Consider the following 72089-nt stretch of genomic DNA (forward strand, 5'->3'; position numbering starts at 1 on the left):
TAGGCCTCCGCCTCCTCCTCCTCCTCCTCCTTCTTCTCCTTCTTCTCCTTCTCCTCCTCCTCCTCCTCCTCCTCCTCCTCCTCCTCCTCCTCCTCACCTGGTGACCTGTAGTATACGCCCACAACAGTGTCCCCCATACCAGCCCACCCCGTAATTCTTACCCATAAGCTCTCCGCTTGTTGTTCACCCTTACTTCAGGTGGAGCTGGGTACATTATAATTACCCTCTCACATAAAGGGAAACTCCTCCACCATGGTTCCCCAGCCTGTCTTTCCTAAAAAGGACATAGCCCTCCATGACTGCGTTCCAGTCATGCAGGATGTCCCACCATGTCTCCGTGATTGCAACAAGATCATGGCTCCATAACAGTACACAGATCATGAACTCATCCTGTTTATTCCCCATGTATCATGCATTGGTATACAGGCATTTTAGAGAAGCAGCAGGCACAGTTACACCTAGAGGGATGCAAGAAGAAGATTCTGGATGGGGTATCCTTCCCTGAGGAGCCCTCGAATGATCTTATGGGACAACTCAGAGATTTTTCCCTAATATCTTTAACAGTGACAGCAGTGACAACATCCTCCAGCTCTTCTCTGTCACTTCTAACTCCTCTTTCTTCCCCTGTTGAACCTAGTTTAAAGCCCTGATAATCAGTCCAGAGAGCTTGCTCCCCAACACACTTGTGCCCCACTTGCTTAGTGAGAGTCCATCAGCAGCCCACATACCTGGCTTCTCAAAGGCCTGACCTAAAATAATAAAAAGCAACAACTTGAGGGACACCAAGAAATGGCAAAAAGTTACCTTATGTAGCCATAAGAGGAGCCTCTGCCCATTCAGTTTCCATTATTGAATAGATGTGAGGCTCTGGGTATAGCAAGTAAAGGATCCTTTTTCACATCCTTTTCATCCATGAAAAGCTGGAAGATGAGGAATCTGTGCAAGTTCTCCCACCAAGGTCAGATCAACCAACCCTTCATAGCAAGTGCAATATCAAGACCAGCGCCATGAAGAAACAACAGCAAGTTGCAATAATAAGTGATTTCCTCCTGAAGGGAATGGAGGCTCCTGTCTATAAACCAGACCCCATTTTTAGAGAAGTTTACTGCCTCCCCAAGGCTAGGATCAGGGAGGTAACAAGTAAACTTACAAGTTTAGTACAGCCTTCAGATTATTACCCACTTCTGCTCTTTCGTGTGGGTACCAACATTGTGGGTACCCACTTGAAAGTAACATGAAAGTAACTTGAGTAAATAAGTAACTTGAGGTCCATCAAAAGAGATTTGGGGAGGATGAGAATGTGTGAGTAAGTCCCTCTTACTGTAACCAAAGAGAAGGTTCAAGACCTCCTAATGAAAATGAACAGGTAGAAGTCTGTGGGGCCCAATGAAATAAATCATGAAGGAACTGACTGATGGAGTTGCCAAGACTCTCTCCATGATAGATTTGAAAAGTCCTGGCAGTCAGGTGAAGTCCCTGGTGACAAGAAAAAAATGAGACATCACTCCCATTTTTATAAGGGTAGAAAGGAGACCCTGGGGAACTACAGGCCGGTGAGCCTCACCTCTGTGGCTGGAAAGATCATGGAAAAGACTCTCCTGAAAGCAATGTCAATGCACATGCAGGACAAGGAGGTGATCTGAGACAGCCAGTATGGCTTCACCAAGGGTAAATCATGCCTAACCAATCTGGTGTCCTTCTATGATGGAGTGACTGCATCAGTTGACAAGGGAAGATCATCCAATGTCCTCTATCTGGACTTCTGCAAGAACTTTTACATGGACCCACATGATATCCTATGATTCTATGACATCCTCCTCTCCTCTCCTCTCCTCTCCTCTCCTCTCCTCTCCTCTCCTCTCCTCTCCTCTCCTCTCCTCTCCTCTCCTCTCCTCTCCTCTCCTCTCCTCTCCTCTCCTCTCCTCTCCTCTCCTCTCCTCTCCTCTCCTCTCCTCTCCTCTCCTCTCCTCTCCTCTCCTCTCCTCTCCTCTCCTCTCCTCTCCTCTCCTCTCCTCTCCTCTCCTCTCCTCTCCTCTCCTCCTTTTCTGCTATGAGCTTGTGAAGAACTAAAAACATGAAAGAAATTGGGCCCAGAGAGGTTGAATCCGCAACATTCTGTGTTTTGGTAGCAGAAGTGACAGCGCTGACAATATTAAGTACTGAAAATATAGAATAGTTTGTCCTGATTAACACTCTCATCTTTTTTTTTTTTTTTTTCAATTCAGTCTTTCACTTCCCTGCAGCTATCAGCTCATGCCTGATAGAAAAATATAAAATACACATGACATAATTATATGCTATTATATTCAAATGAGAAAGATCTTTTTGCCTTCTTAAAATTAATTGAATATTTGTGTCCTAAATATTGGTTTGTTACTTGCACTTTTCTTTTGCCAGATATATCTACTAACATTCTTTTAAGTATAACCATTTCAAGAGGAAACTAATAGAAAGAATATACACATTCCTTAAAATCCTTTTAGCACAGTGGATGTGCAGTTAAAGCTGTGAGCAAAAACCTGTTGCAATGATCATGTATATGATTCATCTGACCAAATGTAGATATTTACAAGGCAGACATCTAACATGAACTAGTCATCTTAAAATTCCTCTATAGTAGGGATAGAAAAACAGTCTTCAGTAGGATGTGACTAATCTCATTCTGAAGTAAGTTTCTCAAAAATGTCATATAACCCAGTACCAAAATTTTATTGTATTTCTTTAAGAAAAATAGCTCTATTACATATAGTTCATATAGTACATATAGTTCTACTATAGGTCTAGTAGATACAGTTCTATTATAGGTCTATGTAGGTAAGTATTTATATTTGAGGAAAAGTAGTTACTTAAAATTATAAAAATAGTAACAGAATATACTTGTTAATTTATCCACTCTACATCCAGAAAATTCATTTCACTTAAATTCACAGACTGGTACTTTGTCACAGATGTATCCTCTACTAATGCTCTCCTAGGGAAGACAGAATGGTAGGGAAACTCTACAGACATGAAATAATAGCATATGATGAGTTTGTACCTTCCACATGATCTCATGAGGAGACGTCAGGTGTTCTCACCTGTTACATGAAGCAGTTTCTTTCTTGTGCCAATCCAGTCAACATGAAATGCAGGTCAAATGCTAATGAGCTACAATTAGCATAGAGAGGTAAGAATGTATTTTGCATTTAACAAGAGAAAAAATTAACTCCATCAGTTCCTCGGTGTTTAAATCTACTGCTTTCTGAATGATTTTTAATGTTTAGAAACTCTAATACGAAATACAAATATTTGTTTATATTCATTATACTGTGAGTGGTTCATGTTATAGAGGTATGCCTTGGTCAAAGCTTTTCCTCTCTGTATACTCCACCTCAGTTCAGTAATCAAGCTGAAATTATGACACATCAACCGTTCTTAGGCCAATATGTGCTTTGGCATTTTGATCACTAATTGTTTTCAAATACTTTCTGTTAGTATTTTATGGTATCTAGTAGGATATGATAGTGCCAGATCTTTACCCAGGAATCAGTTCTGAAGCACAGCATTGTGAAAGGAAAAAACAAACATATAACGAAAAGGAAAAAAGATCTATGTCTTTTTTTATACTTTACCTTTTTCTGGGCAACAATAACAATATGAATATTCCTATGAGACCAAACATTGCTTTATATAGCATTAAACAGCAAAGCAAAGTGAAAATGACTTGAGACAGGTATTAGGAGTTCAAATAAAGTATACTATCTAATACTAATTCTGATCATTTACTAAGATATAGGCATTTGAACAGATTTTTCAGCATTCATTTTCAATGTGTACATGTATTTTCTTATCTCTAATACAAAACATTTAATAGCATTTGAGGTAAATGTAGTAAACGTAAGAAACTTGTAAATTAATCTTGCCTTGTTATAGGTGTCTAAATAGTTCTATTTTATATGAATGCATGTAATTGTCTAAATGAGTTAATTAATTTATTGCATTCATAAATTTTAAGTACTTTAGTGTATCAAGATGGAACCAGAAGGTGCAACATAGAACTTTAAGACACCTCACCATTCTTGAGCAGATGAAGGAGAGCAGACTGATTGCATTATCTAAACAGATAGATGACATAGGTTCCATAGCTCCCAGGTATCCATTATATGCACATCTTTACTAGAACAAGTTAAGCTAAGATCTTTTTATAGCAAATAGAAAAAAGATTTTTATTTATTTATTTTCAGAATACGACTCATATGCCCATTCATATGCCCTTTTCAGGTATGTATTTAAGATTAATCACAGAATCACAGAATTTTCTAGGTTGGAAGAGACCTCAAGATCATCGAGTCCAACCTCTGACCTAATGCTAACAGTCCCCACTAAACCATATCCCTAAGCTCTACATCTAAACGTCTTTTGAAGACTTCCAGGGATGGTGACTCCACCACTTCCCTGGGCAGCCTGTTCCAACGCCTCACAACCCTTTCAGTGAAGAAGTTCTTCCTAACATCTAACCTAAAACTCCCCTGGCTCAACTTAAGCCCATTCCCCCTCGTCCTGTCACCAGGCATGTGGGAGAACAGGCCAACCCCCACCTCGCTACAGCCTCCCTTGAGGTACCCATAGAGAGCGATAAGGTCACCCCTGAGCCTCCTCTTCTCCAGGCTGAACAAGCCCAGCTCCCTCAGCCGCTCCTCGTAGGACTTGTTCTCCAGGCCCCTCACCAGCTTCGTTGCCCTTCTCTGCACCCGCTCAAGCACCTCCATGTCCTTCTTGTAGCGAGGGGCCCAAAACTGAACACAGTACTCGAGGTGCGGCCTCACCAGAGCTGAGTACAGGGGGACGATCACCTCCCTAGCCCTGCTGGTCACACTGTTCCTGATACAAGCCAGGATGCTGTTCCACAGCCTTTCCCTCGTCCACCCAGCGCGTCACTTTGTCATAGAAGGAGATCAGGTTCGTCAGGCATGACCTGCCTTTCATAAAGCCATGCTGACTGGGCCTGATCGCCTGCTTCCCCTGCAAGTGCTGCATGATGACTCTCAGGAGGATCTGCTCCATGAGCTTTCCTGGCACTGAGGTCAAACTGACAGGCCTGTAGTTTCCCGGGTCTGCCCTCCGGCCCTTCTTGTAGATGGGCGTCACGTTTGCTAGCCGCCATTAGGACCTCCCCCGATAGCCAGGACTGCTGATAAATGATGGAAAGTGGCTTGGCCAGCTCCTCTGCCAGTTCCCTCAGTACCCTTGGCTGGATCCCATCCGGCCCCATCGACTTGTGCACATCTAAGTGCCGTAGCAGGTCACCAACCAGTTCTTCATGGATAATGAGGGCCAGATCCTGCTCCCCATCCCCTTCCACCAGCTCAGGGTACTGAGTATCCAGAGAACATCCGGTATTGCCGCTAAAGACTGAGGCAAAGAAAGCATTGAGTACCTAAGTTAAACTAAAATTCTTTCTATAGAACCTTATAAAGAGGGGTCCAGACAAGTAAGGCAGATGGAATAAACACATTTGGTCATACAGGTCTTCAACCTTCATTTCATATTCGCATATTACATATATAAGTTAAGCTGCCCCTGAGATACCTCAACTAATGCTGACCAAACTAGTTCCAAAACTATTAAACCCTATCCAAATGGTTCTGCCTGAGTTAACCAGGATTCTTTTTCGTTAGCTTGTGTTTTTGTGTTGCTGTTTTGCTGTTGATTTTGTTGGTTTGTTTGTTTTGTTTAGACAATTGGAATAATTGCCATGTGTGGTGGTTTTACTGTGCTAGGCAGCTAAACACCACAACTGCTCTCTCACTCCCTCTCCTCAGATGAGGAGGGGAAGAAGTAATGCAAAGAACAACTCATGGGTTGAGATAAGGATAATTTAATTAAAGGGGAATTATTATCATTATTAATATTAATAATAATAATTGATATTAATATCATTAATATTAATTATTATTAATATTATTAATATTAAAGATTATTATGAACTAAACAATTTAACTAAAAGGGAAACAAAAAAGGAAAGGGGAAAGAAAAAAAAAAAAAAAGGGAGGAAAACAAACAAACAAAACAAATAAAGGCTATGTGGAAGTGCAGAGGAAAGAAATTACTCTCTACTTCCCACAAATGAGCGATGATTGACCACATCCTTGAAGCAGGGCCTCAACGCACATAGCCGGTGTTCGGGAGGAGGACCGACGTTTTCACAGTGAGAGCCCACCCCTCCCCCCCTCCCCTCTTCTTCCTGTTTCCACCTTTTATTGCTGAGTGTGACATCATATGGTATGGAATATCCCTTTGGTTGGCTTAGGTCAGCTGCCCTGGTGATGGTTCTCTTCTCAGTTTTTGCCCACTCCCTAGGAGGGTTAGAGAGAATCCCGATGCTGTGCCAGCACTGCTCAGCAGTAGACACAACACTGGTGTGATAACACTGCTGTTCCAGCTACAAGTGCAGAGCACAGCACTGTATGGGCTGCTGCAGGGAAAGTTAACATCCCAGCCAGACCCAGTACACCATGATCCAAGAGTTTATATTTTTATGTAGAGCACACTCAGGTATTGTATTTGAATGAGCATTTCAGGTAAAGGTTTCTAAACTTAAGCATGGAAAAACAGGTAGAATTTGGACCTTTTGCATAATTAGTATTTTCTATCAAGTGGATTATACATATGCTTTTTCAATATTGCGACTGTTACAGATTTTACTTTTAGTTGCTTAGCTTTTTCACAATGGGTTGGAAATCTGGATATCTTACATAATTGATTTAGTTTTTAATAGTTAAATATGTTTACAGCTCTAACCACCTACACAGTACATACTGTATATCTAAATCACACAATGCTTAATTCCTTATTTGAAATTATTTGTTTCTTCCTACATGTAGTAACAGTTGTTTCTTTGAATGTGATATTTGGTGAAACAGGAAGCCAGTTAACTTTTAGGTTTATAGAGAACAGATAAATGTTTCTGTGGTATAGATTCATGCAGTATGTGTTTTACAGACATGGAAATATAATATGTCTTTCTCTTCATCTAATTTTGTCTTCCATTGTCTTTATCATATTATCTTGGAAACTTCTCCTTGTGTTGATAGCCTTTATATAACAATTGTGTATAATCTAACATTGCAATTATTACCTTACGCAGATGGCGTGATAAAAGTGTCTGATTCAAACACTAATTATAATTTCTAAAGATTTATAAATTTTGCCAGTATCTGTAGAAGTCTCCATGAAAATTATTCCTTTCACAGCATAAGCACTGTAGTTGACTCATGACAGTTTATAAATAAGATCATTTAATTTTCCAAATTTTCCAGTTCTGGTTCTAAATATTAAACATGCAGATGATCTGTAAACTATAAACAATAGTAGATTTAAATAGGTTTGAAACACTTACTTTACAAGTATTTCTTAGAGATAAAAGACTTGATTAAAGGAAATAAAACTTGAATTACATGGAAATTAAGGTCAGGTTTGGGATACAGGTATCTAGATTCACTTTCCAGATCAGGCATAGGAACATTGACTTCCACAGTTAAAAACAACTTCATTTAGCCTAAGTTCTATGTCTGCAAAAGGAAGGCTATTGTATCTAATTCTCTATTTTTTATTTTTTTTTTTTTTATTTTCAGTCTCCTAGGACAACAAATTGATAACAGTTACGTATGAGATCAACTTCATCAATTGTGCAGAAATTACAAATGGTTTTGCAATTAAGGTAATCTGTAATCATTTCCAGGACCAGGTACTTAAACTGTTAAACCTTTGGGGATAATTGCTGCTTTTGGTGTTTGTAGGCTGCCAAGTGTAATGGAACCTTGATCTTAATTGAGGTTTCAAGGCAATATTTAATACAGATCATTATGCAGATATGTACACCAATCAACAATTAACTTTTCAAGATATTTTTCCCCTTTTAATCCTAATATTATCAAAAATTGGACAAATACCAGTTTTCTTTATCTCGATGTTCCTTGCTTCAAAGATTATTAGTCACTTGCATTTGGACAACTTTATTATGACTACAAATTGAAAATACATTTATGCAGCCTCATCGACTCAAAAAAAACCCAAAAACAAACAAATAAAAAACCCCCAACCAACCAACCAGCCAACACACAAACACAAAAATAAATAAAAATAAAAACAAAAATTAAAACAGTAAGTATTATGGGCTTTAATATTTTGGCCCACAATATTATTATTATTTTATATAATAAATATAATATTATAATACTGCTATCAAAATGTTTTTATATTTACATATTATGCATTGATATTATTTTCATATTATATTAGAAATTACATTAATACATTATTATATTAATATAATAACATTTAAAAGACCTAGGATAAAAGTGTATTCATAGAAGATTATGTAATTCCACAAAAGTCAAAAGAGTTTACATCAGTAGTGACGGTAGATATCAGGAAGCTACACACAGAACAACTTCAAAGACACAGTGTCCCAAACAAACTGGCAAGAACTGTAGTGTGTAAACTTTTATTTTTTTAAAAATCAATATTGATGCCAGAGGAGGAAAGGCTCAGCTCTTTTAAACCTGTTTAAAGGAAATCAGTTTTGCCAAATTGATATCAAAATCTCAGGCAGATTCATTTGAATTCAGAATTCATTTTCATCTGAAAGATTTTGGTAAAAACTATAAAAAATAATAGGTTATTAAGGAATGTTAGTATATATGTTTTATGGGAGAACAACAAGGCATTTGTAAAATGAAGATTTTTTCATAGCTTCATAGTGGAGGAAAATCATTAATCAACCTGCACCTGCATCATGAAATCTGCATATCCTTTTAAAAAGGGTTAATCCCTGGCTTCCATAACCGGTAGAAACAGAGCAGCTCAGAGCTTTTCACTTTGGAATTTGATAATTCAGAAACTATTAAATGGTTAACTGCATTGGGAAACTAAATTTATTTATTTATTTATTGGTGATTTTTCATGTACTAAATCCAGGAACATCTAACTCGGCTAATGGTGAAATGCTGCTCAAAAAGACACACAAAGAAATAATTTTAATATATTAGTTGCTACAACAGAAGGAAAGGATGCCATCCAAAGGGACCTGGACAAGCTTGAGAAGTGAATCAATGTGAACCTAATGAGGTTCAACAAGTCTAAATGCAAGGTGCTGCACCTGGGTCAGGACAATCCCAGACATGAGTACAGACTGGGAGAAAAACTCATTGAAGCCCTGCAGAGAAGGACTTTGGGGTTCTGGTGGACGAAAGGCTTGACATGAGCCAGCAGTGTGCACTTGCAGCCCAGAAGGCCAACTGCATCTTGGGCTGCATCAAAAGAGGAATTGCCAGCAGGTCGAGGAAGGTGATTGCCCCCCTCTGCTCTGCCCTTGTGAGGCCCCACTTGGAGTACTGAGTCCAGCACAAGAAGGATGTGGACCTGTTAGAGCAGGTCCAGAGGAGGGCTACAAAGATGATGAGAGGGATGGAACACCTCTCCTATGACAAAAGGCTGAGAGAGCTGGGGCTGAAGAAAAAAAGTCTCCAGGGTCACCTCTTTTCAATATCTAGAGAGGATTTATAAAAAAAAATACAGAGAGTGACTTTTTACACAGGCTGATAACGCTAGGGAAATGGGGAGTGGTTTTAAACTAAAAGAGATTAGATTAAATGTTAGGAGGAAATTCTTCACTCAGAGGGTGATGAGGAACTGGAACAGGTTGCCCAGAGAGGTTATGGATACCCCATCCCTGGAGATGTTCAAGACTAGGTTGAGTGAGGACCTGAGAAACCTGATCTATTGGGCAGCATCCCTGCCTGTGGCAGGGATCTTGGAATGATCTTTAAGGCCACTTCCAACCCATTCTATGATATTACACAATATTACACAAACTCCTTTTGCCCAAGGATGTTATAGAAATTAAAAAGATAAAAGTTCCTAAATGCTTCAAACAAATTCAGAACATATACCTCATTGCAATATTTAAAAACAAAATCAGATGTAACTTCTTATTCTGGAAGTCTTTAAATAGTGATGAAACATAGTAATTTGAGGCAGAAAACAAGAATTTTTTTTTTTTAATTTGTCATGTTTTGGCCAGTTTTGTGTTACTTATATTGTGCAAAAATGCACATCTATCTTTAAAGTAAATACTCCTGAAGTTATATCTATAATACATTGAATTAAAAGAAAATAAGAGCTTCGTTTTCTTTAATACTGCATTCCTATTTCTGTAATAAATAAAAAAAAAAACACACACACACACACACAAAAAAAAAAAATTGTCTTAAGGCATTCCTAACAAAGCTACTAACAGATACATATTCAAAACAGATCAGCAACAATATAACTGAATTACTCTCACTGCAAACATTTAGTCTCATTGGAGACTGGTGAGCAAAACTGCTGGAGAAATAAATAAATCAGAAGCAACAACTGAAAAATATTTTTACTACCTTTATTTTTCTCCAGATTTTTTTTTTTTTGAAGGCATCATAAGACTTGCTCTCTTCTCAAACATTTATATTATTGTTCCAGAAACATAGGAAGGTATATATTTAAAATATCAAATACTAACCAAGTTGCTGCCATGTAATTAATTACAATAAGAACCAGGATACTCTAAAAAATCTCACTAATCTTAGATCTTCGACATACTTGAACTCTTCAAAAACAACAACAAAATCCTGTTACATTAAGCGTATTGATGAGACCCCACCAGGAATATTGTGTTCACCTCTGGTGCATCCAGCACAAGACACGAGGCTATTAGAATGATTCCAGAGGAGGGCCACAAAGATGATCAAGGGGTTGAAGCACCTCTCCTATGAAGAAAGGCTGAGGGAGTTGGGGTTCCTCAGCTTGGAAAAGAGAAGGCTCCAAGGAGACTAGAAGGAGACTACTTGAAAGCTGGGGATTCTTTGTCTGGGAGTGTAGTGATAGGATAAAGGGTAATGGCTTTAAAAGAAGGTAGATTTAGATTAGATGTAAGGAATACATTCTTTACTGTGTGAATTGTCAGGCACTGCAACAGGTTGCCCAGAGAAGCTGTGGGTGTCCCTTCATTCAAGGAAGCATTCATGGCCAGGTAGGATGGGACTTTGAGGTCTAGTGGGAGGCGTCCCTGCCTATGGCAGAAGGATTGGAAGATGATCCATTCCAACCCCAACCATTCTATAATTTTAAAATATCTGGTTCTTGGTCCCTTAAAGCACTGAGTCCTAAATCACTGCTTTTTTGCATCTTGTTCTCCCTTAAATTCAACTCAGTTGAAATATATATGATTTATAATATGTTAATTTTAAAGAAGTGAGTCTCTGTTTTGGAAAAGACAAAGGCATCTCATGTTTTATTCACCCATTTTCTAGTGTGTAGAATGCATTTTAGAAGGAGAGAACAGTAAGAGAAATCACTAGTCTGAAAGAAATATGTAATGAAATTACATAATTCTGTAATGAAACTGCCAAAAGTGCAATAATAATATTAACACCCAGATCTTCAAATTCCAAAACATGTTTGGCTCTGTTAAGTAGGTGTGAAGAACAAATATAATTCATTAAAAAAATAATAATATTAATAATAAAATATTTTTTTTATAAAAAGCACTTCAATTTATCTCAGCACTTTGATTTATCTTATTTAGTTTTTATCCCAAATCACTTTTGCAAAATTACAAAGTATTGTTTAGTAAACTGTTTTACAAAGCACAGCAATATAATCCCATTTTGATTTTTTCTTTGATTTTCTTTTCTTTTTCTTTAACAGAATCATTTCATTCAAGATATTTAAGCCCAGACATTTTTGGATCTTTGGAAGTTTTTTATTTTTCCAACTTTTCTATAAACAAAAACAAACCAACCAACCAACCAATAAAACATAAAACAACAACAACAACAACAAACCAGCTGCCATTCTGACTGAGCAGCAGACATGTTGTTGTAGAATTTGATGTTCTTATAGTGCATTAAAGATCTCATCATCTCTCCAACAAACTCTCCAGATTCTGCAAACTTTATCAATACCATAATATCCAGAACCCCAAAATCAATAAATGCTTAAGAAAGGCTGTTGAGGAAAAAGATTATCTTTAAGGGAAGTAGTGAAATGATTCACAACAGTGACGGTGGAAAGATACCTTGCACTATTTCCCTAAGATCCAGTAAGTATAAAAGTGCAATTCTGCATTGTCACTTGTGTATAATATTTTCCTGCCTTTTCTTACATAGGACCATTCATGGAAGTTAAAAATCTATTTTTCGATTAATTGCACTCCGTGTTAGGTTATCATAAATATTATAGTGGGCTAGGGTTGGGGGAGTGTGGAAACGAACATCCAAAAGGAACAAATATTGTCACCTTAAACATATTATATAATAAGATTATATGAATCTAATGTAGTTTTTCTATATTATCAGGTAGTTATAAATATTTTTAGTAAACTTTTTTTCTTTTTTCCTTCCCCTTCCCCTTTCCTTTATCTCTTTCTCTTTTTTTTTTTTTTCCCTTTCTCTTTAAGAAATATAAAATTTTCAGGAAATAAGGAACACAGGCTGTGCCGTGTAATGTTTCTAGCATTATAATTCTCCTTCATCTGTAATGGCATTCATTTTAAGACTATACAAATCCTCTTTCTGTAAAATACTATTCATAAAACAAGGTGACAGTGTTTGTGAATATTCATCTTGGAGCTTGTCTTCCTTCTATGGATATATATATACATGTTGAAATTCATAGCTTCGAAATCACTGCAAAGCTACACTGTCTACTCTTGAAGGAAAATATTTCTTTCTCTGTAAAGACAGAAGAAACATCAAGTGATCACTGTTATTTCTGTTTCCTATCTTGGAGAAATTTAAATATTTCCAGGAGTATACAACTGAATCTAAAAATTGTTTCTGCTGGCTTAATCCAGAGTACCTATATAATTTTCTTGCAACAAATATGCTGGATCTTGGAGTCAGAATGGCTTTCCAAGCTAGGAAAGATTTCCCTCTAGGGTCTTTTGGAAGGTATTACTGTAGAAATAGTAAATGGGAAAAACAGAAGGAAATGTTTGAAACTAAAATTGTATTTTTGATGTTCAGCCAGTCAGTGACTAAAACATCTAATTCTGTATAAGATCTTATTCTAGATTTTTGTTCCTATGTTGTCCTTCAATACAGCAAGAACCCTTTCAGACCAATATTACTCAAAATGATGTATCACCCAGAGAAGGAAATTACTGAATAAGTAAAATTATTGCTTTTCTTGTATCTAGATTTCTTAAAACTAACACATACTTATGGAAATGACTTAATACATTTAATCATTCCACAAAGGCATTTTAAAGCAGGAAGACTACAACTACATTCCTGAGAATTAACTAAAACTTGTTAGAAATTGCTATCTATTACAGAAAATTGCTTCTGTAATAAAAAACCAATTATTTTACTACCATTAAAAATTAAAACATAATTTTATGTAACCATAAGTGTTGTACTCATATATATACATAAAGTTATAAGACCAGAAACTCAACTGTTGTTGTTGTTTTATTTGTTTTACTTCTGAGCTCATAAAGTATCATTACTACAGAAGTCAATCAAAATAGCTAATTTTTTCTTCCTTCCTTCCTTCCTTCCTTCCTTCCTTCCTTCCTTTCTTTTCATTATGCATACTTGACCTTCATTAATGAAATAACATTATTTTTTTTGGTTTTACTTTTTCTAGGTCTTAATTGTAATTCAGAGAGAACTTGTAAAAGAAAACTAAAATAAGCCTACAGAAGGACTGTATGAACCAGTCTAAACTTTGGTGTTCAGAAAAATGTAAGTCACAGCTGAAGCTTACCATTCAAGCCCAAGTAGATCATGTCATATTTGAAGAATAAAATATAGAGTTTCAGGACTTTCTTACTCTTTTTGGACTATAACAAAGAGAGAGGGGGAAGGGAGAGGAGGGAGAGGAGGGGTGGGGAGGGGAGGGGAGGGGAGGGGTGGGGTGGGGAGGGGAGGGCTTGCCAGATACAAACCTCATTCATATATGCTTTATATGCTTTAATCAGGTCAGCTTAAATGCTCAGTTTCTGAAATGAACAAAGAAAAAATAAAAAAATAAACACACTCTTAAATGAGGGAAGGATCTCTCATGGTTTCCTAGAGGTTTTCTCCCAGTGAGCCATAGTGTATTCTAAGCAAGCAAAGTTGCAAAAAGTGTTATTTCTACATATGGCAAGATCACTCAAATAAGTTTAAAACATATTTTAACCTTGAGACCTGATGTTATTTCCAAGACAGTAGATTTCCTTTCTTCGTAAAAGAAGGTTAAAAAGAGAAGTCATTAATATTGCTTATGATCTTAATCTCCACAGCCAAACTAAAATTAGCTCCTTTATTAAAAGTCATTCAAGCAACTTCTGTTTCTGAAATTGAATAATTTGTCACAAAATTACAAAATTATCTATTAATTAAAGTTGGTGCACAAATGTGTTCTGTGTAAACAAATATCACAGATCAACTGTGTAGTGCCACTGATGATTTTGTACTTGAATGATGCTCAACAATTCTGAGGTAGTAATATATAAGTTGAATAAAACATCTACTAAACTACGCATACTATGAAAGCAAAAATATATTGTTAAAAAGCTCAGTTGATTTTCTGTATTTTTCTGTATATTTCAAAAAGAATTTCAAAGATTAGTTGAACCTGAAGAAGAAAATTAAAGGAAAAAGTGAGGGTTATAGATTACTTCGTTTGCCTTGCTTTTTGTTTGTTTGTTTTGGTTTACTTTTGATGTTTGTTAGTTTGTTGTTGTTGTTGTTTATTTAGTATTTTCAAAATTTAATCATCTTTTGTGATCCGCTGCTGTCATATTTATGATCCAAGAGCTGAAAAACACAGATTTAGAAGTATAATTTTCATTATCAGTTTAGTGTATTCTCTTCAAAGTCTGCAGAGAGTATGGAACCTGTGTCTATAGGGAAATATAAAGATAAATTTCTATAGTATAAAAAATCCCTATTTCAGTGAAATAAAGATCATATCCACAGACAAGGAAGGAGGACAGTATAAGATTTTTATATAATTTGGATCAGAGATAAAAGAGGAAAAATAAGATGGTTGTAAGTATAAGAAATAAAAACTTTAGGGAGTCGTCTTTCCCCATCTCAAAGTTTATTTTACTGCAGTGAAAAACACCAAACTGTTCCACCATCTTACAGACATTTGTAGAGACATTTCCTCACATCACTTTCAGAGAGAAATTTATTACAAGTATTGGGTTGGAAGCTGGGGAGCAGGAGGGTGAAGGGTAAGCAAAACACATTGTAGAATCTAGCAGTTTCTACATTAAATAGAAATCCTTATGTGGAATACAACATTTCTGTAGTGTGCTTTTATCACTGCCTGCTGTCTGATTTCAGGAAAAGTAAAGTAAAGTATAAGTAAAAAAAAAAAAAAAAAAAAAAAGTGTTAAAGCCTTGAGTGGTTTCCTGTATTTATTTAGACACCCAGCACATTTGTCTAGATTTACCTTTATGTGTGACCATTTTCTATAACTACTTGACAGTTCTGTCTAAATAATTGTTGATTTGATTAATGATAGTTTTCTGTTTTTTGTTTGTTTGTTTGTTTGTTTGTTGTTGTTTTGTTTGTTGTTGTTGTTTGTTTTTTGTTTGTTTGTTTTGTTTGCTTGTTTTTTGTTTCTTTCTTTCTTTTGTCCTGCCACATGCTGCTTCTTTCCCACAGAAAGTAAAGCACCTAGACATTGAGTTAATGTCTCAGTAGATTAAATGAAAGGGATTCTTTACAAATCTCAGACTTTTTGAAATATTATTATCTCTGGAAATTGCTTTGATTAAAATCTGATTGTCTTAAGACCATGAAGTAATACTACAAATTGAAAAAAATCTTGTGTATCTGAAAATGTGTCATATAAAAACTAAGTTGGTCTAACACAATATATTGTTTTCTCATGACAAATCTGATCTAATTTAGAGCATCACTATATCTAAATATGAACTACAGTACTGTAATTAGGTTTTGTATGAGACTACTGTGTTCTCATGAACTCATGATGGAGCTTGGTGGTTAAAAGAGTGATTTGATATAGCTTGGAGTGTTTGATTTTGTGTGGATTTTCTATGAGCTAATGTGCACAGACTGCTTTTCCATAAATTCACATAATCTATATCATAAACACTCATGGTTTTACGAGAATCTCTAGCATATTTCAGACCTGTTCTCCAGTAAAGCACCTCATCAAATGAGATAGGGGTAAACCATCTAAGTTCAGATTTTCACTTGGCAGTCAAGCTTTTCTTCAAAGCCTGCAGAGGAAGACCCGTTTTTTCAACATGTGATACAGAACATAATAGAATATTTGCTCTGAATCAACGTAAATAAGGAATAATGTATCTCAGGCTGCTAAACTTGGGGAAGTTAGTAATGTAAAAAAGAATCACTCCAAGACCTTTAAGAGAAAGTGTCACCCCACATATTTGCAGAATATCTAGTTCAAATGTGATTTTGGTTGGAACCTGCAAATGGTACTGCAATGTCCATAGAGGTACTATTGTTAGTAGAGATAAGTAATCAATAAACCTTCTGGGAAGCTGTTTATTGCTTTCAAACACCAGTTTCAGGCAGCTTACTAGAATTATTTAAACTCAAAGTAAGGAGGTCAGTAGACAGATAGTACAAAAGATGATAATACAACCTTTTTTCTACATGTCATTAAACGTTTGACTGTTTTGAATATTGATTCTATTTAGAAATATTCCATCTGTCTACATTAATTTATTCAGTATTTCAGTTACATAATTGTATATATGTAGTGGGTTTATGTGGCAAGGTTTTGGTAGCAGGGAGCCATAGGGGTGGTTTCTGTGAGAAAGATCTAGAAGCTGCCCCATGTTTGGGAAGGGCCCCATTGTTTTCCAGAGCTGAGCCAATAAGCGATGTTGTTTTGCACCTCTGTGAGAGCATATTTAAGACAGGGAAAAAAACGCTGCGCCACACAGCAGCCGGGAGAGTCAAGGGAATGAGAAAACTGTCTTTTTTGGCGCCCAACGTGGGGCTCGAGGAATTTGAGATAAGGATGATAGTTGGTAGAAGTAACGGGCAAAATATGTGCAGGATGATTGTTAGGAATGTACAAGTTGTGAAGAATTTAAGAAAGCAGTAACTGTGAGATGTTAGTGTGGTGAAGTGACGAGGGGTGGTGTGTGTGTAAAATGTCCACCTTGTCGGTGCTGTGATGATGTTATGTTTATTTTGGTGTAGTGAATTCTTTTTCTTTTTGATTTAAGTGAAGTTTGTGAAGGTTGTTGTGATAATTGTAAAGTGAGAGTATAAGGTGCTTTTGTGTTTTTTTTTTCCTTTGTTTTCTCACTTCTCTCGCTTGTTAGTAATAGGCAATAAATCTTACTATCTCCTTATGCCGAGTCTGTTTTGCCCGTTACAATAATTACTGAGTGATTTTCTCATCCTTATCTCAACCTTTGAGCCCTTTTCACATATTTTCTCCACATTCCTCTTTGAGGAGGGGGAGTGAGAGAGCGGCTGTGGTGGAGCTCGGCTGCCCACTCAAGCGGAACCACGACAATATATATGTTTGTAACTTTAGGTGTCAATTTGTGACATAGCTAAATTACCTATTGCAATTTAATTGTGTTTTCAAAAAGTAAGTTTCATCCTCAGATCAAAATAGTGACATCACTGTTATGGACATGTTCTAATACTTAGAGAAAAACTACTGAATGTAATTCTATCTCTAAATTGTTGACTAAAAGGAGTATTCAAAGTACTTGTTTATAACATTTATTATTCTACGTTTTTGTGAATATCTAAAATATGTATAAATTATTCTTATAAAATTATATAGTCTTAACAAAATTGGACTTGTAATAAAAATTTCTAAACAGCTATAAATGTTGAGGTAAGTAGAGACGAGAATGAGTGGCAGCTGGAAATATGCTTAGAAACCCAAGAAAATGTAATTGGAATCTTGATGATTACATGCTCTCATCAAAAAGGAAATAGTAAAAATAAATATAAAGTACACAAACATCATAGGGGAAAAAAAAAAAAAAAGAGAGAGAAAGAAAGAGAGAGAGAAAAAGGAAAGAAGGAAGGAAGAGAGAGGGAGAGAGGGAGAGAGGGAGAGAGGGAGAGAGGGAGAGAGGGAGAGAGGGAGAGAGGGAGAGAGGGAGAGAGGGAGAGAGGGAGAGAGGGAGAGAGGGAGAGAGGGAGAGAGGGAGAGAGAAAGAAAGAAAGAAAGAAAGAAAGAAAGAAAGAAAGAAAGAAAGAAAGAAAGAAAGAAAGAAAGAAAGAAAGAAAGAAAGAAAGAAAGAAAGAAAGAAAAAGAAAGGAAGGAAGGAAGGAAGGACGGACCATTTCTATTAAAAAAAAAAAAAAAAAAAAACAGTGGAAAAAATAATTACAACAAAACAAAAAAAATCCTACAGGAATAAAGCATGACGGGCTGACAACAGTATGGAGAAAAGATAATGCAGTAGATACTTTTGAAATGTGATGTCAGACAAGAGATACAAAGGCAGAGAAAATAGAGAAAAATACCTGGAGTGATAAATAGAATCCATTTAACCATGGCTAGAACATGAACTGAAAAAGATAGAATTGGAAGATGCATTGTATCCATCCAACAGTGAAATCAATGTAGTTTCCCCTTTGCCATTTCAGATACGAAAAAATAATGCCTCTATGAACTTCTGTAAAGGAAGCTTTAGAGCAGGTCTATGCTTTGTGGTCATGGTATTCATTATATATTAACTGCCATTACATGGACTCTAAAATTTATTTCTCCTATGCATCCGTGCTGCTCCAGCTCTCAGAACACCTTTGCTTTATTATTTCTAGGTGCTTTGCTTCTCACTCCAAGTGAACTGCATGAAAAAGAGAATGGTGTAATAATGTTGGAAAGCCAGATACAGGAAGAATACAATGAATATAAAACAGGAACTATGACAAGCTAAAAAGAATGGCATTGTTATGAATTGCATCTAATTTTCATAAACATGAGTAAACAGAGCCGTGGGCTCAATCTCTGGAATGAACTGGAATAATTCATGTTGACTTAATTTGGGAGGACTGTGGAGACTTCATTACATAATACAGAAATATTCTGAAATCTGTATGAAGCAAAAATCCTACTGTAACTTGACATTTATTTTATTTGCAATGAAAAATATTTAAAGTAGTCAAAGGGAACACTGAAAATGTACATTTGCTGTTAAATTTCCATGACTCAGATTTCTTATTTAAACAGTTTCCAAGGGTTAAGAAATTAATAATAATAATAATAATAATACCGATAATAATAATAATAATACCAATAATAATAATAATACCAATAATATAAAAATAGTAAAATTTAATCTTTACATGGTGGAATTACCTCTGATTCTAAAAGATTCCTGTTCATCATCTTGTCAGTGGTCTGCCTCTGCCCACCTTGTAAAGACTTTTCTGAAACATCTGTAAGATTTATACTATAAAAAAAAAATAATAATAAATAAAAAAAAAAATAAAAAAAATGGGCAGGAACCCGATTTTCCCGACTGTTCATGAGGATCAGGACATAGACAGGATTTAATAAAATGTAATTAATAATGATGTACTTCATTACAGGGCCCAAAAATACTAGAGCTTTTGTTGCTCACAGAGAAGGACATGCCCTTCAGATCGAGACACTTAAATTTCATCATAACAGAAATGAAGTGACAGAAGGGTCATAGTAGCAAATAATCACATACAGAAAGGCAAGAGAAAGACAGAGAAACAATCTCTAAACTGGTGTAACTATGGCAGTTTATATCAGGCAAAAATTAAGCTGGCACCCCCAAAGTATATATTCCATTCCTGAAACTGAAACTAGTTAAGAAGTGGTATATTTGAGTCAAAGGAGAAGTAAAAATGGGGACTGTGCAGAACCTGGTGTTTGCAAACAGGAAAAGGCAAGAAGAAAGAATAATCAGTGGAAAAGATACAGTTGTGCACATATTAGTTTACATCAGTTTCTATTCAATTTCTAGGACAAGCTACTGCCTGAAGCTGATGTACATAGGATTGTTAACTAGGTATATTAACTGGTTGCTTTACACATAGTCAGAGAATATTTTTAAGCAAACAAATATTATGATGAACTGAGGATTCTACTTGAAAAATAAGCTATGTTATTTTTCAGGCTGGTAAAACACAGATTGCTGTCAGTTATTTTTCTTGGCAGGACTATTGTTCCTGTCCATAGCCTGTCAAACTAGTATAGTACCCAGATGGTTATAAGGCTCTAGGGCACCTGTATAATTCACATTAGAGTTTAACAGAAATGTAGTGAGTAATATTTATATATTTACATCTGAGATCTTCCTCCATTCAAAGCAAAACACAGCTGTTACATTTTCACCCTGACCCTGATGTTACACTGTAATATCCCACTCAGCCAATGTCTCTACTGGTTGCCACTTTGCAGTAATGTTGCTCTATTTCTCTTCTTTCTAACCCTTGTAGAAAGCCTTTTCATCTAATGTATTTCCCATGGTCCATACAAGAAAGCAGTCTACCAGGAAAAAGTTTCATTACCTAAGAATCTAGTATAATCATTTTAAAGTTATTTTTTACACCACTCAGTTTTACAAATGAGGTGTTATTTCTCTTCCAAATTTTTTTTTTCTTCTTTTTCTTTTTTTTTTTTTTTCCTGCTATGTGTGTCATCTGCACCATCTGGGGTGACCTTTCGACAATGACTGGGAGCACAGCACTAAAATATCTAAATTTCCTTATTGAAAAATAACAGTATTACTTCCCAGATTTGTTAACTGGTTTTCTTTTTATTATTTTGTGAGCAGTATAATTTGGATGTTTCAAAGTCATATGTTAAAACTCATCTGTTCACAATGAAAACATAAGTATTTTAGATTTTGGTGTATACATACTTACAGGGATTATTTTATTATTATATATATATATATAATATTTATATGATATAAATATTATAATAATATATAATATTATAATATATAATAATATGATAATATAATATTATATATATATATATATATATAACTCCTCAGATAAAGAATGACTTTGTAAAAATATAAATATAAATGTATGTTTCATCTACTCTCATCTTTAATCAAGCAGGACAGAATCTATATTTAACTTTGATAACAATATTTAGTAGACTAAAATTTATCGTATACACTATTTATATTATATAAACTTTATATATATTATATATATATATTATATACACTATTTATATTATTCCCATGATTTAAAGATAGAATAGTGTACCAGACCATTTATACAGATCACTATGAATCTTTGATGAGGAGAAAAGAAAAAAAAAAGTTGTTTAAGAAAAAATAAATTTAACTCTAGTTGGTGTGCCATTGAGGAAATGTTCTATGGTGTCATGTAAAATGTGTTGCATTCCTTAGAAACATACAGAAAAGTGTTCTAAATCATGAATTATGAACTGGACAAAGATCACAAATTTGAATTAACAATGTATGGAAATAATTATTTTGTTTCAGGTGAACTGTATTTAATGAGACTTCTTGTCAGTGTTCAGTTAGATGTTGAAGGTGATGTTTGAATACAAAACCTAATATTAGTATGTTGTTGTTAGGAGTTATTGTTGCTTGAAAGTTTTGTTAGGAAATGCTGTGCTACCTTGTATTATTCTGATAAACTGTTCTTTGTTGAGATTAAATCTCTCAATTTGGAAGGATGTTGTAGGCAGAAAATGAAGAAATTGGATGGAGGATTTTTGCATGTAGCCATAGTTCTTCTAATATAATAGAATATACGCATTAATCACTTCTTGTCTCTACTTGTCCTATTGAATAGACTTATAACCTGAGTGAATGTGAGAACTGTATTGTGTATTTGTCTGCAGGTTACTTTTAAAAAAGCAAATTACCTGAGACAGATTTACTTGGGTCCTTTTATTCATTGCTTTGCTAGAATGACAATATTTTTTCTAGCAAGTGCTTGAGATATACATTTTCCCCATACAAATATTACAATAACATGAAAGATGAAAAGTAAAGATTGGTAATTAACCCAGGAAGTACAGGATTAAAAGAGAACTGAAGACAAGGATCTTATTATTATTGAACAACAGCCTGTAGATTGAATAGGCTTATTATAGCTGTGGAGTACAATGACCCAAAGCATAGTGCTAATGTTCCGTTGGCTCTACAGAGAACTTTACTACATCTCTGATCACTTCTCATTGTTAATGAATGAAAATACAGAACAAAATAGATAATAAATCTGGATTTTTGCAACCTTTCTGTTGCAAAAGTCAATAATGTCAATATTTTAAGTCAATACTTAAATTATAATTATTGTAATCATAAAATTCAGAGCAGTTTTAAGTTTTAAGAAACAATGAAAACTCTATGCTGTTGTACAGGTTCATGTACACGCATACACAGAAAGAAGACAGAAAGACTAAAATCATTAATATCAAAGGCCTGACATCAGGTTGAGAAAATAACTTTAATTAAGTAGTATGTTGATGAAACACCCAATAAACTGCAGAATTTAAATTAGGCCACTAGAATCATTCCCAATTTTATGGCTGACTTAATTTCCATTATATCTAGTTTGCTTGTTTGTCATCTGTTTCTTAAATATTTACTGTTGGCAAAAATTAAGATGATATCCAGCATTTTTTGTCTTTTTTTTTTTTTTTTTCTTCTAATTGAGTTGAACAACATACTAAATTTCATTAAATTTCTAAACAAGAAATATTTGCTGCTCGTCAGATGCTTCTCAGGATAGAAGATTTTTTTTCTCTCATATATAGGAAAAAAAATAATTTTATTAGATGGATAGAGATGGGAAAACTGGACCAGCTGTCTGCAAAATAGTTCCTCTCCAGATCTGAAACAGAAGCAGCAAATCAAGCTGAATGACTGGAAGTAAGTGTTTCAAGTTCTAATTAAGTTGTAAATTCAGATTCTAAACAAGAGCTTTTAGTTTAAAATGAAAAGGATGTTAGAAAAGACAGAAGTGTTAAGTCATTATCCTTCAAGTTTGTGATGGAAATAGAAAGTGAAATAGCAAGTTAGAGGAAGTGCAGGTAAAAAGGAGTGCAACAATGGTTGTATTGCTGGTTCAGCACCACATGAAGGTCTTTGGTGAAAAAGCTGAATTCCATGCTTCCAGACTTTTTTTATTTTTTTTTTCCCCCACATATATACTTAACCATATCAGCAAACTGTCAAAGCTGTCAAAATCTGACTAATTTTTTCCTCCTCACCTGCTTCACTTCCCCAGTTCAGATGTGAGTACAGTAGAGTAAAATAGTTGGCTGATATAGGGTCAGTATTTATCTGACTGTATTCTTCAGTCAGATGAGAGTAAGGAAGAGGATAGTAAAACCAAACCCAACATAGAAAAAAAAGAAATCACAGGACACTCTGGCCTTAATGAAGATATTCTTTTTTAATATTGCACGCGTGGTGGTTTTACTGTGCTAGGCAGCTAAACACCACAACTGCTCTCTCACTCCCTCTCCTCAGATGAGGAGGGGAAGAAGTAAAGCAAAGAACAACTCATGGATTGAGATAAGGATAATTTAATTAAAGGGAAATAATAATAATAATAATAATAATAATAATAATAATAATAAAGGAAAGATTATTATGAACTAAACAATTTAACTAAAAGGGAAACAAAAAAGGAAAGGGGAAAGGGGAGGGGGAAAGGAAAAAAAAAGGGAGGAAAACAAACAAACAAAACAAATAAAGGCTATGTGGAAGTGCAGAAGAAAGAAATTACTCTCTAATTCCCACAAATGAGCGATGCTTGACCACGTCCTTGAAGCAGGGCCTCAACGCATGTAGCTGGTTTTCACAATGAGAACCCACCCCTCCCCTCTTCTTCCTGTTTCCACCTTTTATTGCTGAGTGTGACATCATATGGTATGGAATATCGCTTTGGTTGGTTTAGGTCAGCTGCCCTGGTGATGGTTCTCTTCTCACTTTTTGCCCACCCCCTAGGAGGGTTAGAGAGAATCCCGATGCTGTGCCAGCACTGCTCAGCAGTAGACACAACACTGGTGTGATAACACTGCTGTTCCAGCTACAAGTGCAGAGCACAGCACTGTATGGGCTGCTGCCGGGAAAGTTAATATCCCAGCCAGACCCAGTACATGCATGACTTTTTTTTTTTTTCCCACATCCTGTCTCCTGCCATTTAATATGTTGCCGTAACTTAATTCTACTTCATTTAAGTGACAAAAATCCTATAGCTATCTACTATATTTGAAATAGCTTCCAAATGCAGAACTAATAAAAATGATAAGATGAAAGAGTTAATGTTTCATGCTTACACATCCTTAAACAGCTTCTAATAAAGAAGATCCTGAACGACTATAATATAAAAGGAAAAATCATTTCCTATCTTCTTTATTCTCTGTTTTTGCCTTTCTTTCACAGCTCATTTTTTTATCTAACACATAAGAAAAAATGAAATTCTTAAAGAATTAACTGATAGACAGTAAACTGAGGTCCACTAACACTCCAGCTAATAAAACAAAAGAAACATAACACTACATTAAATGTGGGTATTCTATCTCCCTCATCACAGATATTTATATAAAAATTAAGACTATATGACTGTTAATAATTAAAATAGTAGTATTTTTTGGAATGTTCTTCTCAAAAATAAATAAATAAATAAATAAATCCTTGATTCTCTGATATTTTTTTTTTTATAGTTTACAGTTGTAGAATGTTAGCTTTTCGTCTTATGAAGTTGAACTTTTCCTTTCTTCACTTCTTTTTTTTTTTTTCTTCTAAAATGCTTTAGAAAAATGCTTCTTGCAAGCAGCCCTATGTGTTAGTGTCCTATCTCCACTAGAATATCTCAGTCAATATGAGGAATGATGATATAAAAAATAAAACTTGCAACAACAGAAAAAGCTATTTTGCTTTTTAATGGTTGTGAAACAGCTTGATATATCTTCCTTCCTCCTGTCCTCCCTTCCTTCCCTCCCTCCCTCTCTTCCTTCTTTTTTTTTAGTTTTTAATTTTATTTTTAATATCTCCTCAACATGGGTGTTAGTGAAGAATATAAGGAAGACAGCATGGAAATGGATGCAATTAAAGAATAGTTGCTACCTCATGCAGCATCTCAGTCAGAACCACACAATAGCTGATAATGGCAAAATCTTCCCCTAAAGATGTTGCTTATGATTTTGAATTGAAGATGCTATTCATTTTTGAGCTTAAAAAGTAAAATTTATAGGCTTCAAAATGCTGCATGTTGCTGATTAATGAATGATCAATCATATATAGGATATACATGTATATATATATACATATATATATATAGGTATTGACTCCAAAGGAAATAGGGAAAAAAATGTTAGAAATTAAATAAAAGTGAATAGTAATCACCATATTAGGCCTGAGTCAAAATGACAAAGTCAAATGAAGTCCTAGCGTCACTGAGGCATCATCTTCGGGCAAGTGCATGCCACAGTGGAGGGGAGGATCACAGCATAAAGGGGGGTTTCCTGAGCAAGGAAGCTCCAGCAGAGCACAGAAATGCACCAGGGCCAACAGCTCTCTGGTTAATGAGGCATGGGTGGGGCCAGGAGCAACAGTGGCACTAAAAAGCCACTGCACTAAAAAGCAGCCTTAAGTTGTGCTGGTGACCAGGACAGTGCTGCGACAAGGACTGATGAATAGGGCGTGGTGGGTCAGCCAGGCAGTTTGCACAGGGCAGAAAACACAAGGAGGGTACTGCTTTGAAGGAGGGATGCTGGCCAAGTGGAAGACTGGAAGCATCCATAACCCAGCAACCAGACACTGTTCTGTGACCATCTGAGTGCAGCTAACAGGGGCCGTGAACAAATACAGTGGTTTGTGCAGGAGTTTGCACACAAGAGAGCAAGAAGTATCCTTAATCTCCAGTGTTAGTAGTGTAAGCTCCCTCAGGTATGGTTTTGACATACTGCAGAGCTTATTCCCTGGTAGCTGTTGGAGCTGCTGTGTTAGAGGCTTCTACTCAAACAGACCTTCTGAGAGTAAAAGTAGTTCTTCAGGCCTCAGGTTGCAGGGATTGCCCAGGGCCTCTCCACTAAGTTGAGGCTGACAGTTATCTCTTCTGCAGCAGGTGTGTTGTTGTTGATGTGTTATGTCACCAGGACATGGAGTTATGGGAGGAAGTAAGCAGGCTGCTTAACATCTATGAAGATGAGCAAGAGATAGAGAAGACATTCTTGGAGACTCTACAGCTTCAGAAGTCTCATCTCCTACACTGTAGTGGAGATGCAGATGGGCTCTCTGTGCCACGTGAAACATAAGGCAGTCATAAGTCTATAAAATATGAAGGCTGGAAACCAGTCACTACTCATTTAAGGTGAAATAGCTCATTTTCCTCATGATGACTTGCAGTTGACAAACAGATTTAGTGGCCTTCAAGCTAAAGAAAAGCTGGGCATGGCTTCAAATGAAGCAACTGACCCAATTGATTATGTGCCATGAACGATCATACAGAATTAGCAGCAAGTGATTGTTGTGGGTGTCTCTCTGCTGTAGGGGACAGAGGCACCCATCTGCTGACCTGACCATTTGTCTAGAGAGGCTTGTTGTCTGCCGGGGGCTCTAATCAGAGATGTCATGTAAAGATTGCTTAGTCTGATCCACACAACTATTACTTCCTGTTGGTCTTTCACGTGGACACCAATGATACCAAGGGCAACTCAGAAACTATTGAACAAGATTTCAGAGCTCTAGGGATGGTGGTCAAGGCTTCTGTGGACCTAGGTCATTTTGTCCTAAATCCTACTAGTTAGGGTAAAGGATAAGAAGTGTATAAGATAAGAAGAATTCTCCAAATAAACAACTGTCTGTGTCTCTAGTGATGGCAATAGGGTTTTGGGTTCTGTAACCATGGGGACCTGCTTAACAATTGACAACCAATGTGGAGAGATGGGATGCACCTCACTTAATGGGGCACATGCGTCTTTGCCAACAGACTAGCCAATCTGTTAAGGAAAGCTTTAAAATAGTCAAGATGGAAGAAGGGAATAGTTATAGGGACCACTCAGACAGCAAAATAAGGCTCAAGTCGGGATACCTCCAGCAAGTACATGCAGTCAAGAAATCGTCTATAAGACATGACTATAGGGTACCCTCTTGCACCCCTACCTGGGAAATTGGCATGTGCCAATACATGTACCTGTGCAACAATGTATGCAGCATGGGGAATGCTAGACAGGAGGAACTAGAGATCTATGTGCAGTCACAGGTCTTTGATGTCATTGCGGTAACAGACACATGGTGTGATAGCTCACATGACACGAATCTTATCGTGATTGGCTACATGCTTTTTAGGAAAGACAGGACAGATGGACAACACCTGTGTAATGGAACAGCTCAACCTGGAGGTCACCTCTAAGCATATGGAGGACAAGAAGGTTATCAGGAATAGTCAGCATGAATACACCAAAGGGAAATCATGCTTAAGCAACCTGATTGCTTTCTGTGGTGGGACAATGGCTAGATAGATGAAAGTAGAGTAGTGGATGTTGTCTACCTTGACTTTTGACACTGCCTTCCATGATATCCTCATAGGCAAGCTCAGGAATTGCAAGCTGTATGAGTGGATGGTGAGGTGGGTTGAGAACTGGCTGAATGACAGGTTGCAGAGGGTTGTGATCAGTGACAGAGAGTCTTACTGGAGATCTGTAGCTAGTGATTCATCAGTGACTTGGATGAAGGGCAGAGTGTCTCCTCTTCAAGTCTGCTGATGAAAGAAAACAGGTAAGAGTGGCTGATGAACCAGAGTTCTGCGTTGCCATTCAGAATGATCTTGACAGGCTGGAGCAATGGAAAGAGAGGAATCTCTTGAAATTCAACAAAGGAATGTGCAGGGTCCTATACCTGGGGAAGAATAACCCCAAGCACTAGTATAGACTGGGGACTGACCTCCTGAACAGTAGATCTGTGGAGAAGGACCTGTGTGTCCTGGTGGGCAGCAAGTTGATCATGAGCCAGCAATGTACCCATGTGGCCAAGAAGGCCAAAGGTATTTTAGGGTGCATCCAGAAGAACATTGCCAGAAGGTGAAGGGAGGTGATCCTTCCCCTCTATTCAGCCCTGGTGAAGCCTCACCTGGAGTGTTGTGTCCAGTTCTAGGCTCCCCAGTACAAGCTCCAAGTACTTGGAGCCACTGGAGAGAGTCCATAGTAAAGTGCTTCCTGCTGAAGAGACTGGAGCATCTGTCATATGAGGAAAGGGTGAGGGAGTCAGATTTGTTCAGCCTGGAGAAGAGAAGGCTGAGAGGGGGAGAGGATGAGGCCAGGCTCTTCTCAGTGATTTCAAGTGATAGGATGAGAGGCAGTGTGCACAAACTGCAACACATGAAGTTCCATCTGAACATGAGGAAAAACTACTGCTAGGGTGACTGAGTGCTGGAAAGGTTTTGTGAGTTTCCTTCCCTGGAGATACTCAGAAGCGATGTGGACACAATCTTATGTGCTCTAGTGGACCCTGTTTGAGCAGAGAGGTTGGACTAGATGATCTCCAGATGTCCCTTCTAACCTCAACCATTCTATTATTCTGTGATACACAGAAGTCTTTGCTTTGGATTTGTTTTGTTTTGGTTTGTTTGTTTGTTTTTAATTAACATTTTCCAAAGTGTTAACTATCTTTGAGCAAATGTAATTGTAGTGTTTGTGTTACAACTAACATTCTACAGAAATTTATTTTGAAGACTGTGAAGAAAACACTAGGTCAGATTTTTTGTTTTTTTGTTTCCTGTTTTTGTTTTGTTTTGTTTTGTTTTCATTGAATATGTGGCCTATAAACCATGTTTCATAATGGTTCACATATATGGTTCTTAACTGGCAGTGCTGTGCCATGGAAAGCCAATTCCAGCCACCTCCAACATTCTCACTGCAGGGCACAGCTGATCCCAGTAGCTACCCTTTTCCAGGGGCCTCTGGGAAAGTGGATTTAGGAAAGGGTAAAACACCACTTAGGAAAAGAAAGAAGTGAACACAAAAAACTGTGAAAATCGTCCATGCAAACACCAAACAAGGAAGTGACAGAGAGTAAATGAGTGGCTGGGTTGGGGTTTGGCTGGTAACCAAGAGTAACTCACCACATAGTGGAAAGCATTTTATGAAGTATATCTGATATAATCATTAATAACAACAACAACAATAATAAGTCAGGCAAGAAAACAATATATACAAAAGCAAAAGTATATTCAGAAATACCTGATCCAGTTAAAATTCCCATATGACCTAGACATAAGAAGACTGAAAAACTATTGTAAAACAAGTTTATAGAATGATTACAGACCACTGTGTTTTCCTACCTGACATTTGAGCAAGATAATTTTAGATTTTTTCTCTTTGCTTCTAGATTCACCAGAAGTTTATAAATCACCCAAGGCATACAAGAAGCTTAGCCAAGAAATGAAGAAAACAGATCTCTTTCACATGTAGTTTGAATTTGTTTTCATCATAGAAACTAAGCAGAATTCTAGTTGGAGCTTAAAAATATCATCAATAAATAAAAATATTATTATACTTACACCACGATCCATTCCTTTATCAGTATCCAGATATCCTTCAAAAGCAACAAAAGAAAGTGTTCTTTTGTCACAAGATTGCATGAATGACATAATGCAGAAAGAGACCCCTAAAGACATGTTAAAAACCTAAGAAAATCCCTCTCTCTCTAAAGAGAAAAATATGTCAAAAGCTGAAATGCTTTGCTCAGACTCTGCAATATTCATATAGGGCAGAAACATGACTGATTAGTATCCAGAGACTACTGCCAAACTATAGAGATTTATGATCTTAAACATCAAGGTTAAAATTCTCACAGAGCTACCTCTTTCACTGTAAGAGGTAGCACATCATTCCCCTGCATTATCAACTATGAAAGAGGGACCCAAGATCAAAAAAGTGGGGATTCACCAGGGAGTTAGTTACTATGCTCAGATAGCATTTTTGTGCCAACCCTTTCCTCATCAGCATCTTAATTAGCTCTCTTCTCAAAAGACAGTGTATCAACAGAGATTTGCTAAGTGAAGCAAGTTCTTGTTTCTGCTTCTGATATGACTGGTTATGATAGTGGAGGGAGGGAGGGAGTCAGTGAGTGAGAGGTTTTGTGTGTACTCAAATTTCCTTATATGAGAAATTCTAAACCTTCCAGGTATAAAAAAAAAAAAAAAAGTACAGAGAGAAGGAAAAAATAAATAAAAAATTGGTAATCTAGAAGTGTCTGCCTCTTATACATGAAATGTAGCATGATTCATTTTTATTTAAACTAATTTCAGAATTATTCTCCTGTATTTCAAATGATGAATGTAATTTGAAGGATAATTCAATTTAAAAATTAAAATATCGATGACATTCTATTATATCAGTGTCAGTCAATTATTTCTCCATATTTCTCCATATTATATCAAGAATAATGCATAATATAATTAACCCTTAAGGTCTAAATAACTAAAGATGACCAGAAATTGAGTAGTATTACTCATTTTACAACGGAAAACTACTGCAACTACTGAATACAGGTAATGTGATTGATCCTACATTAAATCAAACTGTATACCTGAACAAATAGTTTAATCAATTATCAAGACACTCAGATAATTATTCTTCTCAACATATGGCATGTGGCTTGTTAAAAGACTGAACAAGAATTTCTTGTATTCAGAGGAATAAATCCAGCTGGCATAGGAATGACTTGATTTTATCCCAAATATATGCCTTACAACTTCCATCTCTTCTGAAACTGTAAGGAATAGCTACAGTAGCAGAGCTATTTCATTATTTTAATTTCCTGCTAGGATGGAGAAAATGATTACTGTGTCCAGTCTCACAATATTAAAAACTCAATTTATTTTGATTTTTTTTTTAACTCTTTTTTCCTTTCAGTCACAGATGCCCCACTGATATGCTTATAGAGAGAATTTTCAGGTTACAGCGTTTATCTTTGAAAGGTAGTATCCTAAAAATTCTGCTTGCATCTAGAAAGTACTTTCACTTCACAGAAGGCTTATGATCCAAAACACAGAGATTTTTGTTGTTGTTGTTTGTTTCATTAATACAGTCAATTACAATTAGTTATTTCTCTGTTGTTTTCATCTTAAGATTTTGGATGTCAAGCATACACTCTGTTTCCACATTGTTTTTACACCAAAAGAATAGATTCTGAAAATAGTTCTGATTCTGTAACCTAAGAATAAAATTTAACATTTTAATAGTGATCCCATATATATATTAAAATAAAGAAAGAAATAAAGAAAGAAATAATAAATTAGATGTTCCTCACACTAAATAAAAGAAATAATGAATGCATAAAAAATAAATAATATATATATATTTAATATTTTGTACAGCAAACAGACACCTTTATGCCTGTTGCTCATGGCTTGAAATCATTCACATTCATGGCAAAGAGTACTTTCCAGTGATACTTCAGGAAGTTCTGGAATTTTATTCATGTTGATGAATTCTTGTAGAATAATATAATATATTATTCTAATAATATAATATAATATATTATATTATATTATATTATATTATATTATATTATATTATATTATTATATTATTTTAATATATTATATTATATTATATTATTATATTATATTATATTATATTATATTATATTATATTATATTATATTATATTATATTATATTATATTATATTATATTATAATATTATTATTATAATATAATAATAATATAATAATATAATAATAATAATACAAATATTTATTGTATTATTAGTAGTAGTACTATTATCACCATTGTATTATTAGTATTATTGTTATTGTTATTGTTATTGTTATTGTTATTGTTATTGTTATTATTATTGTTATTGTTATTATTATTTTCCTGTCTTATTAAACTGTCTTTATCTCAACTCACGGGCTTCACTTTCCATTTCTCTCCCCCGTCCCAGAGAGGGAGGGGGAGGGGGAGCAAACGGCTGTGTGGTGTTTAGCTGCCGGCCGGGTTAAACCACAACACAGTGACATTATACAGTTAGCTCATATAAAGATGAACTGTTACTAGAGTGAAACATTTTACTGTAAACAGACATAATTTTTAAATTGTGTTGGGAAGACAGAAAACAAATTATTTATATTCCCAAAAGAGGATCAATGAATTCTGAGTGATCATCATTAATTTCACAATATTTCAGATGATCATTTACCTAAAAAAAGAGTTTAATAACTACAGCAACAACAACAACATCAACAAGAGAAGTGTATTTTGGACAAAATTACTCTACTGAAAATAACTTTACTGAAATAAGAACATTCAGTCATGTGGCACTGGCCACCTCGCCAATGAAGAATGCAGTGTTGTTCATCTAAACATATTTTTTTTATATATAAAATCAAGCCTAAATATTTTAAGTTGTATTTTGTAGCAACTTTAAGAAATAAATAAACAAAATATTACAAAGTGAAATTCAATATTATTTTTTTCTTCCCATAAAGGACAAACATCTTATATGATATTAGTAAGCATAGTAGAAATCTGATTACACAGTACAGGTATATAAACACTGCAAATGTACTGTGTAATAGACAAAAATGACAAATTAAAATGACATAAGCTTTGGTGTCAACAATCAAAACAAGAAGCAGAAGAAAAGTGGGTTGAACAGTATGATCAGATAGAAACACTTTAGGCATATTTGTGATGATGTAGGATATCTCAGATGATTAGTATGAAATAAATGCAAAGATGTCATGCTGAGATTTTGTAGTCTTTAAGGTAGAGTAATAAGTTGATGCAAGATCAAAAAATACAAGATGAGGAAACTGCAGTAGGAAGTCTGGCAGGAATTTCAGAAATTGAAGGAATAATTAAATAACTGTTGAAATTTGTGAACCGGATTTGGTGATGGATACAGGTATGTACTTCTAGATGGTTTTGTTTACTTTGCCCTTGTGATACATTTACTCACACAATTTAACTTTTCTAAACTTCATTTTTATCTACTTTTGGACTTGAGCACTTTGAATGATGAAGCGTGCGTACTTTGAATGAAGAAGTGTGTAATCTGATGGGAACAAATGTAACCTGAATGGAAATATATATATATATAGCTTTATTAATATTTAGGCTGGGAAATAAGTAGTTTCATCAGTTGCAATCTGCACAACTTCACAATTACAGATGTCTTAACTGCAGACCCATGTTTTCATTCATTTTTCAAAACCTAGGATGTTACTGAGACAGAATAACAGGTTTCGGGAGGAGGGACTGCCATATGGAAAGCAAGTACAAGAAAAGAACAAACATAGAATAAAGCATATGGAAAAACGTCTGTATGGAATAAATCAAGTTAGCCTTATGGAGGTTATCTTTGGCCTCTTTTGACCTTTATGTCTCTGACTTGCAACAGCCTACATCTTATCCTTTACCAATCCTAAGTAAGAGGGGGAAAAAAAAAATGAAGTTACAGGAAAATAAACAATATGTGCCTGAATGGAGAGCTTTCAATTTCCTTAACAGATAACCTTCAGATAGAGTAAAATATCTCTGGTTCAGGTTATGAATATGCTGCCCTTTAAAATGGATGAACTTTTTGAGAACTCTTTAAAATTCATTGCCTGCTACAGAAGTATTATATTATTTCCAACGGTAGGAAGTTAGTTTTGCATTGATTTAGTAATTCCCATACAAATAACAAAAAGATAAGGTCAACATTTCATAAATTGGGTGCTAGCTTAAAAGAGTTTTTTTTTTTTTCTAAAATAAATTTCCAACATAGTTTTTCATTTCCATAACTGTTATTGCTAAAGTAACAGGAAAATCAGATAAATTATTAAAAATGTTTTCAATGTAGCATCTTGGTTTTGTTCTTATTTTATAAAATGATATAAGGAAAAAGGACATGCAAATCAATCTAGTTACATTTACTAATATTGTACAGCATATTTTTCTAGTAACAGTTTGGAATATTATTTTGTAGGTAATCAATCAATAGATTATGTTTTAGATACTGCAGTCTCTGAATAATCTGGAAGATTACCTAGTTATTACTATTTGAAGTTGAGAAGTATTACCTAGTTGTACTGCACTAACCTAAAAGGGAAAAACAAACACAAAAACAAAACAAACACAAAACCAAAACAAAACCAAAAAAGAATATATTTATATGTTATACAAGGACAAATTAGGACTAAAATATTGTGTCAAATAAAATTTTATATTTGGTAACAGATATGAGAAAAAAAATGGTTTGTTTTTGTTTTTGTTTTTGTTTTTTTATAAGAAGGAATAGCAGAAAAGAAGTAAATAGAATGCAACAAGCATGATAATCTGAAATACAGTTATATTTCCCACACATCTTCTGTCTGGAGATGAGCAGAGAAAGATTCAAAGCGCACCAGGAAAGACTGCATATTTTTCAAGATAGGTGAGTTAAAAATTGCATCTAATTGTAGCTGTTCAAATGTAATTTTTTTATTTTATTTTATTTTATTTTATTTTATTTTATTTTATTTTATTTTATTTTATTTTATTTTATTTTATTTTATTTTTTCCACAGATATATAAGCTTCTACAGTAAAGCAAAGATGTCTAGGGTTCAGGTCTTTTAAAAATGAACAGACTATTATTGAGTACAGATGATGGTGCAGAGAATGCTATAGAAATTTATGCATGATTCAGGTATCTAACATAGATAGCTCTTCAGCTTCATTTGAACTATCTAGAGTATCTGATGAGCTTCCACTTGTGTTCTGGAAGTGCACAGTTCCACCACTGGATCAGTTATATCTGTCAGCCTTCAGTGGATTTCTTGAATAACACACAACATTTCAAACTGCATTGGACATCTATGCCAAGGATATTCAATCAAATATCTAGCTTGATTTAAGCAGATATATTTAAAAATCTCCATTTAAATGTCTTAATATATATGCGTTGATTTCCGCACAACATACCTTAGAAAATGTTACTGCCTTGAAAATAGGTTTAGTAGATTTAAATAGACTCTTTCAAATAGAAATAGTTTGTTGATTGCAGACCAAAGGCTGGCTCTGCCACATCACAAAGTATTTTTCTAATCACTACGTTATTCCAGGCTGGCAAAAATAATACCTACATATCACACTATTTAAATCAGTATTGCAGGCATTATTGTGCTCTGATCTCTGTATACCAAGACAATCAGGTTGGGCAAAATCATCTATGAGATCTGAAGGCACAGGAAAGCACAGCACACAAAAATATGTTTTGAACTGACATATGCAACCTCTCAGGTAGCTGTAGAGAGCAAGAAGGTTTTCCCTGAGCTTCCTCTTCTCCAGACTCAATAATCCCAGTTCCCTCAGCTGCTCCTTGTAGGACTTGTGTTCCAGATCCTTCAGCAGCTTTGTAGCCCTTCTCTGGACACATTCCAGGGCCTTGTTCTCCTTCTTGTAGTGAGGGACCCATAACTGAACACAGTATTCAAGGTGTGGCCTCAACAGAGTTGAGTACAGGGGGATGATCACCTCCCTGGTCCTGCTGGCTGCACTATTCCTGACACAAGCCAGGATGCCATTGGCCTTCTTGGCCACCTGGGCACACTGACGGCTTGTGTTCAGGTGAGCATTGATCAACAACCCCAGATCCTTTTCCCCTGCTCAGCTTTCCAGACACACTGCCCCAAGCCTGTGGCAGTGCGTGGGGTTGTTGTGGCCAAAGTGCAGGACCCAGCACTTAGCCATGTTAAACCTCATCCCATTGGCCTCTGCCCATCAACCCATCCTGTCCAGGTCCCTCTGCAGGCCCTTCCTACCCTACAGCAGATCAACATCGCCCCCAAATTTGACATCCTCTGCATACTTACTGAGGGTGCACTCAATTCCCTCATTCAAATCATCAATAAAGATATTAAAATATTGGGCCCCTACATGATACCTGGAGAAAACCACTCATGACCTTTCCAGATGACTATGACTGCTGATAGATGATGGAAAGCAGCCCAGCAATCATATCTTCCAACTCCCTCAGCACCCTTGGGAGGATCCCATCCGGCCAATGGACCTGTGACAAGCAGTCCAGATGGAGCTGCAGATCTCTAATTGTTTCTACCTGAACTGTGTGCAGGGGTTATTTTCCTCCCTATCCCAGACTTCCAGGTTGGGAGGCTGAGCACCCTGAGGATAACTGGTCTGACTACTAAAGACAGATATAAAGAAGGCATTGAGAATCTCTGCCTTTTCCTTATCCTCAGTAGCCATGTTCCCCACCATGTATAGTAAAGGACAGAGATTCTCCTTGGCCCTCATCTCACTATTATTATATTTGTAAAAACACTTTCCTTATCTTTTTTATGTCAGTGGCCAGATGGAGCTCATACTGTGTTTTAACCTTTCTGATTTTTTCCGTGCATATGCTAGCAACTTCCTAGTACTCTCCTTGAGTTGCTTTTCCCTTCTTCCACTGGACATGAACTTTTTTCTTGGAGACTCAGAAAATGTTCTGTGTTCAGATACAATGGTCTTCTTCACCACCAGCTTATCTTATGGCACACAGGGACAGCTTTTAAGACTTCCTTCTTGAGGAGCATCCAGCCTTCCTCAATTCCTCTGCCCTTAAGGACTGACTTCTAAGGGACTCTCCCTACCAGCACCCTGAATGGTTCAAAATCTGTCCTCCAGAAGTCCAAAACAATCTACAGACTTCCTACATTTATGTGACCAAGGTCTAACCATAACAACAGATGACTAGTCCAATCTTTTCTTTAAAAAAAGGCAGTAGAAAATATTCTCTGTGTAGTCCAAAGGTTCAATATTCTAATGATGAGAAATCCAAATCTAAGAACTAGGTAATATAATGAAGATCCTTTCTTTTAACTTTTTTTTCAACAGGTCAATAAGATTCTCATCTTCCTTCTCCTTGCTACATTCATTGGTTGATATGGCAAAATCGTTTTTCTTTTTTTTTTTTTTTTTTTTTTTTTTCTTTCATTTGGTTTGGAAAGAATCACAGTAAAGATGTCTCTATGAGTGTTTTCAGATAAATTTAATAATGGCAAAGCTACACTTTGAACTGAACTTTAATACTGCTTATGATATGCATATTCCGGAAATATATACGAGTATAGAACCTTTTTGTGCATGTCCATGTACAGTTGCAATCCTTCTACATAATTTTAGATTTTGCCAACATAGGGAACTGCATATACATTAGACTTCATAGAAGAAGTGTTTAGTTTAGAAAACTAAACCCCTCCAGGGCACATTTTATCAGATCTCATTTAGAATTCTATTTTTGAATACTCTAAGTCATTCCCAGAAATGTTATTTTGTTTTTCTCCCATGGGCTTTAATGAAAGCCAAGGAAGAAATTCTAAGCCAAGAAAAATAAGCATTTATTATTGCTGTTGATGGTTAATGACATTAGAGCATACCATGGCTGAAATCACAGAGCCAATGCATCTTAATGCAATGTTTCACAGGTTGTTATGGTGAGTATAAATGGTAGATGTGAGCAGAATATCTGAAACTGGTTGGTCTTGAGGTGGTTCCTGACCCAAATCTGATAACAGCACAGTATTATCAGCAATGTCAAATAGCAATGTGAAAGTTTGCTTAAGAAGGCAGTAAGACAAATTAAACAGCAATCAGAGGATTAACGAGACAGTTCTGAGAAATTCAGATGACAGTCTGAAGAGAAGTATTTGGGGGGGAGGGGAGAGGGGTGAAGAAAATTTGTGACAGCAGAGAAAGAAGATAGAGAGGAAGCAACTACCATCATGGGAGTCTGTCATCATCACCATTGTCTCCAGGGCACCCCTTCCCTGCCCAGGCCAGGCCAGGCAATGCAATGCAGCATCCTTCCCAACTCCACAGGACTCCAGAAACATCCTGTACATAGCAGCGAGTCAACAGTGCAAGGACAGCATGCAAGGACCCTGCCACAGTGTGCAGGGGAATCTCCTTTCTATCAAATGTGTTGACATGGTCTTCGGTGCATAAGTCCCTGTGGCTGAGGCAGCCTGTATGTGTGCATAAGGGTGTATGTGTACATGTTGGGGAGTGAGTGAGACAGGAGTTAGGATGTTTTGGGACTACAGAAAGTTGTTTATAAATTTATTGTTCTTTATTTAATATTTTGCAATTGCGTAATGTCACAATTTATCTCTTGTGTTGTTGATATTGATTCTTAATATACAGGTCACTTATTTGTAATTAATTACATGACATAAATAAATCGATGAATTGTTTTGATACTTACTAGATTTAAAACACTTGAGTTTACCAACTTTTCCCTGCAGAAACATCAATAATTTTTTACCAAGTATTGTCCAAATGAAAAACTACTGAGTATATGTGACTCATGCACAGAGCCTGAATATTCAAATATTTCTGAGGCTAATGAAGATTAGATTGTTTCTCTGCTGGGGAATATGGATTAATTACTTGACATGATTTCTTGGGTTAATTTAAACACTTAATTTAAACACTAACCTGTTTACTAGCTTCTGTTTCATATATGCAAACCATTCAGTCTGTCTTAACGCAGTAATACCTGAACTAGACACGTTTCATCTCTTTCTTAACCAAATAAGTATCTCTAGGTTGTGTCATGGTAATAACTCATACCAAAGTAAACTGAGATGAAAAATGTATCTACAATGATGAAAGATGTTTCACGATGAAAGCTGTTTTTTCCGTCTCTTCCCTAAATCCTCAGTTATCAAGAGCCACTCTTGAAATAGAGTGTTTCTGATGTTTCCACAACCAAATATAACTCATTGCAATGCTTATGTCAATACAGCCAATATGAAATATGAAATACCCAAGTATAAATACTTATATATAATATATATAATACATGTATATAATATTCCAAGTATCCATCATCTGGGAGTGCCCAGAGTTTCTCCTAGTTTGGTGATATCTGGGACAATTACCAAAACTCACTGGATTTTTTAATTTTTTTTTTCAAATAGAAATTTTAATTTCAAAAGGAATTTTTAATTATTTTTTATTCCCCTTTGAAAACACATATCATTAAATTGCTGTGAATTTTCCAGTGATCATGAGCAGTAACTAGGAGAATTTGTGAATGAGAATTGTGTCCTTCAGATCCTTTATAATTATACAGGATCCACGGTCTTTTAATATGGACTGTTACAATTCAGCCTGATTGTGAATCTTGTTTTCAATCAGCTTTGGGCTAGATATTAATGGTTATTGTGTAAAGATGCAGTGATGGGAACTAATGATATCGATATAGCTTACACCTAGATTCTGCAGTGACTCTGGAAGAAAACAATTTGAATTCAGACTCCTGAACTGAATGGGACTGTTTTTCAAAGGGGTTGAGAGTGTACAAAATAGGAACTGTAGGTCCTAAGCTTTGCTGTTTGCAACCAAACAGCTCCTCTTAGCTTTGCAATATCCATTTTTACTTCCTACTGTTCACGTCTTTCATAACTCATCTGTTAATCATGTTTCTTACACCTTTTGCAGCAAACAGTTATTGTTTGCTGCAAACAATATCATATCTTGATGTGTTTTGCTTCCTTTTCTGTTAATGTACAACTGCAGTAAGCTGCAGTTTTTTGGACAGCTAAATGGCAAAACAGCAGAAGCATAATGATATTTGTTTGTTCCAAATTTTTGGCTTTGTGTTATTTTGTACATTTGTGAGATATCAGAGAACAGGTAGTTCCTTTGGGGGATCTGAAGGTTGATACATAGACAGCCCTGAAGACACTCCATTCAATATCCAGAAAGAGCTTTAATGATGGTGCAAGATATATCTTTATTTCACCAGTTGAAAACTGCTGCCATGCTAGAACACAAGGCTTTGTTAAAGCATCAGAAGGACAAATAAAATAAGCTATGTCCTCTGCCAATGCTTCTTACAGTAACAGCAAAGGAATGAAAATAAAATATTAACTGAAATCTAAAGCCAAGAATAGCTGCTAAGAATCGAATTAAGAAGTGTTTTAATTGGTTTTAGTAATCAGCTCCCTGATTACTTAAGCCACTTGATTATTTCATCAAATTATGCTTGAAGAGAGGTGAGACTGCAGAATGATTTTTACGACCTCGTAATTACGAATCTTTTGCTGTACCTCTCTTAAGCACTATACTGATTCATTTATGAGGATAAGCACTCTCTTGTAGTTGCTCTATAAAATATAACCATACTTTAAAAGGAATGAAGAAAGAAAAAAAAAAAAAAAGAAAGAAAGAAAAGAAAATCAGTGGAAGCTTTGCACTTAGGTTAGGCACAGCAATTTGCTTCATTCTTTATGATATTTGTATTGTCCACATGATTTTTAACTCCTACTGCAAACAGAGAAATTTAAACTTGTATAATAAGAAATTCTATTGAGTTTACTGTGCTTAATAACTCCACTCTCATCCACTTTTGAAGACAGCAATAGAAAAATATTCAGTCTTTTGGATGTCTTGTTTTCATCCTCCAGATAATGCCTTTTATGGCATAGTGGGTTTGGTTCCCTTTTTGCCAGCACAGTCTCAGTCTCTTGTTCAGTAATATCTCATTGCTTTTATTCAAGGATTATGGTTTTGCTGTGCTGCTACTAAGCAGCATCACTCAGATGGCGTATTCTATTCTGATCTGGACATAGTCTCACAGGCAATAAAAACTTGTGTAAATAGATCCCTCAGGAATGCCTGTGGCAACCCTGTGCATAAATCTAAAGATGAAGGAAACTTCCACTTTCATTTTGTGTGTAAAAGGCCAAATAGCATAAAATGTAGATATATCTTGATTTCAGCCAGCTTCCACTCTCATCAGATTTATGTAACTTAAAATAAATAACTTAAAATAAAAATTCCTTATCCTCCTTCTGTTTCCCTGCTTCTATCTTTTTATAACCCACTCCAGCTATTGTTAGTTCCAAGTAATTTTATATCACTTTCAATTTCTTTCTCAAATTGGTTAAGAATATAATGTTTTAAAAGATATAGAGAAAAACTATAGGTTTGGAGATTAGTAAACTAGGTATGAGATCACACTATTTTGGTTGTTAATGGAGGATCAGAAAACAGTATATATAATTGACAACTTTTAGAATTTTTCCTACAGTCTTCACTTCCTTCTGGGCAAAGAAGACTAAACAGACTAACAGCAAGTCATGAGAAACACCACATGTCACAAGAAGTTTCCTTTTTCTATAGTCTGTTTTAGCATTATCTTTTCTATATTACAGATTTGTAATATAGGAATATATTATATATAGATTTAATATATATATTAGTATTAATATATAAATATTAATATATTAATATATTAATATAGATTTGTATTATAGGAATCTAGGGATTTTGTAATTAAGCATCAAATTGCAATACTTCTGTTCACTCTTATTAGTGACTTTCTTGGCAAGAATTCACAAGCAACTTCTATTTACTTCTCTTTCATCTATGGGTAGTTTTTAAAAAAATAATAATGTAATTCAGGTTAAGATAATTTTATTTCTCAGTTTGGATTGATTTCAGAAGCTCCAGTAAGACAGTGATTTCCCTTAAAATAATAGGGATGGTTTCATATATTTGGATTTTCAAAGTCTTATCTATATGTTTAGTAAATAAATAGATATTGGTAGTTTGAATTGTATTTTATCTGTATATAATACAACATATTATTGTGTGCATTTGTGTGTTTTTGAGGGTGTTACAATATGTAATCACAGAACCATAGAATCATTAAGGTTGGAAAAGATCTTCAAAATCATCTGGCCCAACCATCACCCTACTACTACCAATGTCACCCACAAAAGCATGACCCTTAGCACTGGGTACAACTTGAACACCCCCAGGGAAGGTGACACTACCACTTCCCTGGACAACTCACTCCAATGCCTTACTACTCTTTCTGAGAAGAAAATTTCCAACATAAACCTCCCCTGGCCCAATGTCCAATACAAAATTGCAATAACTTTCTACTAAACATTGTCTTTTTTTTTATTATTTTTTAAGAACTATCTCCAACATGACTTAATATTTGGAGTTGTACATAAATAATAATGGATTTTGTGTTGGAATTCCTTTACATAGTTTGAATTATTCCTTAAATATTTAAGTCTAGGATATTTTATTCTCCAAAAATATGGACACTTCATCACTTTTCTATTCCTGAAACCCGAAAAAAACTACTCATTACATAAGACAAACATTATACACTCCTTAAAAATATTACCAAAAAAAAAAAAAGACATTTTTATTTGGAAATAGCTTGAAGTTTGAAGCACTTCATATGAATTGTCTTTGTAAGGCATAAAGGCTCAAATGAAAAAAGGTAATTAATATTTCTAACCTCTGGACACCAAAACAAAACATTTAGTTAAATTTTTAAATTATTGACAGAGTTAATATTAAGTATCTCACTGCCATATTAACAATAAAACTGGCGATATGCTGGCAACACTGTCCAACATATTCTAAATACATATTCTTTGGGCTAAATCCTGTAGGAAACCTTAACAAAATGATTGAATACAGTACGAAGAAACTCAGAAAATATCTTCCTCACTTTCTGTAACATGTTACAAGAAATTTTATTATTTCTAATTTCTAATCAGCTTATTATTTCTAATAATAACTTTCACAGTATTTCCATTTCATACCACTTATTTTTCTATCTAGTTTTTCTAGATTGTAGGTGACAATAGTGTTTCTCATGATCAGCCTGTGATTTCAAACGGTGTTCAGGAATGTCATGTGACAATAAAACATAATAACTCATCCATCTGCAGGATTATAGACAGAAGGCCACATCAAAAACTGAAATATAAAGTAATAATAGAAGGAAAACAAACAAACAAACAAAAACAAACAAACAAAAAAAAAAAACACCACTATTCTGTCATTGATCTGTGACAGATGACAGTTTCTTTATTCACAAAGGTTAACAAAACACATATCAGGAACAGTCTCTGACTGATAACCATCTCAGTTACACTTTGGAAAAAAGCTCAGTGCTTTGGTGGAATGATGAGAGCTGCAGGAATGAGAGAGAAAAGAGTGACTTCTGTTCTCTATAATATCTTTATAGATGATCGGGATGAGGGGATTGAATACGCCCTCAGTAAGTTCGCAGATGACACCAAGATAGGTGCATGTGTTGATCTGCTTGAGGGTAGGATGGCTCTGCATGAAGACCTGGATAGTCTGGACTGATGGGCTGAGGTCAACTGTATGAAGTTCAACAAGGGCAAGTGCCGGGTCCTCCACCTGAGACACAACAACCCCAAGCAGAGCTACAGGCTGGGAGATGAGTGGTTAGAAAGCTGCCTGGCAGAGAAGGACCTGGGAGTATTGGTGCACAGTCGGCTGAATATGTGCCAGCAGTGTGCTCAGGTGGCCAAGAAGGCCAACAGCATTCTGGCTTGTATAAGAAGCAGTGTGGCCAGCAGGTCTAGGGAAGTGATTGTCCCCCTGTACTCGTCTATGGTGAGGCCACACCTTGAGTACTGTGTTCAGTTTTGGGCCCTTCGCTACAAGAAGGACATGGAGGTGCTCGAGCGAGTCCAGAGAAGGGCGACGAAGCTGGTGAGGGGTCTGGAGAACAAGTCCTATGAGGAGCAGCTGAAGGATATGGGATTGTTCAGTCTGGAGAAGAAGATTCTCAGGGGTGACCCTATCGCACTTTACAGGTACCTTAAAGGAGGCTGTAGCGAGGTGGGGGTTGGTCTATTTTACCACATGCCTGGTGACAGGACGAGGGGGAATGGCCTAAAGTTGCACCAGGGGTGTTTTAGGTTGGATATTGGAAGAACTTCTTTACTGAAAGGGTTGTTGGACATTGGAATGGGCTGCCCAGGGAAGTGGTGGAGTCACCATCCCTGGAAGTCTTTAAAAGACGTTTAGATGTAGAGCTTAGGGATATGGTTTAATGAAAGACTTGTTAGTGTTAGGTCAGAGGTTGGACTCGATGATCTTGAGGTCTCTTCCAACCTAGATGACTCTGATTCTGTGATTCAACCGTGTAAATCACATGAAGTGTCATAACAACATTATGAATTTAGTTTTGTTTTTATGTTAACCATCTCAAAATACATGGGTAATTTTAAAGCTCAGTTAAGGACACACATCCTCTACTGTTATGAGTTAACAACATGAATGACTTGCTTATTTACTAATCACTTGTTCTCCATTCACTGTAAGCACTACAGAAAAGCTACTAGATGTGACATGACAAATTGCTGGTCATGACAAGTAACAGAACAAGGAGCTTTGAGAGATTGCATAGGTGGATATGGGAGAAGCATGTGAGAAACAGGCAAATGTCACAGGCAGCTGAAAGGGGATCACTGGGACTTTTGCAGGAGCAGAGTCCTGCAGGGCTGGCAACACCTCTGTAACACTCTCTCTGGTATCATGAGAGGAAGTGATGATCCAGGTAATGGTGTAAGAACTACCAAGTCTTGGTACAAATACAGCTAAACTAAAACCATGGGAAAAACTTAGCTAGGGGCAAATTGCTTATTTGAAGGAAACTTGAGGTAAGGGATGAACAAAGGCAAAAAAAAAAAAAAAAAAAAAAAAAGTCAAGCAACAGAATATACAGTATAATAGGATATACAAATCAGGTGACTTAGACCTGTTTGTGAGTTCCTGCTGAGTTACCCCAGCAAGCTTGACCACTGCAAGCTGCAGCCTAATAAATCAAACAACAGATCTCTTGCTCTTATTGTACTCCAGGCATTAAACCACCTTCCAGAAGTGGAAGGGGAGTTAATAGGGCACTATCTGGATACAGATGGGTGCATAGATAGCTGCTATTAGTATAACAACAGTGGTTGCTTCTTCCAGGTCTGACAAAAAAAAAAAAAAAAAAAAAAGTGTTGCAAGCTTTACTTGTTATCTGGATGCTTTCTAATTTGCAGCTAGCTACCTGAATTATTTAGAATTATTCAACATATTTCCAAGATCATTTTTCCCCTTTCAGTAAGTGCAACAGAACAAAAGGCTACATCAAAAGTTGATGGTGTGGTCTGGTGCTTTTGAAACAAGTGAATGCTGTTATTTTTTATGTAATTTTCAGCAGTACAATACAAAATCAACTGTATTAAATAGTTTTGTATGACAAGACTAATTGTCACTATTTCTTTGAGCAAGGCAAAAATGTATGGTGCTTATTTGCAGAGTAGATGGAATTAGAGAAATCTGTCAGAATTTTGTTCCTTTTTTGAGTATGTTACCAGTGAACAGCATATGACTGAGATACTAATGAAGAGAGTTATTTTTTCTTGGTTTTATTCAGAGGAATATAATAACAATTTTTTCTTGGTTTTATTCAGAGGAATATAATAACAGTATTCCCAGTCTTAGTGTAATACCACAATGATATTAAATAATTAAGAGTATTCAGTTGCTTATTGTGATTCACTAGTTCTTACATGCCATAGAATAATTTCAAGTGGCATACAAATGATATTCACCATTTCACTGTCTCTTTCTAAATCCACTTATTCATGTCTTTTTTTTTCAAATCAGTTTCATTTTGTTTCTTATTAAACCAGTAACAATATCAAGCATTATCACCTCAATGAGATCATTTTCTAACGTTTTCAAACAGCATACTGATGACTGCCTTGTGCAATCTTCACTCATATTCACATCAAATGTTAGAAATTACTCATTAAGAATTAAAGAAAAAAATAATCACAACCTAAAATACCATCAAACATTCAGCTATTTACTTTGCATATAAGTTTGTTTTGATATTCTTTCCTTTGTATGGAACATACTACAAAAAGAACACTCATTATTTTCTTCAAGATTCAAGGTTTTTTCCTTTTCCTTATCTTGTCTCCACCAGCTTCAAAATGAAAGTCTATCAAACTGTTATGTATATGCTGGATTTAAGAGTGTGATGCGTTTACTCATTAGACACTAGCTACAGACTTCAGAAAACTTAATTGTGCAGATGAGATGATATGACGGTTTTAATATTACTCCTCATATTTTGCAGGTTTCCCATGACACATATATTTCCAAACTGCTTGTTAAGTCCTCAAGGGTATGTTCAGTGGCAAAAAATCTACAGCAAGTCAGAAGAAACTCACCTAGGATTTATGTTAGCACCTTGCAGTAATAGATTCATTACAATTATTTCCCATAATAATTGACCTTGATAATTAAAATATATTTTAGTATATATGTCCAGAACTGAATTGTGTGATCTTAGAAAGGTGTAAAAAGTTCCCAAATTTATTTAAAATCTCAGTTTAAGACTTGGCATATGGAGACAACCTAACCATCAGTTTAGTCAGCATAACAATGATAAAGTAATCTGAACAACCAGTGAGGACTGCTGGGAGCTTGCTGATGGTAGCACAAATACATGAGCATTCACTGAGCCTTAAAGTCAGAAAAGGACAGCACATAAACCTAAACATATTTAATACTTGTCAATATTATCAAATCAAATAAAATCAATAAACATATTTAATACTTGTTAATACTTGTCAAAGTGGAAGATGGAGATAATTGAAAATATCACCTGCAATGGAACAAATAGAACTATCCATCAAATGTTTAAAGGGAGAAAGAGGTAATAGAAGTTTCTGAACTAGTTTATTCTTGATATGATGGAAGAAGAGGGACTACCCAAATGACAGTGGAATGCACTGATGATACATATTTAGATGTTTATAAGACTTCTGTTGTGCTTACCACAGACTTTAAATCACAGGCCAAACCTTGGGCTTGACTCAAAATTTACACTATATTTAGACTATAACACAGCCACTGGTTGTTATACTCATTTAACCCATATTCTGAAACCTCAGAAATGGGCCCAAGACAGACAGCTTCCTGGAACAGTCTGACTGATCTATAAGGTCCAGTATCATCAATGAATTTTATTTTCCTACTCTTAGGGTTTTTAATTCTTGATGTTTTTTCTCAAGAGGTGTTTTCTCCCACACTTTCCTATTGCCTACTCCTTCAGTTCACCTACAACAGAAACAGAAGAAATCCATGGATCCCATATGTACTTATTTTGCACTTAATTCAGCATGCCAAATGCCTTCATGGAATCTCTGATGCTGAAGTCAAGCAGGGGAATTTCAAACACCTACAGATAGGAGTATCTTCTGCTCTCTAAATCCAGATTCAAAGATGACATACACAATATTCTCAAGAGACAAGCCTCTGAACTAAAAAATATAGTTCTACTTGGAACAAAAATTTGTGGACCCAGTAAAGATACCAGTTTGATAACACAATGATTCTGCCCAGCCTTCATCTTACTCTTCACTACACCAAAAGTAATAATTAACTGCCTCTCCTTTTCCTGTAGAAGCTAGGAATCTCACCCACATCTCTCTCAGCTTCACCAGTGCTAGAAACCTTTTCTTCAAATTTTCTAAATGATTAAAATAATGAATTTAAACCCAAAGCTTTTGTTCTTAACCAGTATTTAGCTTGAAGGCTGTTGTTTCTATTTTAAACCTGAAGAAAGGCTTGCATGCCCAAATCCTAGCCTTTCCCTTTCTTTTTCCCCTTCCCTTTCCCTTTTCCAAGGAAACTATCCTATACTTAGTCTAATTAAAAATATTACACTTCTCTAAAAAATCCGCCTCATTAGCTAATGGGAACACTTTCAGTTCTATTTTAAAATTAACCACAAGTTAAACATCAATGCTAAATACCAAAATAAATAGCTAACTCCATCTGTTCCTTTTTTGCTTAAATACAAACCACCAAATATGAAATGCATAGTGGACATAAAGAAAAAAAGGCACTCCTTATTTCATTGTCATGTGCCTGATAGCTCTCTTAGCTCTAAAGTAGGGTTAAAGCCACTGATGACATTTCAGATCATTCTTACAAATGAGAGCTCTGTGCTTACTTTTAGGAGTTCAGACTTCAGTCTGGCAACTTAAAATTACAAATGTTCTTAAAAGAGAAGTGAGAATACAAGTTCAAGATTAGATTTGCTACTTAGTACTGTAAAAAAACTACACAGCTTACAAAACACAATAACGTCACATATGACTCCACTGCCTAAATGGTGATAAGTATTTCATAGTAACAATGACGAATACAGAACAGGACCAAATAAGAAAAAGACCAGTATATTTTTTTGCATGTGTATGCGTGCTATATTAACTTAAGAAAATGTCTATGTATGACTTTGAAATGGAAAAATAGAAAACAATTTTCTTTAATTTATAAAGCTATAGCAAGCATCAGAGAATATTTGGAAACAGATGCCAAAGTGCAATCTTGAAGTTAAACTGAACAAGCAAACACAGGAAGTATATCATAAAATTATAGAGTCATAGAGCAGTTTGGGTTGGAAGGGACTTTAAAGATCATCTAGTTCCAACCCCCTGACAGGGGCAGGGATGACATCCATGTGATCAGGTTGCCCAGGGCCTCATCCAACCTTGTCTTGAACACCTCCAGGGATGGAGCATCTGCAACTTCTCTGGGCAACCTGTTCCAGTGCCTCTTCACCCTCTGAGTGATCACCTTCCTCCTAACATCTAATCTAAATCTCCCCTCTTTTAGTTTAAAAACATTCGCCCTTGTCTTAGCATTGTCTGCCTGAGCAAAAAGTCGTTCTCTATCTTTTTATAAGTACCCTTTAAGTATTGAAAAGCTGCTATTAGATGTCATGTGGATCTATGTCAAATGCCTTGCAGAAGTACATAAGATACATAAGATACATAAGATATATATATATTGTGTATATATATATATTATATACATAATATTGTATATATATTTATATATATATATATATATATGAAGCTATATTTAGCTTCACCAGGGAAAACTGTGCCTGATGAATCTGGTGCCCTTCTATGATAGAGTGACTGCACTGGTTAACAAGGGAAGACTCACCGATGTCATCTACCTGGACTTCTGCAATGCATTTGACATATTATATTATGTATATAAATATATATATATATATACATAAATATATGTATATAAATAAATATATATATTGTATATATATATATATTTTTATTTTTTTTCCCTTGGTGAAGATCTTTCAGATCACCTCCTTGTCCTGCATCTGTCTTGACATTGCTTCCAAGAGAATCTTTTCTGTGATCTTTCCAGGTACAAAGGTGAGGCTCACTGGACTGTAGTTCCCCAGGGCCTCCTTTTTACCGTTATAAAAATGGGAGTGATGTCTCATTTTTTTCTTGTCACCAGGGACTTCACCTGACTGCCAGGACTTTTCAAATCTATCATGGAGAGAGTTTTGGCAACTATATCAGTCAGTTCCTTCATGATTTATTTCATTGGGACTCACAGACTTCTACCTGTTCATTTTCATTAGGAGGTCTTGAACCTTCTCTTTGGTTACAGTAAGAAGGACTTTGATTCTTCAGCCCTCATCTACAGGTTCAGAGAAATGAGAGATGTAGGAGTCCAGGAGGCCTGACTGGCCATGAAGACTAAGGCAAAGAAGTTGTTGAGTACCTCAGCCTTCTCCATTACTGTTGTTACCAGTTCACCCTTCTCTTCGATCAGATAGGGTACACTCTCTTTGTCTTTTTTTTCTGGCCAATGTACCTATAAAATTCCTTCTTGTTATTGTTTGCATCCCTTGCTATGCTCAGTTCCACCTGTGCTTTGGCTTTCCTGATCCCATCCCTGAATATCTTGGCAGCATCCCAGTACATATGTTCCTGTTTACACTGCCTGTGCATTTCCTTCTTGCACCTCAATCTGATCATCAGGTCCTTGCTCAGCCATCAGGTTTTTCTGCCCTCCTTGCTCGTTTTCTTACACAGGTGGATGGACAGTTCTTGTGCTCTAAGGAAAAAATCCTCAAAGAATTACCAGCTCTGTTCAGCTCCTTTGTCTCCAAGGACAGTGTTCCCTGGGATCTCATCCACTAGGTCTTTAATAGGTCCAAGTTCCCTCTTCCGTTCAAGCACCTGACTTTGCCCTTTGTCAGGCCCATATTCCTTGAGATTAAAAACAGAGGCCTTTACCAGCCTTGAGTCACTCTCTTAGTTCTGTATAAGTGCCAGCAGATAGGACATAGGGTCAAAAGACTTCTGTGTTCTCTCTTACAATATCTCTAGGACAAATATGATATCCCTGTGGCAGCTTCAAGTACTCCAGAGAACTATATGTTGGCTATTATTTAAGTCTGCTGTGCCTACATGTGATTTTGACATCTAATGTGATTATTGTTCTTCTGGTCACCACAGAGTGTGGAGCGTAATGAGACTCTAGTAACCACCTTCTCTGCATGGCCTAGAGATGTATCTCTCACCAGCCTCTACCAGTTGAACTGACAAGATCATCAGAAACTGAACTGGGAAACTGAATGCCTGTACACTTGTAGACACCTTAGAGACAAACACAGGCATCATATGTGAAACTGAATCTTCCCCTGACATTCACCTAGTAAAACTTGAGAAGAAAGATGATATAACCTCTGTTTAGGTCATATCTTAACATATCTTCACTACTTAACACAATCCAATGGGGAATCAATAATGCCATTTCTCCCTCTTCTTTCAAGTCAAACCTTATAAATATTTCAATTTTCAGTAGTTTGTGAAAAAGTGTTATTTTTTCTATAGGTGAAATCAAGCTTCAGAGTAAGTATAAATGTAGTGAGTAATATTATGAGGATGTATTATAATTATTGTACTAACCAGAAGACAGCATACTCTGTGGTTTACATGGTTCTAATTCTTATTTATATCAGATCAAAACTGTAACAACACTTCATTCACCAAACCTGGATTTTGCTAGGACAGGATCATGCCAAATGATAATATGCACCAGTTCAAGGTGAAACAGCTATGAGTCCAGTATTTTCTCTGGCTTGAAGATATTTGAGAATGTTTCATATAATAATAATAATAATAATAATAATTAACAATAACAATAACAATAACAATAACAATAACAATAAATTTTAGGGGAAAGCTTGTAATCATTATAATCACAAACACTTTGCTGAAATAAAGTGCCATTATGATGGTGAAGTTCACTTTACATTTAGTTGCATCCTAAAGCATATGTATTTAGAAGAAAGTAGGATAGGATCAGACATACATAATCTGTAGCTCATGTTAACAAGAGCATAGTGTTCTAGAAATAACCCTTAAATCCACTTTAACTTTAGTTAGGAATACCTTTCTGTAAAAGCTTCTTACTCTCTGTTTATTCTCTCTTACTCTAACTTGAGTAGCCCTATGAGGAGAACATCTATTTTTCCATGATGATTCTAATTTGCATTGTTTCTCATTGAGTGAAAATGAAACTCACAACATATATCAGAGGGCACAGATCCCTCTACATGGTTAAAAAGAAGCCATTTCATAGCTGCTTTAAGCAGCTTGCTTGTTTAAGTGAATTGTGAGGCAGTCACTATTAATTTCAAATAAGATGTAATAAAATCTGCAGGCTAAAACTTTTATACTGAATATATAACCAGATTAGGTTCATGGTTTTTTTTTGTTTGGTTGGTTTGTTTGTTTTTAATTTAAGCACACGGTGTATTCTGTATTATCATTCTAGTATATAAGACAACAAAGGAATAAGTTTTGACTTCCATATTGAATCCACACAATTTGCCATACAGGACACATGGAAACTTTATTTTCAGGCAAAGAACTGAACAACCATCGTTGGGTTAAAAACTGGCTGGATAGCTGGACCCAAAGAGTTGGGGTGAATGGAGTCAAATCCAGTTGGAGGCCGGTCACTAGTGGCGTTCCCCAGGGCTTGATACTGGGCTCTTTAATATCTTTATTGATGATTTGGATGAAGGGATCGAGTGCACCCTCAGTAAGTTCGCAGATGACACCAAGTTACGTGGGTGTGTCGATCTGCCTGAGGGTAGGAAGGCTCTGCAGGAGGATCTGGATAGGCTGCACCAATGGACTGAGGTCAACTGTATGAAGTCCAACAAGGCCAAGTGCCGGGTCCTGCACCTGGGGCACAACAACCCCAAGCAGAGCTACAGGCTGGGACAGGAATGGTTGGAAAGTTGCCTGGAGAAGAACCTGGGAGTATTGGTGGATAGTCGGCTGAATATGAGTCAGCAGTGTGCTCAGGTGGCCAAGAAGGCCAACATCATCCTGGCTTGCATAAGAAGCAGTGTGGCCAGCAGGTCTAGGGAAGTGATTGTCCCCCTGTACTTGTCTATGGTGAGGCTGCACCTCGAGTACTGTGTTCAGTTTTGGGCCCTTCGCTACAAGAAGGACATCGAGGTGCTTGAGCGAGTCCAGAGAAGGGCGACGAAGCTGGTGAGGGGCCTAGAGAACAAGTCCTACAAGGAGCAGCTGAGGGAGCTGGGTTTGTTCAGCCTGGAGAAAAGGAAGCTCAGGGGCGACCTTATCACTCTCTATAAGTACCTTAAAGGAGGCTGTAGCGAGGTGGGAGTTGGTCTATTTTAACACGTGCCTCGTGACAGGACAAGGGGGAACGGGTTAAAGTTGCACCAGGGGAGTTTTGGGTTGGATATTAGGAAAAACTTCTTTACTGAAAGGGTTCAGAGACATTGGAATGGGCTGCCCAGGGAAGGGGTGGAGTCACCATCCCTGGAGGTCTTTAAAAGACGTTTAGATGTTGAACGTAGTGATATGGTTTAGTGGAGGACTTGTTAGTGTTAGGTCAGAGGTTGGACTTGATGATCTTGAGGTTTCTTCCACCCTAGACAATTCTGTGATTCTGCAAACCAATTTACTTAAATGTCATGAAGCATCATTATGCACAGTCAATTCAACTGCTACCCAGACTCACCAGAGACACCCCCCAATGTAAGTTATATTTTTGGGAGCTAGCCATAGGTGGTGTACAACTTGGAAAGCAGAAAATGAAATAATGGAATCACAGAATAATTTGAATTGAAAGGGTATCTGGAGGTCACCTAAACCAACCTCCTCCTCAAAGCTTGTCCAATTAGATCAAAATGTTCCAGATCTTGTTCAAGTTGGAACTATTAACATTTCTGGTTATAAAATTTCCACAACTTCTTTGGGCAGTGCCTTCCTGGATTTGATTGCCTGCATAGCAAAGAAGATTATTCTTTTATGTAGTCATATTTTGTAAGTGTTTCAGCGTGTGTTCTATCACTCTGAATCTTTCAGAGGAGTCCTGTTTTGTCTTTATACCCCTCTATCAAGTAGCTGTAGACAGCAATGTGGCATCCCATAAACTCTCTCTTCTCCAGCCTGCTCAAAACCTTTTACCTTAGTATTTTCTCATATGTCCCCAAACCATCTTGGTGGCCTCAGCTGGAGTCACTGCAGTGTTTCCATGTATTTTGTGTACTAGGAAGCCCAATACTAAACACAATACTCCATTAGTCTCAGTGCTGAACAGAGGTGAAGGATCATTTTTCTTGACCTGCTGGCTATACTCTTGCTAATGCAGCCCAGGATGTCACTGGTATTCTTTCCTGCAAGTAAACATTTCTGTTTCATGGTGAATATATCGTCCACAAGGACACAGGACTCACTTTGCAGCTGATCAACACACAGCATGTACTGGTGCATAAGTTTATTCCTCCCCAGGTATGGGACTTGGCACCCACCTTTGTTGAATTTCAGGAGATTCCTGTAAACCTGTTTCATTTTCTTACAAAGGTCACTTTGGGTAGCAGCCCTGACCTGAAATTTATCATCTGGTCCCTGCAGTTTGGCACACACAAAGTTGTTGAACATTTACTATCTCCTATCATGCATGTTCCTTAAAAAAAAAAAAAAAAAAAAAAAAAGCAAAAAATGTTCCCTGATACTGATTTCCAAATTTAACTAACCGCCTGTTGAACTCTCTTAGTCTGATGTTCTATCCAATTTTCCAACTTCTTATCATCTACTTATTCTGTACACATCTCACAAATCTGTCTACCATAGTAGTATGTTATTCGATGCCAAAGTTAATTTATACAAGCTGTAATGTTCTTACATCTCACATAGACCTAGCTGTCTCATTACAAAAGACTATCAGGTTGCTCAAACACTGTTTACCCTTGGTAAACCCATACTGTCTGTTCCCAATCACTTTGTACTTCTTGTCTTAGTAACTTACTTCCAGGTATTTCCAGGATATTTTCTCCATAGTTTTCTTGGGGATTGAGGCAAGGCCCACCGACTTGTACTTTCAATATTCTACACTGTTTTGAAGATAGAAAGATAGACATGATGCTGTGATGCTTACTTTTTTTTTTTTTTTTTTTTTTTTTTTTTAGTGTCATCACGAATCTCCTCCTCTCATTGCCTTGACCTTCCAAAGAGAGTAGAAAAAATGACTTTGGGCAGCTCCCTCAGTAACCCTAGATGTATTCTGTCTAATCCTATGGATTTATGAATGCAGAATTTACTTAAGTGCTTCCTGACTGGATACAGTCACTGTGGGAGCAGCTTCACTTCCATAGTCTCTGCTAGTGAGTTAAGCAACCAGGAAGGCCTGACGGCAGTCCTAATCAATGAAAACTAAAGTTAAAAAAGCAGTGAGTAACTCTTCTTTTCCCATGGTCATAAGGTCCCCAGTGTCATTGAGCAACGGGATACCATGCCCTTCTCTCTCACTTTTGATGTGCTCATAGTCTACCTGTCTACTCTGATGCCTGTTTGGATAAGCAGCAAGACCTAATAGCCTCAGGACTGGAAAAGCCTTGGCAATCCCTCAGCAACATTCCGCATCTGAACCCCACACTTCAGTAAATTTCCTGAGATATAAATTCAGGTTAGCAGATGGTTGCTCCCACCCCTTACAGGACAAAGTTTCCAGTTACTATCATCTGCTACTGTGGTGCAGACTTGTCTGAGACTCAGCTGACACTGGTGCTTCCCCTCTCAGAGATTTTTCCTCCTTACCTATTGCCAGGGCAATGTATCTCTTCTGAAACTGCAGACAGGCTGGTGGAGAAGGAATTCTATATCTGTTGTCAGAAGGCACATGCTTCCTACCTTCCTTGACATTGGCCCTACTACTCCCTTCATCATGGTCTCTGCCTGAGATTTATTTCTTGTAGCATGGGGCTCAGGCTTTTTTCTTGGCAGGGTCATCATTTCTGCACAGAAATTTTTGATCTACCTTCTTCTTCTATGTACATTATGAGCTAGTCCCTTGTAATGTGTCTGGCTGTAGAACAGCATTGATAGCACTCCAATGTTTTGGTTATTGCTGAGCAGTGTTCTTACAGCATCAAGGCTGTCTCTTCCACCCCCCAGACTCTCCTGGCAAATGCCAGTAGGCTGTGGTGGGCAAGAAGTGGGGAGGAGACAGACAGGAAAGCTGGCCTAAACTGACCAAAGGGATAGTCAATACTTTAGGGATAGTCCATATTGTATGAAGTCATTCTTAGCAGTAAAACCTGAGGGGTAAGAAGGAGAAAGGGGAACTCACATTATAAAAGCGTCTATCTTCCAGAGCAACCACTATGCATATTGAGGCCCTGCTTCCCAAGACATGCCTGACGATCATTGCTTGCTGATGGGAAGCAAAGAGTTATTGTTTTCTCCCTCTTCTTCTGTGAAGCCTTTTTTTTTTTTTTTTTTTTTTTCCTTCCATTAAACAGCTCCTATCTTAAACCCACAAGTTTTGGTTTGGTTTGGTTGTTTTTGTTTTTGTTTTTGTTTTTTTTTCCTCCTTCTAATTTTCTCCCCTGTTCCCAATCCTACTGAGGAGGCAGAGTAAGAGACCTTCCAACCAATCATCTATTCTAATCTCTCTGATCAAGCAGAGATACCTAGAGACACTTGCCCAGGACACTTGTCCAGATGGCTTCTTGGATATATCCGAGGAAAGAGACTCTACAGCCTCCCTGAGAAACCTATTCCAATGCTCTGTCATCCACACAGCAGTCTTTCCTGATGTTTAGACCTCAGGAAACTGGAACCTCTTGTGTTCCAGTTGTGCCCATTGCCTCTTGTCCTGATACAGGAAAACACTGGAAATAACATGGTTTGATCCCCTTTGTATCCTCACTTCAAGCATTTATACACCAGATCCCTCCTGAATTCCTCCCGATCCTCCTCTTCTCCAGGCTGAACAGTCCCAGTTCTCTCAGCCTCTCCTTATAGGAGAGGTGCTTCATTGTCCTGGTTGGACTCACTCCAGGTCTCTCTTGTACCCAGTACTCTAGGTGTGGTCTCACCAATGCTAAGTAGTGAGAAAGAATCACTTCCCTTGACCTTCTGGCAATACTGTGCCTAATACAACAAAGAATACAAAAAATGGGTAGGACAAAAGTCAGAAAACTTATGGGTTGAGAGAAAGGCTTTTTAATAGGTATGGCAAAAACCATACATGAAAACAAAGCGAAATAAGGAATTCCTTCACTGCTTCACATTGAACAGCAGATAACAGAATCACAGAATCACAGAATTGAAGGGGTCAGAAGGGACTTCAAATGATCATCTGGTCCAATCCCCCAAACAAAGCAGCCTCCTTATAGCAGGGTGCCCAGGTAGGTGTCCAGACAGGCCTTAAATATCTCCAGAGAAGGAGACTCCACAACCTCCTAGGGCAGCCTGTTCCAATGCTCCATCACCCTCACCATGAAGAAGTTCTTTACATGTTGGTGCAGAACTTCCTGTGATCCGTTTTGTGTCCATTGTGCCTTGTCCTGTTCCCAGAAACCACTGAAAAGAGGTTGGCCAAATCTCTCTGTCTCCCACACCTCGGGTATTTAGACACATTGATGAGATCCCCTCTCAGTCTTCTTTTCTCAAGGCTGAACAGACCCAGGTCTCTCAGCCTTTCTTCATAGGGAAGGTACTCCAGGCCCTGTATCATCTTTGTGGCCCTCTGATGGACTCTTTCCAGGAGATCCCTGTCTTTCTTGTACCGGGGAGCCTAGAACTGGACACAGTACTCCAGGTGAGTCCTGACCAGGGCAGAGTAGAGGCGGAGGATCACCTCCCTTGACCTGCTGGCCACACTCCTTTTAATGCACGCCAGGAACCCATTGGCCCTCTTGGCCAGGAGAGCATACTGCTGGCTCATGGTCAACCTATCATCCACTGGGACCCCCAGGTCCTTCTTCTCAGAGCTCCTCTCCAGCAGGTTGTCCCCCAGCCTGTACTGGTACATGCGGTTGTTCCCTCCCAGGTGCAGGACTCTACACTTGCTCTTATTAAACCTCATTTGGTTTCTTCCTACTCATCTCTCCAGCCGGTCCAGGTCTCGCTGAATGGCAGCACAGCCTTCTGGTTTGTCAGCCACTCCTCCCAGCTTTGTGTCATTGGCGTACTTGCTGAGGGCAGACATTACTCCCTCATCAAGTTTGTTGATGAAGATATTGAACAAGACCGGACCCAGCACCAACCCCTGGAGTACACCGCTAGTCACAGGCCTCCAGCCAGACTCTGAGCCACCAATCAGCACCCTCTGAGCTTGGCCAGTCAGCCAGTTCTCACCCCACCTTACTGTCCACTCCTGTATCCCACACTTTCTCAGCTTTGCTAGCAGGATGTCATGGGAGACAGTATCAAAAGCCTTGCTAAAGTCAAGGTAGATGACATCCACTGCTCTCCCCTCATCTACCCAGCTGGTGATGCCATCATAGAAGGCAATGAGGTTGGTTGAGCATGACTTCTCCTTGGTGAATCCATGCTGACTACTTCTCATAACCTTCTTCTCTTCCAATTGCTTGGAGATGGCATCCAGAACACGCTGTTCCAACAGATATTTAGCCATTTCCAAGAAAGCATCATACATAACTGTTTCTTGGGAAGACAAATGACATCACTCTGAATGTCATCCAGTCCCTCCCTACCCCACCGGTTCTTTATGCCAGTTTCAAATGATGAACGTAGAAATCTGTGGCATGGAATATCCTTTTGATCATCTGGGGACAGGTGCCCTGGCTCTGTCTTTTTGCAACTTCTTATGCAACCCCAGGCTATCTGCTGGTAGGGCAGTGTGAGAAACAGAGAAGGCCTTCACTGTGTAGGCATTGCTCAGCAACAGCTAAAACATCAGTGCAATATCAACAGTTTTGATTACAAATCCAAAACACAGCACCATATGAGCTGCTGTGGAGAAAATTGAGTCTATTCCAGACAAAACAAGAACAATGGGATTCTGTGAGTCTGTCTTCTCGTGTTCCCACTGATGTCACATGAAAATAGGAGGAAATGAAGGTGGAAGTTATGTGTTGGATATTAAACTGTTGACATTGTCATTGTCATATGGGCAGTTGTGCAAGACAGTATTTACGCTCCGTCTCAAATATTGTTTGCCGAGTTTCCTGCCTAGCAACGTAGACCTTCCTATTCCTATGGCTAGTGCATCTTTTTGTGATTGACCAGTACCTGAACAGACCAGCACGCATGGGCAGGAGAAAAATGTCAGTATGGCATGTGCTAAATGCATGGTACTGGAGGCCTCCCCTCCCAGTGGCAGCAGTCTCAGCCAGTTAGAAATAAGAACATGGGTCTTGATGAAACAGCTCTGTGCCGTTACCTTGGAAAACAGGTACAAGGACCACGAGGGGACACTATGAAAAGTCAGTGCCATTTCAAGGCACAAGGGACCCTCTCCACTGCATCTTTGAAAAACTACATTCCAACAGGGCACTGCTGGATCCATGGTGGTGGCTATCTCTAGCATTCTATAAAACACTTTCCCTTATATTTTGATACCTTTTCTATCAATCCTCCTTTCTTAACTCACTTCCCTTTTGATATTTTTATTAAAAAGGTAATAAGCTGGTGGACAACATTTGACCTCATTTGTGTTTTAGTCTCACTGTGGGTGACTCACAAACTGCCCTCTGGGCAATATGAACAGGACAACATTAAAGAGAGATAGAGAAGACAGTGCATATTGTAGAATTCTAAACATCAATGTACATAGAGCAAATGGAGATGATCAGTTAACGTTTAGAAAAATAGACAAGAAATCATTTAATTGCAAAGGCAGTAGAAATGTCACATGGTCAAAAATGGTCTAGCTGGACCTTTGTCCCAGAGGGAACAAAAGGAGAGAACAGAGAAATCATAACTGTGAAGACCTCTCCCTATTTCCATAACATTAAGAGTTTCTCTAATGAATACAAGTAGCAGGGGAAATATTTTGTAATATACAGTACTACTTAGAAGAGATATAAGGCACTTACATTTCCACTCATGACTCTTCCTCTGAGATATTTTGAAGGACAATTAGTCTCTTGTCTCTTTCTTTTCTTTATGAATGTGGAAGAAGCAGAGAAATCGTCCTGGGCAGATGCATTCTCACTTCACCGAATCACAGAATCACAGAATTGTCTAGGTTGGAAGAGACCTCAAGATCATCAAGTCCAACCTCTGACCTAACACTAACAAGTCCTCCACTAAACCATATCACTAAGTATAATACATCTAAACGTCTTTTAAAGACCTCCAGGGATGGTGACTCCACCCCTTCCTTGGGCAGCCCGTTCCAATGTCTAACAACCCTTTCAGTAAAGAAGTTTTTCCTAACATCCAACCTAAAACTCCCCTGGCACAACTTTAGCCCATTCCTCCTCATCCTGTCGCCAGACATGTGGTAAAATAGACCAACCCCCACCTCGCTACAGCCTCCTTTAAGGTACCTATAGAGAGCTATAAGGTCGCCCCTGAGCCTCCTTTTCTCCAGGCTGAACAAACCCAGCTCCCTCAGCTGCTCCTTGTAGGACTTGTTCTCTAGGCCCCTCACCAGCTTCGTCGCCCTTCTCTGGACTCGCTCAAGCACCTCGATGTCCTTCTTGTAGCGAAGGGCCCAAAACTGAACACAGTACTCGAGGTGCAGCCTCACCATAGACAAGTACAGGGGGACAATCACTTCCCTAGACCTGCTGGCCACACTGCTTCTTATGCAAGCCAGGATGATGTTGGCCTTCTTGGCCACCTGAGCACACTGCTGACGCATATTCAGCCGACTATCCACCAATACTCCCAGGTCCTTCTCCAGGCAACTTTCCAACCATTCCTGTCCCAGCCTGTAGCTCTGCTTGGGGTTGTTGTGCCCCAGGTGCAGGGCCCGGCACTTGGCCTTGTAGAACTTCATACAGTTGACCTCAGCCCATTGGTGCAGCCTATCCAGATCCTCCTGCAGAGCCTTCCTACCCTCGGGCAGATCGACACACCCACGTAACTTGGTGTCATCTGCGAACTTACTGAGGGTGCACTCGATCCCTTCATCCAGATCATTGATGAAGATATTAAAAAGGACCGGCCCCAGCACCAAGCCCTGGGGAATGCCACTAGTGACCGGCCTCCAACCGGATTTGACTCTATTCACCACGACTCTTTGGGCCCAGATATCCATCCAGTTTCTAACCCAACAAAGTGTATGCCAGTCCAAGCCATAAGCAGCCAATTTCTTGAGGAGAATGCTGTGGGAAACGGTGTCAAAAGCCTTACTGAAGTCAAGGTAGACCACATCCACAGCCTTTCCCTCATCCACCCAGCATGTCACTTTGTCATAGAAGGAGATCAGGTTCGTCAAGCAGGACCTGTCTTTCATAAACTCATGCTGACTGGGCCGGATCGCCTGCTTGCCCTGCAAGTGCCGCATGATGACTCTCAAGATAATCCGCTCCATGAGCTTCCCTGGCACTGAGGTCAAACTGACAGGCCTATAGTTCCCCAGTTCTGCCCTCTGGCCGTTCTTGTAGATGGGCATCACATTTGCTAGCCGCCAGTCAACTGGGACCTCCCCAGATAGCCAGGACTGCTGATAAATGATGGAAAGCCAGCTCCTCCACCAGTTCTCTCAGTACCCTCAGGTCAATCCCATCTGGCCCCATAGACTTGCGTACATCCAAGTGCCATAGCAGGTCGCCAACCATTTCCTCATGGATAGTGAGGGCCACATTCTGCTCCCCATCCCCTTCCACCAGCTCAGGGTACTGGGTATCCAGAGAACAACTGGTATTGCTGCTAAAGACTGAGGCAAAGTAGGCATTAAGCACCTCAGCCTTTTCCTCATCTTTTGTAACAAGGTTTCCCCCCATGTCCAGTAAAGGATGGAGATTCTCCTTAGTCCTTCGTTTTGCATTGATGTATTTGTAAAAAGATTTTTAGTTGTCTTTAACGGCAGTAGCCAGATTGAGCTCCAGATGAGCTTTGGCCTTTCTAATTTTGTCCCTGCACAGCCTCATAACATCCTTATAGTCCTCCTCAGTGGCCCGCCCTTTTTTTCCAAAGATTATAAACCCTCTTTTTTCTCCTAAACTTAAGCTGTGACTCTCTGTTGAGCCAGGCCAGTCTTATTCCACGGTGGCTCATCTTTTTGCACATGGGGACAGACCGATCCTGCGCCATTAAGATTTTCTTCTTGAAAATTGCCCAGCCTTCCTGGACTCCTCTGCCCTTCACAACCACCTCCCAAGGGACTCTACTAACCAGTGTCCTGAATAGCTCAAAGTCAGCCCTCCGGAAGTCCAATACAGCAGTTTTACTGGTCCCCTTGCTGGCCTCACCAAGAATAGAGAACTCCACCATTTCGTGGTCACTCTGCCCAAGACAGTTTCCGACCACCACATCTCCCACCAGTCCTTCTCTGTTTGTGAAGAGGAGGTCTAGCGGGGCACCTCCCCTGGTAGGCTCACTAACAAGCTGCGTCAGGAAGCTATCTTCCACGCCCTCCAGAAACCTCCTAGACTGCTTTCTCAGGGCTGTGTTGTGCTTCCAGGATATGTCAGGGAAGTTGAAGTCCCCCACGAGAACAAGCGCCAATGATTTTCCAACTTCTGTCAGCTGCCTATAGAACTCCTCATCAGTCTCCTCATCCTGGTTCAGCGGTCTATAACAGACCCCCACCAGGATGCTTGCCTTGTTGGCCTTCCTGCAGATCCTAATCCAAAGGGACTCAACCTTGTCATTCCCAGCCTCGAATTCTACAACATCGAAAGATTCTCTAATATAGAGAGCCACACCACCACCCCTTCTGTGCTGCCTGTCCCTTCTGAAGAGCTTATAGCCAGTCACTGCAGGACTCCAGTCATGAAAGTGGTCCCACCACGTCTCCATGATGGCAACGAAGTCGTAGCCTGCCTGCTGCATGATGGCTTCCAACTTCTCTTGTTTGTTACTCATGCTGCATGCTTTGGTGTAGATGCACTTCAGCTGGGCCATTGCCTTATCCCCCTGGCACAGCTCCAACAAACCTTGTTTCAGCCCCGTCCCCCTTCTTACCTGTGTGTTTATCAGGTGGGCTTTTCGTGTCCTGTCAGTACCTCTCCCTGCCACCGTAAGGATAGACGAAAACACCACCTGTACTCCTGCTCCCTCCAGTAATCGCCCCAGCCCCTTAAAGTCCTATTTGATAACCTTGAGGCTTCTCTCTTCAATGTCATCACTGCCCTCCTGGACTATCAAGAGAGGATAATAGTCAGAGGGGTGAACCAGGTTGGGAAGCTTCCTGGCAACGTCCCTGACCCTGGCCCCAGGGAGGCAGCAGACTTCCCTACGGGTAGGGTCAGACCGACAAATAGGGCCCTCTCTTCCCCTGAGAAGAGAGTCTCCCACAACAAAAACCCTTCTTTCTTTCTTGGTGGAGGCAGTCCTGAGGCGTGGAGTCGACTTCCTCGCCCTAGGCACCCTCCTGGGTACACTTTCTACCTTTTCCTCAGCTACTGGTCTCTCAAGCTCCAGGGCCTCAAAACCTGTTGCATAAGGGCACTTGGGAAGGCGGGGCTGGAAGGGGAGGGCATTGCCTGCGATGTCGAGCAGGAACCTGTCTCCATTCCTCCTCAACTCCCAGATCCCCTCCCGCTGCCCAACGGCGACAGGGCAGGGGGTCCACCCCCATTTGGGGTGTCTTACCTCGATACCTCTCCTTGAGACCCTGCAGGGAGTTGTTCCACCAGTCTATCTCCCGCTCACACTCCCTGATATCCCTCAATCTCTCGACCTCCTCCTTGAGCTCTGCCACCATGCGGACCTGGTCATCCACCTGCTCACACCTCACGCTTGCAGTTTCTCTGCCTCCCGCTGACGGCAGCAACAGGCTCAGACACTCCCCGCATCCAGAGACCTGAACTGCTGCATTTTTGAATGGGTAGTCGGTCTGGGTGTGTACCATCTTTCTGGAGAGCACACCGTGCCTGGTGGAGACCATTGCAGCCTAGCTAACAGGAGGCTATCGTTACAGGAGGTGTTCGTATGGGTGAGGGAGAGTACTCTGCCCTTCCTGCTTGCCCTGCCTGCTCAAACTGCCGCGCTAACTGCCGCGGCACTCCCTTCTGACACGCCACGCCCTGTTTGCCCATCCTGTTCGCTGCACTCGTGGTCGCTCGTGCTCCCTAGGGGCAGCTTTTGAACGGCCGGGCAGGGGGCGCTGCTGACTCCACCTATGCCTCATCAGCCTCCCTCATGAGGGCTACCTGGCCTGATCCCCGCTCCGCTGCAGAACGCATCTGCCCTGGAGCCGATCACCTCGGCAAGTCAACTTGTTAAGAGAAACAAAGTTTACACACTGCAAAAGAATTCTGAAGTGTTTAGAAGACATTAGTACAGGAGAAGGACATTAAAGTGTGTAGTAGGGCTACATACATAACCAGTGAGTGAATGCAAGCTGAATCTGGTACCGGTATAGAATGTATTTTTTTTCTTGTACAGTTCTGCAGTTCTTGCAGTTCCACAGTGGTTAACTTCAGTTCTAACAATATTATTACAGAAATCAAAAGCTCTAGCCTTTTGAAAGACCTTCTATCATGAAAGCAGGCTATTATCATTGCATTGCCCTCTGCCACTGAAGTATTCAAAAAACTGTTGGTTTTTTTTTTTCTTTCTCTTTTGTATATTAGTGCAGGCAAGACCCCTACAGTGAATAATTTCTAAAGAGACAGGTGGGCATTCTGTGACCACAGTCTGCATAACCTTTCTAGTTTGTACATGAGGATCACTACTTGTATCACTATGCTACCTTAGTCAAACCTGTGCTCAGGAGTGATAAGTGGATTGCAGGATATATATAACTTCAGGAAGTGATCCTGCTCTGCATCAGTATTTCATTTTTTTTTGGTCAATACAGTCATGTGCATCAATGCAAATTAAGTGAAAAAAGTCTACTGTGCCCTACGTAAGATCTAGGACAGAGAATGTCATCATAAAGCTATAGGTGCCTTTCTTCAGAAAGCATCCAGTCTTATGGAGAGAATTCACTAAAACGTCATGCACCAGTAGCCTTGAATCTCTCACCATGGTTATCACATATGTCAGTTGGACCTGGTGCTTAGGGACACGGTTTAGTGGGTTATACTGGTAGTAGGGTGATGGTTGGACCAGATGATCCTGAAGATCTCTTCCAACCTTAATGGTTCTATGATTCTATGATTCAGTCAGGTTTACCTAAACTCCCACACAAAGAGTACCTCATAATCTTGCTTTTAGGGAGTCACAATAATACTATGAGAAAGTGATCTAACCTCAGAGAGATGCCAAAATGAAGTGTGGCTGCCAATCAAACAAGCATTTAAAAATAAATATGACCACAAAGGCCTAAAGATATTAAGGAAAAAAAAAACGTGATTGCAAATTAAAACCTCTCCAGCAGATGGAAAAGTAGGACCACCTGGCAAAAGCCCAGAAATCATTTTTGTTTTGTATTTAAGTTTTTTTGGATGCATGCCACTAAAACAAATCTAGCACCTGTTTCTGCAGCTGCTGCACAGGGAAACCATAATTCCTTAGGCTATAAATTGCACAACAACAGATATCAGAGTAACTCCATTGATGAGTGATCACTAAGGGACTGGAGACTTCCTAATTTTCATCCTTATGATCTGTGAATCCAAATGCAGGCAGAGACACAATTTAAAACAAAACCTATTATTTATAGAAGTTAATTTTGTATCCTAAAAATAAATAGATAAACAGATAAAACCCACTTTAATTCAGATATGCATAAATGTGTGTGTGCAAAGTACTTAGCCTATGAGTTGCAAATGAAAAGACATATTTCATAAATCATTGTATCCTATAGAATCCCTTTTAACCCTGAGTTAACATACAGCTCAACACCCTAGAAGTCAAAGATCTGCCTGCAAGATGACAGGTATGTTCTCTGCTGAAATCATAAGGCTGATCAGCTGCTGCTTTCTGTGAACTAAGTCAAGAAACCTTAAACTAACTATACAATAAAGAGGATCAGTGTGAAGGATGGAGTGAGACAAGACCCTTATCATGTAGATAGTATTAAACGGTATAATAGAAAATTAATAGCTCATATATCCATTAGTAAAATTTTCTTTCCTTGTTACACTTAAAATCTTGTTAAGAGTAAAAAGGAACACTCTATATGTGGAACCAATATTTTTTTTTTTATAACTCTAATTAATATCTTAACAGTCTAATCAAAATGCACCAAAGAGTTATTGTTATCCCATCTGCACTGAAGCTAACACTTATAGTCAGTAATACAATTAAAATGCATACATATTATATTTTGTGGTAGCAAGTCCCTTTCTCTCATGTTATATTTCAATGAGTAGTAATCTTGAGATCAACAGCGTTGGTCTTCCTCAGTATAAACTGTATCAGAGCATTGTTATGACAAGTCACTGGCACCCCGATGTTCTTGTTCAGACGAATGACGTTGGCAGTGGCAATTTCTTCCTCCTTGGTCTTGGATTTACTTGTTTGTTTGTTTGTTTTTTAATATATGTATATGTTTACATATGTGTTTCACATGTAAAGAAAGAGATCTATGAAAGCTTTTGGGAAAACTGAAACTTCTAGAATAAAAATCAAGTATGTTATACTATGCAAGATATACATTGGATCTTGTCAATGCACTCTGTTTACCATTATACTCATTTTAATTGAATTCAGTTGGCTGTCCTCCTCTGTTGTGGAGTTTTACTGGCAAGTCCCATTTTTGTGTCATTTTGTAATCATATCTTATTTTATTTTCTTTTTTTTTTTTTTTAATATATTGATATCATTCAAATCCATCTTATTTCATATTGATATCATTCAAAGCCATCGTATCTCAAATGGCTTCTAACCTGTTTAATTCAAAATGGTAGACATTACAATTTTTAGCTCCATTTATTCCATTTTTCTGCGGCTACCTTCACTGGCTTTGCCTCACTGCTGCTATCAGTGAATGAGTGAGACCCAAATAGGAAGTAAATACATGTCAGTACCTTCTTGGCTTGGGGATAGCATGCAGCCAGCTCCCAGTCTTGCCTTTAGTTTTCTGGACAGTAACTCAGCCAAAACCCAAGACTGAGAAATACATTTTTCACCTTCAGTTACTCACCATAGTGTAATAAATATGCACTTCACAGAAATCACCCTCAGACAAAATCAGCATAAATTAATAACAACCACTTGCATAACTGTCAGATTAGTAAAAATCATAGTATCTTGTTGTAGAAATTGAACTCTATAATTTCACCCATACTTGATCAATATAAAAAGATTATTCTCTTGTAGAATAGCTTTGCATTTCAGTAAACATGAAAATACTTGGATGATGAAAGTGTCTTCTTTCTGTGTTTCTAGATTGGCAAGCAATTGGTCCACTTTCACAGAGGGATTGAGAAGAAAACAAAATGGTCAAATTGAAATGCCATTGCTCCTTGCCCTCCCAAAAAGAGAGGTATCATAGAGAATAGCTGCAATATGATGAGTTGCTATACCTCAGCTAGGGTCTGAAATGTGCCATTTTTGTATTTTATTTGAATCTAAAGGCCATTTTTCCACTAATCTCTCTCAGACATGTTCAAGGAAAAGCAAAAAAATATTTTTACACAAAAGTGACATCTCCTCTCCTCTCCTCTCCTCTCCTCTCCTCTCCTCTCCTCTCCTCTCCTCTCCTCTCCTCTCCTCTCCTCTCCTCTCCTCTCCTCTCCTCTCCTCTCCTCTCCTCTCCTCTCCTCTCCTCTCCTCTCCTCTCCTCTCCTCTCCTCTCCTCTCCTCTCCTCTCCTCTCCTCTCCTCTCCTCTCCTCTCCTCTCCTCTCCTTTTTCCTTCCTCCACCTAATCCCTCCCTCAAAAGATGTTAAAAGCTTTCTCCAAAATTCCTCCTCCCCAATAATCTACAAATAATCTGTAGACTATATGGTATGATTATATTCAGAACAAAATAATAACTCCCAATGAACTCACTTTAATTCCACTACACAGATCTTTTGTTGCTGACTGCTTAGACCTCCTAAAAGTTCAATATCATTCCATCTTTTCCACCCAGAAGCATAATTTCATGATTGGATATTATCAAATAAATCACAGAATAATGTTTCCTTTGTGAAGGCACATATAATGCAAGTCATATTTCTTGTACTATTTTCAGGAAAATCCTTTTGAATTGTGAGTATGATTTTAAAAACAGAGCCCACTGCTTTAAAAACACCACCAAAAACATTTTTCTCCCCAAGAAAAATCATATATTTTTTCTGCTCCAAACATTAATTATTAATATATTATTAATTATTAATATAGAGAATGTCCATATTTGTTGTTGTTTTGTTTTGTTTTAAATTACAGTCAATATTATCCATATTGAAAGTTTTTGGTGGTGCTCTTTGTCCTTCAGTTATTGTTCTTACCTATACGTGGACAGGAAAAGTATCCTTAAAAATGGTCCAAAAACAAGGGGATTAACTAGCAATTTCATCTCAAAACAAACAAACAATCAAAAAACAAAACCAAAACAAAAACAATAAATCCCTGACAGAAAAATAAAATAAAATAAAATAAAAAACAATGCTGCAAAAAGATTTAGAAATTAAAGTTGAAGAGAAAATATCTTTTTCACATGTACTTTTTTGTTTGTTTGTTTATACATATATATAAAGTAGTAGGATATTGATGTTTCCTTACTATAATACAAACCAGTATTCTTCATACTCCCCCTCTGCTCTGCTCTTGTGAGACTCCACTTGGAGTACTGCATTCATCTCTGGGGTCCATAGCACAAGAAGGACAAGAAGCACAAGAAGGGCATGGACCTATTAGAAAAAGTCCAGAGGAGGGCCACAAGGGGCTGGAGCTGCTGTGAAGACAGGATGAGAGAGTTGGTGTTGTTCAGCCTGGAGAAAAGAAAGCTCCAAGAAGTCATTATAACAACCTTGCAATGACTAAAGGGGGCCTACAGTAAAGCTGGGGAGGGACTCTTTATCAGGGAATGTAGTGACTGGAAAAGGAGAAATGGTTCTAAACTAAAAGAAGGTGGGTTTAAATTAGATATAAAGAAAGAATTCTTCACTGTGAGGATGGTGAGGCACTGGAACAGATTGCCCAGAGAAGCTGTGGATGCCCCTTCCTTGGCCAGATTGGATGGGGCTTTGAGCAACTTGGTCTAGTGGAAGGCGTCCCTGCCCATGGCAGCAGGGTCAGTATTAGGTGATCTTTAAGCTCATTTCCAACCCAAAGCATTCAGCTTGGCTATAGGCATAAAGAACAGACGTTTGATTTAAAGCAAGGATGTAATGTCATACCATAACAAAAACAGGGCAGCTGAAGAAAACTATGGGACTACTGTTCTTCAGCTTACACTAATAAGAGCTGGCAACATAACAGTATATGTCATTATAACCTGTCATGAAAAATTATAGGAGACACTAACTTGCCAAAACTGCTACATTTACTGAGGTCCTTACTCTTTCTCTGTCTGCTTACAAATGGGATCAAAACACAGATAAATCAGAATTCTTCTAACAACCATTAAAAAGGAAGATTTTTATTCTTATAATTTTCTATTTCTTTTACATTCTTGCATTCTGTACAGCTTACACAGTAAAATATATATATATATTCTTTCTTGCATACACTGGACGTGATGATCATGTAAGATTTCACTTACAAGTCATATTAGAAAATGTAAAATTTAATTTAATGCATTTTATTCAACAGCATATGAGGGAAAAATTGCACAAATTAAAATATATATATATTTTTAATATAAATATACGAATAATAATAATAATAATAATAATAATAATAAATAATTATATATATATTTATTTTTTTAATCCTAAGGGGAGAAAAAAAAAAAAAGTAGCAATACCAAAACATAAATCCATCTAAGCTAATTAATCTTGTTGCAAGACTCCTAAGACAAAGCTATTTAGACAAAGCTATTTCCTCTGCCATGGCATCATGCCATATAGACATACCTGTTCACTTGGTGATAATGTGGATATATCTAGAACAGTGTTACAAATTTATCCCATTTATAAAATATTCAGAACAAAACAGAGAGAAATTCAGGATAAGAATGCAGAACTGTGTTCTACATCATTGTAGCTAAATCTGAAGTACTATGACCATGATGATGTGTAGTTGAGTCACTATAAGAGGAAACTGACATAAACTGCAGCAAAGCATGGCTTTGGCTCCATATTCTATAGGTATAAAGTCTTTACTGATGCGAACTTATTTATTTTGCATGTCAATTATTTTCACTAAAACACACAGAAAATGACAGCAATTCTGTGCTGTAATTTGTCTGTTGCAGTCCTTTTAAGCATGAAATGTGTCACAACAAAGAAGTCTGAGGTCTTAATGCTGTGTTTATTTTAATGATGAACACTAGTAAGGGTCATTCCCCAGTGCAAAAAAAATGAGTCTGCTTACTTATTACTGTAACTAAAAATAAATGATTGTAGTGGGTTTATGTGGCAAGGTTTTGTTAGCAGGGGCCATTGGGGTGGCTTCTGTGAGAAGAATCCAGAAGCTGCCCCTTGTAATGTAAGGGCCCCACTGCTGGCCAGAGACAGACCAATAAGCAATATTGTTTGCACATCTGTGAGAGCATATTTAAGAAAGGAAAATAAATAAATAAATAAATAAATAAATAAATAAATAACACTGCTGTGGAACAGCAGCTGGGAGAGAGAGGAGACTGAGAAACAGCCTTGCAAGCGAAGAAGGTCAGTGAAGAAGGAGAGGGAGAGGTGCTCCAGATGCCATAGCAGGAGTCCCCTGCGGTCTGTGGTGAGGACCATGGTGAAGCAGGCTGTCCCCCTGCAGCCCATGGAGTACCACAGTGGAGCAGGGTTCAACACTGCAGTCTGTGGAGGAGCCTCCAGTGGAGCTGGTGGACCTGCACTGGTGGAGTCTGCGGTCTGTGGAGGACCGCTGCAGAAGCAGGCCCCAGGCTGGACCTGTAGACTGTGGAGAGGAGCCCACACAGGAGCAGGTGACCTGGCAGGAGCTGCTGCCCATGGCAGATCCACATTGGAGCAGTTTTCTCCTGATGGATGGACCCTGTGTAAAGGACCTTCCCATTGAGTCATGAACTTGAACTACTGAGGTAAGGTGCATAGGTGAGGCTGAATCCACTCCTAGTCCCAGACTTGGTCAAGTGTTTATGATGAAGGATTATATGTGCACAAACAATCTAAGATATAATCTTAGTGGAATTTACAAAGAGTAATAAGCTATTAATCACTCACTGAGAATCTCTCACAAGGAGTAAGGGATCTCAGCAGCAGGCATGACCTTGAGAGACATCCCTGCTCAATGGGAGATCCTGTTGTGCAGCTAACTGCCATTCTGAAGAGCTCAAAGGTCTCTTGGTCTGCTTACTATTTATGGGGTAACAGATGGTGGACTAATAGGTTTTTGAATTGGCGTGCTCCACTGGCCCTCAACTGCTGAGCAAGATATATGTCTGTCAGCTTCTCCACACCTAGTTTGAGATGATATTGTGGTCACTGTCTGCATGAGCAAGGCCTCAGGTGTAGCCAGTACCATAGTCACTATCTGCATGAGCCAGACCTTGGGTGCAACAGCCAGTGTTTGAGCAAGCCAACAATCAAACCACAGGTGGAGCAAGGAGGGACACAGCATCATATTCCACCCCATGACTATAGTCAGTTCATCTTACTTTTCTCAAAAGTGGTGGTATGGTCACCTCTTGATTTTTCAAGATAGATGCTTTCATGCTAGTTAGTAAAATCAGAACTGGGTGAAGCATGAAATTAAAAATTCCTGTTACTGTCAATGATTATCCAAAAAAAAATAGTTTCTCACCAATGGTGTTTTCCATCCTTCTTCACTTTTTCCAAGATATGGTGTATCTCTTGTGTATCAGGTTGAACAGTGATTAGAGTTTTGCATCCATTGCCTTGGACATGTTCTAGCAGTTAATACAGGTCATTGTTTTGTACTGTTTCTTCAGTAATGTAAGATTCATTCCAATGTGGGTAGGCAATATATAGTTAGATTGTAATGACTGTTAAGATGTAACAGTGGCTGAATTACTAAAGCCGCATTATGTAATTTTAGTAAAGTTAAAAACACAAGTTTGCATGATTATTTGCATCTATACTAATGTTATTTATGAATATAAAATCACAAAGGGTTCTCATACAAGCACATCCTTTTCCAATATGTATAAGTACAGTTTCAAGGGTTTCATTGGGATATATTTAAAAATTACAGATATTTTGTTTGGTATCAAGACAAATGTCTTGGGCTTTGACCAAACACAACTGATAATTAAATAGAGATATAAAGTTTGAGGCTGTGCTGGCTACATCTGTCTACTATGATGAGAGCTTCCATACCTTCCATACCTAGTGTAGCCTTCTACACTACAAATACTTAAAATAAGGTTTATAGTTATTACCTCAGCTCATAAGAAAGAAAAGGCATATGTGAAGTGAATAAATACCCTTTCTAAACTGGAAGTTGCTAAAATATTTCCTTCTATATTAAGAAATAATTCATTCATTGAATAGGTCTGTTCTTGTCAGACTAGTTAAAAAGGTTAAGTAAACTGAACTGACGTAAAAAAACAGTATACTTTAATGTTAGACATGATTAGCACTTAGTACCACTTCATGTATGAAAGCTGAAAGTTTGCTAGAGCAAATCATGTTTCTGACAAAACTTCAAGGCAAAAAAATAATAAAGAAAACATTAAAGAGAAATTTAAGCATATTGTTTACATTGGTCTTCACTACTGAAGACAGTATTTAAGTATTTACATATTAAAAGTATGCACTTTTGGCAATATGTACAGAGGGGAAAACATTATCAGAAAATATAGAAGTTAAGAAAAAATACGGCCAATGCTGTAAACGTTTACAAGTGTGCTTACCATTACAAATCAATCCCACTGAAACCTTAAAAATCTTATGTAGATATGTGTAACAATGTTGATTTAAAAAAATCTTTACCTTCAAGTCCAGAAGTTTAACAGCATTCAAGTACCACAACATTCATGCGAAGAAAACTGAAGAGAAGAAAACTG

Source organism: Netta rufina (genome assembly GCF_964035555.1).
Source record: "Netta rufina genome assembly, chromosome: 1".
Lineage (NCBI taxonomy): Eukaryota > Metazoa > Chordata > Aves > Anseriformes > Anatidae > Netta > Netta rufina.